At 37.3% G+C, this 72,089-nt stretch overlaps 3 non-coding genes across 3 annotated transcripts; 2 read left to right on the top strand and 1 right to left on the bottom strand.

Annotated features, from left to right (window-relative positions):
• The first annotated feature begins 36,344 nt into the window (after positions 1 to 36,344).
• Trnap-ugg lies at positions 36,345 to 36,416 on the top strand. Its single transcript has one exon. It is a non-coding gene; the product is annotated as a tRNA-Pro (tRNA).
• An 18,470-nt stretch (positions 36,417 to 54,886) lies between these two features.
• On the top strand, positions 54,887 to 54,968 carry Trnas-aga. The gene has a single exon. It is a non-coding gene; the product is annotated as a tRNA-Ser (tRNA).
• A 12,743-nt stretch (positions 54,969 to 67,711) lies between these two features.
• On the bottom strand, positions 67,712 to 67,793 carry Trnas-aga. Its single transcript has one exon. It is a non-coding gene; the product is annotated as a tRNA-Ser (tRNA).
• Between the last annotated feature and the right edge of the window lie 4,296 nt (positions 67,794 to 72,089).

The following is a 72,089-nucleotide window of genomic DNA, read 5'->3' on the forward strand; positions in this document are numbered from 1 at the left end:
TGACCCCTTCCCCTTTTCAAAGTTACGGAAATAGTGTGGACACGCGTGGTCCAAAACTATTCATTTCCAACAATTCTCATCTCGGATATCTCAAGATCTCGATAAGCTAGAAGGTTGATGTCTTAGGAAAAGTAGTTCAGCAAATCAAGGGCTAAAATGAAAAAATAAAACGAGAATTCATTTGCTAGGTGGCCTTTCAAGATTTTGATCAGCTAGAAAGTTGGTGTTTTCGGCAAATATGTTCAGACAATCAAGGTATATCTGGTTGTAGAAAATGTGGAAATTTGGCGCTGAACAATGTAATTGAGAACTCAATCGCTAAGTGACATTAGTATCAAATTTTATTCTGTCTTTTTTATTTCAACATCCTGATCAACTAGAAATCTGGAGGTTTGGGCAGAGATGTACTGCTATAGGGTGGTTAAAAATCAAAATAGGCGACATCCACAAATTACGTAACGCTCTACAAAAATTTAGAATTTATCATAAAAAGCGTTACGTAGGGGGGAGGGGATCAAAAATTTCCAATTTTAGCGTTACGTAATAAATGAACGCTGCCTTAAACATTCGGTAGGAGGTGCTGATAACATCTTTTTATCATTCTGTATCTCATGTTTATCAGCGCAAACCAAAAACTTTCTGACAGGGAAATTATTATTTTGAAATACATCTAAGATTTTAACAATTTCTTTTAAAGTTCTACATGTCAAGATCCCGATGAGCTGAAATATTACGTCAAAACATAAAAATCCAAACAATTAAAACTATGACTTCTATATCTATGCATTTACGCTTTAGCGTTAAGATTTTTTTAAACGAGTAAAATGTGTTATCTTTTCATAGTTTTCCAGAGTTTTGTCGATATCAAGTAAATCTACAGGGAAAAACAATGCAATAGTTGCTTGCATCTGCTAGACAGCTATTGACTGATATCTCAATCAAATCGGGTATATATTTACAATTTATATTCACTCTTCAAAATATCCTACCTCTCTCTACATAACCACACATCTTCCGATGACGTTTGTTTCGCTTACCGAAGTCACACAAAAGTGAAACGGAAACCGTCTTCAGCAATTTAGCTTCCCAGACTGTAACTTAATATTAAACAACAGACAATTATGCTCCAATGCACAGCCGAGAAACATCTATCACAAAAAGTTTCGAAGGCTGAAGCGGGAATTGAACCATGACACATCATGACTTTCATCCACAACCAGATACCTAAAAAAACTTTGCCGAAAACACGTACCTTCTAGCTTCTTAGTATATTGAGATGCAGTGTCCCAATACGACTATTCGTCGCCAGATAGGACTTCATGTGCTGAACAGCTTTACCAAAGGCATCAACATTCCAGCAGATCAGGATCATGAAATGCAAAATATTAAAAAAAAAAAGTTACAACCTCGTCCTACGAAATGAATTTCCAATCAAATTTTAGATCGCCAGATAGCCCTTCATCTGCTTGACAGCTTCGTCAAAGACACTAACCTCCCAGCTGATCAGGATCTCAAGATACACATGCTGGAATATAATTTGTTGCTGGCGTCACCTAGTGACTGAATTTTCAATTATCTTTTTATTGCACGATTGTGCTTGATCCGATGAACAACTTTGCCGGATACACTATCTTTCTAGCTCATCGGGACCTTGAGATGTCCGTTGAATGTATCTCTCATGCCCACGTCTTTTTTCGTTATCCAGGAAAGAGGAAGATTCTGGGGAATGTATCACCCAAGAATGATTAGGCCAACTAATCGCAATTACTTCAAACTTTATTTAAACATAATTAATCTACTAGTCTTCATAATGTGACCATTTCAAGAATCTAGGTTCGTCTCAGGGAAAAAAATAATAGCGTAACCTAGCGGATGAATTCTTAATTATATGTTTTATGCCAAATAGCCCTCAATCTGCTGAACATCTTTGCCGAAGACACCAACCTTCTAGCTGATAAGGAGATACAAGCGATTGAAGAAAATTTGTTGCTAACACCACCTAGCAAATGAATTCTTAATCAGACCCTTCACCGCCACCGCGCTTTGTTTGCTGAACAACTTTATCGAAAATATTTATATTCTAGCTCATCGTGTCCACGCTGACCAACTAACCACATTTACCGTTTTGTCTCAAATTCCGAACAGACTCATATTCCGAACACTTGGTTTTTGTATGGCGATTAGCGTTGGGCGATTTTGAATCGATTTTTCCAAAATCGATGTTTTCATTCCGATGAATCGATTTTTTGAATCGATGTTTGGAGCATCTAAAATTTGGTGAATCGATTTTCTTCGTTCGATTTTTCGATTCGATTCAATTTGTTGAAATCGATAAATATTTCTTAATGAGTTGATGAAAAAGAAGCCTAATTATAAACTAGCTTTGAAGTATCAAACCTATTCTATTGAATTTCAAAACTAAAATAGGTGAAACATGGTAAAATCGAAAGCAAATGCTTTGGTCTTATTTCAATCTTTATAAATTTGAAGTCAAATTCGATTCGAATCGTTTCAAAAACATCGATTCAGAGGATTCGATTAAATCGGTGAATCGATTCGGCAGCTCAAATTTGAATCGATTCAGTAACATCGATGTTACAGGAAAATTTGCCCAACGCTAATGGCGATTCGGTTGAAATGTTTCGCTGAAATATGTCACCAAGTAACAAGGAAATGGCAGTCAAGTGCAATTTAATTTTAACATCCCATATCTAATTTATACCGCGGGAGTAGTGTAGATTCTCTATTTTGAGACCAGTAGAACAAGCTCAGATACATTTATTTGCGAAATTATTCATTTGAATACGATTTATTCGTGCTGTTCGGAATTTGAATCAAGGTGTTCGGAATATGAGACAGAATTAACACAGTGTTCGGCATTTGAATCAAAATGATGTTCCATACTTTAAAGTAAAAACAATACTAAAACTAATTAAATCAACATTATTATCGGTACATCCAATAGCTAACAATTAGACTTTGCGAAGAAATTAAAATTAACACAAATATCAGTTAATGTATGCCAATCAGACGCTATTTCAAGCGTTTTTTTAGACATTATTTTAAGCAAGATCGCAGTTGTTTATAATTCTAAGATTTCCAGAGGGCATGTCGTCAGACATTTTGATTGTAGGAAAGTCATTTGACTGCTGACAATGCACAGTGAGAAAATCGGGCTCCAAAACGTGACTAAATGCAATATCGCAGCTGGGTAACGGTTCCAGGAAATGATTTTGGCCATTCTAGATCGAAAAAAGGCTGCTGAATTGATTGGTGGCGGTCCCATTGACCGGAGACTTCGCCCTGGCCACCTAGAGCTCTGGAACCATCCTGAGTTTCTTACATGATTCATGATTAGGTTTTGCTGTGAAGCAGCACACCAAAATATTCTTGAATGGGGGATTTAGTGAAATGAATGATTGACCGATATGGCCATTTTATGGTTCCGGAGTAAACCCGGAACATCCGTAAAATTGCCAATATTAAAAACAAATATGTTCTGATAGTTCCTTTGTCTCTTGTATGTTAGAAAAAAGTACTATTACAATTCGTATTTAGTAATCTGAATGTTTGACCATTATGGCCATTTTATGGTTCCGGACTAACCCGGAACATCCGTAAAATTGGAAATATTTAGAAAAAAAAAAACAAATGTTCTGATAGTTCCTTTACGTCTTGTTGATAAGAGAGAACTATTCGTACAAGTCGGATTTAGTAATCTGAATGTTTCACCATTATGCCCATTATATGGAACTAACCTGGAACATCTGTTAAATTTTCCATATTGAAAAAAAAAACCTGATAATTCATATATTCCTTGTTTAAAATTACTAGATGTTCCGGGTTAGTTCTGCAACCATAAATTAGCTATATTGATCAAACATTCATATCACCAAATACGAAATTTAAGAATACTTAATTTTAACCAACAAGAAAGATATGAATTATTACTTTTTTTTTAATGTGGAAAATTTTACGGATATTCTGGGTCAGTTCCGGAACAAAAAAATTCAGATCACTAAATCTGTTATGTTAGAATTCTTAATTTTGATCAACAAGGAACATATGAGTCATCAAGGTTTTTTTTCCAATATGGAATATTTTACAGATGTTCCAGCTTAGTTCAGGAACCATAAACATTCAGATTACTAAATCCGACTTGTAAAAATACTTCTTTCTAATCAACAAGACACAAAGGAACTATCAGAACATTTGTTTTTTTCTTCAATATTTCCAATTATACGGATGTTCCGGGTTAGTTTCGGAACCATAAAATGGCCATAATGGTCAAACATTCGGATTACTTTATACGAATTATAAGAGTACTTCCTTTTAACAAACAAGAGACAAAACATTTTGGATCATTTTAAGGAATCAAGTTCCTTGCGGTATGCGATCACCGTCTCATATTAGGATGTTATACATTACTCCAATAATTCCGTAGAGGAGTGTCTCCAGTTTTATAAGAAAACGGTCAGAGATTCTCCCGGTGATTCCAGAGGGGGTTTCCGAAAGATTTACTCAAGGAAATCTTCAGTATTTCACTAGCAAATTCACATGGGACCTCTGTATTGATATTAATTTATGGATTATTAATTATGAATTATTCTTCTATTTGTTCTTGTGGAATCTCCCATTGAAATCCTCTAGGAGTTATTAAGGGATTCCTTCAGGAATTCATCAAGAAGTTCGTTCATGAATTCCTCCAAGAGTTTTTTTTTAAAGAATTTCTCAATGAGCTCTTACAGGAATTCTGACAGAAGGTTTTTTTTAGCATTCCTCCAAAAGTTCCTTCAAGAAAATCTTCCAGGAGTATCTTCATGAATTCCTCCATGAGCGTTTTCAGAAAATCCTCTAGCAGATCTTTCAGGAAATCCTCCGGAGTTTCCTTCAAAAACTCCTTCAGGAATTCCTCCATGAATTCCTTCGATAATTCTTCCAGGAGTTCCTTCAGGAATTACACCAGGAAATCTTTTAGAAAATCTTCAAGGATTTAGTTCAGGAATTCCTTCAGAAGTTACTCCAGGATTTTCTTCCAGAACTACCACAGAAATTCTTTCAGGAGTTCTTTCAGGAATTACTCTTACAGGAGTTTCTCTAGAAAACCCTTAAGGAATTGCTCTAGGAGTATCTTAGGGATATCTCCAGGAATTCTTCAGACATTTCTCCAGGAATTCTGCAGAAAGTGCTTTCAGGAATTCTTCCAGGAAATTCTACAGAAATTCCTCTAGGAGTCTTTTGAGGAGTTCTTTTGGGAAAATACTCCAGGTATATGTTCAGGAATTCCTCTAACAATTTCTTCAGAAATTACTTTTGGAGATCTATAAAGATTTCCTCCAGGGGTCGCTTCAAGAATTGCCCCAGGAGTTCCTTCAGGAATTTTACCAAGAGTTCGTTCAAGAATTACTCCAAGAGAATCTTCAGGAATTTCTCCAGGTGTTCCTTCTGTAATACCTCAAGAATTCCTTCAGAAGTTTCTACAGGAATTCCTTAAGAAGTTCCTTCAGGAATTACTCCAAGAATACCTTCAGGAACCTGTCCAGGAGTATCTCCAAGCATTCATCACGAAGTTCCTTCAGTTACAAATTTAGGAGTTCCTCCAAGAATTCCTGAAAGAGTTTCTTCTGAGATTAGTCCAGGAGTTCCTCCAGGTATTCATCCAGGAATTCCTGCAAAAGTTCCTTCAGGAATTCCTCCAGGAAGTCTTTCAGTAAATCCTAAAGGGTTTCCTTCAACAATTCCTCCAGGAATTCATCCATGATTTTCTTCAAGAATTCTTCCAGGAGTTCCTTCAGGATTTACTCCAGAAAATCTTTCAGGAAATCTTCGATGATTTATTATGGTTATTATTGATGGTTATTTTCAGGATTTCCTCCCGTAGTAGCTTCAGGAATTTCTCCTGAAGTTTTTTCAGGTATTTGTCAGGATTTCTGCAAGGGTTCATTCAGGAATTTTTCCGGGAGTTCCTTTAGGAATTGTTCCAGAAGTTTCTTCAGGAATTCCTACAAGAGTTCCACTAGGAAACCCTTATGGGATTCCTCCAGGAGTTTCATCAGGAATTACTTCAGGAGCTCCTTCAGGATAATCCTTCAGGAATTTCTTTAAGAGTGCATTCAGAAATTCCTCCACGAGATTTCTACAGGGTTTCAGGAGTTCTTTCAGGAATTTTAACAAGAGTTCTTTCAAGAGTTCCTACAGGAGTATTTCCAAGAATTCTTCTAGGAATTCCTTAAGGAATTCCTTCAGAAGATCCTACACGAATTCTTTCGGAAATTCCTTCAGGAATTCTTCCAAGAGTTCCTTCAGAATCCCTTCAAGAGTGTCTCTAAGAATTAATCCAGGAGTTCCTTCAGTAATATCTCCAGGAGTTCCTCCGAGAATTCCTCTAGGAGTTTCTCCTGGGATTACTCCAGTAGTTCCTCCAGGTATTCCTCCTTGAATTCCTCCAAGAATTCCTCCGAATCTTCCTCTAGTAGTTCTTTCAGGAATTTTTCCAGGAATTGCTCCATGATTTTCTTTAGAATTTTTTTCAGGAATCCTTCCAGGAGTTTCTTCAGGAATTCTTACCCTTAAGAATTTTTTTCAGGACTTACACCAGAAGTTCCTTCTAGAATACCTTCAGAAGTTCTCTCAGAAAATCCTCCAGGAGTTCATTGAGCACTTTCTCCAGAAGTTCCTTCAGGAATCACTCCAGAAGTTGCTTCACGGATTCCTTTTGAAATTCCTCCAGGAGTTCCTTCAGGAATTCTTCAAAGAGTTCTTTAAGGAATTTCTCAAGGTATTCCAACGGTAATAAGTCTAAGAGTACCTTAAGGAATTCATCCAGGAGTTCAAATAAAAAAAATATATATAAGTCCTTCAGGAATTAATCCAAGAGTTCTTTCAGGAATTCATCCAGTTCCTCAAAAAATTCTCTCAGAAGTTCCTTCATGTTTTTTTTTCTAGAGTTCCTTCAGGAGTATCTCCAAGATTTCGTCCAGGAATTCCTTCAGTAATACCTCCAGAAATTCTTTCAAGAATTTCTCTAAGAGTTCCTTCAGGAATTCCTCCTGGAGTACGTACCTCCAGGAGGTTCTTCGTAAATTCCTTCAGGAGTTCCTCCAAGTACTCTTTTAAATATTACTCCAAACCCAGACAACCAGAAATCGCATGAAAGTTCACGTTATAACTCGTTTATTCATACTAATTACATCAAACTCGCTAAACACCGTGGATAAACTCGTCAGATTGATGAGTTTCCTCGCATAAAACACTTCTTTTCTGAGTTCATTTGTACATTTTGTTTCGTCTCGTACACACGTACAAAGTAAGTCGAATCAATCCGTAGCAGCTGTCAAATCATCATTTGTTATCATAAGTTAAGTCGCATAATATTACAGGTTAGTTCGGTAGAATATTTATATACTCGCATTGTATGTTATTATTCATCACATAATATATGCACGCATATCGCCTCCACTTTTGTACGTAGAAGGCCGTTTCGCAACATCTTATAAGTGAAATTTTGCACATATAGAGCCTCCAGGTGATTTCGTTATACGTACATTTTGGTTGTCTGGGAATATTCCTCCAGGTGTTCCTTCGGGAATTCCTTCAGAGTTATTTTCCTTCAGGGTTTACTTCGGGTATTACTCCAGGAGTCCCTTAAGAAATTCCTCCAGGAGTTTCTTCAGCGATTCCTCCAAGCGTTTCACGTGAGATTCTTAAAATACATTTTCGACTTATTTCTTGGCAATTTTCGTCAGGTTCCATCCCAGATCGAAAAATATCTTGCCAAGCTGTTGGCGGGATAGATGAAATTCGAAATGCTTCACTGGTGGAATGTTCTCGAAGCTATCAACAAGGTTTTTGATAAGATTTTGAATGATATATAAAGTTCAGATCTTTCACAGATCACGGCGAAAATTTTCCACAAATACCCAACAAGTCTTCGAAAAATATCTGACGGAATTTTTGTCGCTTTAAGATTCCCATTTGCAAGTATTTTTTTTAAATAAATAAATCAGCTGAATTTTCAGAACTTCCCATATACACCCTAGCCCTAATATAGGGCCTGTCTGCCGTATGATAGCACTATATTAGCACGCAGGGCGATTTAAAGTGATAGTTGGTTGTTTGAGTGCGTGGATTTGTTTGGAACCCGTGGGGATACTCTTACAAAACCTTTTGGGATGGTTTTCCAAGAAATGTTCATCGTACTCCTGGGAATAACCTGGATAAATTTCTGTCGCTAGCTCTAGCTGGAATCTTTCCATCTGCTAGTTTTTTTTTTTTTTTTTGTTTGATTTTGACTAACTGTATCTCAGAAGTTCCCTATCGGTCACCTGGAAAAATGTGTGGTAGACTTCAGATGATCTTAGCAAAATTCTTGAATTATATACAGATTACAGACGTGTCATTTGGGTGTGTCTTCTAAGGATATTTATTGTTTCATAATGAGAACATCCATTTCTAGGGGTCCGAGGGACCGTTCTGCGTTGCAGGATATTTTTGTTATTTTTGCACAGTTATCTCAAATACATTCTTTTTTTCATGGATATTGTCAATAGAGGAATAAAAAATTCTATAAAAATAAGAACAATGAACTGTCAGTACAACATAGTAAGAGGTGTTACTTTTCATACATGAAGAGGTTTTTTGAAAGTCGTCTTACATACTATGTAAATATAAAATTACTCATGTAAATGTTGCAATTGATTTGAATGGGCAATGAATTACAATTTCTGGAGTGAAAACATTCAATTATCGAAGATGGATTACTGAGTACGTGCACCCTAAATAAAGCTCGCTTTTCATAGCGGCTTAGGTGTCCAGTACTGAGGGACATTCTCCTACAGTCGAGAAGTCTTCCAAACCTCACTGTAAACTGAATATACTAAATGAAATGACGAAACTGAGTTCAAGAAGGTATCATTTGTAGGTTTAAGAAAAAATGTAAGCAGCAGATGGAATACAACAATGTTTGAGATAATGGCATTCAAAATTTTGATTAAATCCGTTTTGAATTTCATTAAAGACTAAAAGCCATAACCTCAAACATCTAAATCACAGGCGTACCTCCAAGAAAGGTTTATATAAATTCAGTATGAAACGATAGATCTATGGAAATTGGTAAAATACAATCACTACAAATTCACGTGAATAACTATGAAATTCGTGAAAATCGGGATAATTGTAACGTGTATCAGTTATATCAAATTTGATAATACAATATTTCAATTTTTTTTTTAATGTAACATATCAAAACTATTGAATAACTTTGGAGTAGTAGCAAAAGGCATGATTTCTATAAAGCCTGCATCTCTGTTTTCAATTACTCTCACCGGTACTCTGGTCAAAAACACATCGTTCAAATCCGAAGCGAGCTGTGAGCACCAGTTCGATTGGACAGGTGCTTAGCGATGCACTTGAGCACACGATGCAAACGTGTGCTTCGCGCCCTACAACGCTCGCTCGGAATCGAAAAAAGCGCGATACCCACTATCATCATGGTAATGAATCGTGCACTCGTTCACCGAACCATCTGCTTAACTATTGCTGGTGTCAACGTGCTCGACGACACTTCTCCAGTCTCGTAAGTCGTTAGCCATATCAAATTATTTCTCATCACTATTGAAATCACTAAATTGAGTGCTCTTGTGTGGATCAAAGGTATCTAGTAGAGTTTTTCGGCTAAGGCAATGATTTAATTGATCTAGTTTACATAAGTCGGTATGGTGACATCAGAAGAAGTGCTTATTTATCAAGTACCCAATTTTTCTACACAATCGGCGAAATGTATCTCAGTCAAGGTTACGGCCACAGCCGGTGAACTGATAAAACAAGTTCAATGAACATGACACGAGCCGGTAGATAAAGCGATGTGACGCCAACACAAAGATTACTATGAGTGGGAGCGTTGGGCAAGTTTGACAAAAATTTTGATGTAACTAAATCGATTCAAATATGAACTGTCGAATAGATTCTTCCTATCAATTCATTTTTGCAATTCAAAAATAAAACCTCACATCAAAAAAATTGATAGAAAGGTATTATGAAATTTATGAAACGTATTTTTTCACGCATAGAGATTGAATAAATCGCCATAAAAGCTGGTAAACTTCTTTGCAAATCGACTGAAAACGTTAAATAAAGCATATCCACAGTGTAATTCCTGATTCGGGAAATTGTATCAAGACAGACAAAATACAAAAATCTGTTTTCTGTGTCTACAAAAACGTTTAAATATGACAGTTTTCATAAAAAATTGTTTCAACCAAGATATATAATAATGAAAACACAATACTACTAATCTAGATGCTTTAAAAAAATTAAAATCAATCGATGCCCCATTTCTTGAGCCAAGGGGAACACTCACACCACACAGGGAACATCCACGAATAATAACATATTCAAAAAAGGAGAACCTTGTCCGCGACAAACCCCGGTCAACGCTGCAAGTGCCAGCTCTTAAAAGTCGTTAATAATTCTTACTGAAATAATAATGCCATAAATTGAAGTTACTATCATTGCTGTTTACCACTATGTATCCACTGCTCTTCTAGCTATTGCTGTGTTGAATTTAATCGTCCGGCTATCCACAACCGAAGTCCATCCAGTGCGCCGCGAGTCGGATCGTTGATCCAACATAACAATTGTTGGCCGCGGCTGTCGGTCGGAGTTGACTGGCAAAGTCGTCGTATGTGTTTATGTAGATAGATGGCGGCTCGCGAAAACAAAAACAAAAAAACAAAATACCTTCAAATGCGCTCGTCGTCGTGGATTGGGGGAAGGGGGGGAAGCAGCTGGTGGATCGCGTGGACGCCCAATCGGCCGAAGCGAAGAAACCGCGCGCACTTACCCGCAATCGCACTCATACATGCACGTGCTCACGATTACGGTCGGATCGGTCGGTCGGTCCGGTCGTCGCATCAGTCAGACCCCGTTTGCAGCGTTGCAGGATTGTTGTTGGATGGTGGCTTTTAAAAATTAATACGCTGCGATGGAGCAGTGTTTCTCAAATGATGGGTAATGTTGAGATACACTGTTTAGTTGTTTCTGCGTGTTATTGATTGTTCAGATCGTTTTTTTTTATTCTTCATCAGTATCAATCCAAATATTACATTCATTTCTTATATCTAAGTGTTCTGTGTTAGACAACACTATCATCCTAATTGGGTTAAACAAATTTAATCTTTAATTAACATTTTGTTAACAACATATTACATTTCATTTGCCATAGCAGTTCAGATTTTTTACAAGTGAGTTGATTTCACCTGCTCATAAGAGAAAAAAACGCTTTCAAATTACTTAACCTAACTTTCTAAATATATAACGCATTAACCGTGACAAAAGAAGATTGCAACGATTTATGCCTGAAATTATTAATTATTTTATTTGACATTTGTTCCAATGTTCAACATTGGATATTCTATGTAACTCATACCAGGGAGGAAGCCTCAGAATCGTTTTCAAAATTTTATGTTGAATTCTCTGCAGAGCTTTCTTTCTGGTATTACAACAGCTAGTCCATATTGGTACAGCATACAAAATGGCTGGCCCGAAAATTTGTTTGAATATCAAAAGCTTGTTCTTAAGACAACATTTTGATTTTCTATTAATAAGGGGATAGAGACATTTTACCTGTTTGTTGCATTTGGCTTGAATACCCTCAATGTGATTTTGAAAGTTAAATTCTTATCTAGCGTGAGCCATAGATACTTAACTTCATCTGACCAATTTATTGGAACCTCCCTCATTGTGACAACATGTCTACTTGAAGGTTTCAAATAAAGAGCTTTTGGTTTATGTGGGAATATTATTAGTTGAGTTTTGGAAGCATTAGGAGAAATCTTCCATTTCTGCAAGTATTAAGAAAATATATCCAAACTTTTTTGCAATCGACTACAGATGACACGCAGGCTTCGTCCTTTGGCGGAGAGGCCTGTGTCATCCGCAAACAAAGATTTTTGACATCCCTGAGGTAACTCAGGTAAGTCAGATGTGAAAATATTGTATAATATTGGTCCCAAAATGCTGCCTTGAGGAACACCAGCTCTTACAGGAAGTCTTTCAGATTTGGAGTTCTGATAATTAACCTGAAGTGTACGATTTGACAGATAACTTTGAATTATGTATGTTGGAAAATTAAAGTTTTTTTAATTTTACAATCAAACCTTCATGCCAAACACTGTTGAATGCTTTTTCTATGTCTAGAAGAGCTAGACCAGTAGAATAGCCTTCAGATTTGTTGGAACGGATCAAATTTGTTACACGTAAAAGTTGATGAGTGGTCGAATGTCCATGGCGGAATCCGAACTGTTCATTGGCAAAAATTGAATTTTCGTTGATGTGGGCCATCATTATGTTCAAAATAACCTGTTCAAAAAGTTTACTTATGGAGGAAAGCAAACTAATTAGACGATAGCTAGAAGCTTCTGCAGGATTTTTGTCTGGTTTTAAAATTGGAACAACCTTAGCATTTTTCCATTTGTCAGGAAAATATGCTAATTGAAAATATTTGTTAAATATATCAACTAAAAATGATAAGCTACTTTCTGGAAGTTTCTTGATAAGGATGTAGAAAATTCCATCATCGCCAGGAGCTTTCATATTTTTGAATGTTTTAATAATAGTTCTCACTTCTTCCAAATCAGTCTCCCAGGCATTTTCGAAAACGTTCTCTTGATTGAGAATATTTTCGAACTCCTGAGTAACTTGATTTTCAATTGGACTAGTAAGTCCTAAATTAAAATTGTGCGCACTTTCAAACTGCAAAGCAAGTTTTTGAGCTTTTTCGCAATTAGTAAGTGATAATTTGTTTTCCTCTTTCAATGCCGGTATTGGCTTCTGAGGTTTTTTCAAGATTTTAGATAATCTCCAAAAGGGCTTAGAGCCAGGGTCCAATTGAGAAATTTTTGTTTCTTAATTGAGCAAAACGTTTCTTGGTTTCTTTCTGCAAATCCTGCCATATAATTTTCATAGCAGGATCGCGAGTGCGTTGGAATTGCCTTCTCCTCTCGTTTTTAAGACGGATCAAGAGTTTAAGATCATCGTCTATAATCACGGATTCAAATTTTACTTCATATTTTGGAATTGCAATGCTCCTGGCTTCAACAATGGAATTTGTTAAAGTTTCAAGAGCATTGTCAATATCAAGTTTAGTTTGTAAAGAAACGTTAACATCAAGATTAGAGTCAATATACGTTTCATATATATTCCAGTTGGCTCGTAAATAATTGAAAGTGGAGCTGATAGGATTGAGAATCGCTTCATGGGATATTTGAAATGTAACAGGGACATGATCAGAATCAAAATCAGCATGAGTAACTACTAGACTACAAAGATGACTAGAGTCGGTTAAGACCAAGTCAATCGTAGATGGATTTCTAGAAGAGGAAAAACATGTAGGGCTATCAGGGTATTGAATTGAGAAATATCCTGAAAAGCACTCATCAAATAAAATTCTGCCGTTGGAATTACTTTGAGAATTATTCCATGACCGATGTTTGGCATTAAAGTCATCAATTACAAAAAAAATTGACTTATTGCGAGTCAATTTTCGCAAGTCAGTTTGGAGCAAATTAACTTGCTGTCCAGAGCATTGAAAAGGTAAATAGGCAGCTATGAAAGTATATTTACCAAACTGTGTTTCAACGGAAACACCTAAAGCTTCAAAATCTTTAGTTTCAAATTATGAAAACAGTTGATGTTTTATACGCATATGAATGATGATTGCAACTCCCCCACATGCCCCATCAAGTCAATCATTACGATAAACAAAAAAGTTAGGATCTCTTTTGAGTTTAGATCCAGGTTTTAAATACGTTTCGGTAATAACTGAAATTTTACATCAACTTGGACTGCTTCAGTCATAGTGGTGGCTTTGAACATTCCATCAACCATTAGATTCAATTGTTCAGTTAGAAAATTAAAATCAGAGGCAGACATGTCCCTTGAAGTGGGTACATTATCTGATGATTTCCCATTACAATTTTTGGTAGACGAAGAAGCGGAGTTATGGCGGTAGGGTTTTTTCCATTTATTCCATTTTTGATCTCTTCAGGTGACTTATAGTCACTTGAGAGACCTTTCAAGACAACTTTGAATAATCGTTCAGTTTTGTCGTCATAAGTAAAAAAATTGTGCTTCTTCAAGATGTTCGAGAAGAAGTTCGCGATCTTTAAGAGTTTCCGACAAAACGCGACAGTCTCCTTTCTTTGCGATTTGGAAGGAAACCTTGATTCCCCTAATGGAGTTCAAGATCTCCTGCCTAAATCCCCCAAATTCGGAACAACTGACCACGATAGGCGGCACTCTTTGCTTCCTCACTTGAATCAAAGAGCCTGAGCTAGAGGCTGTTTCGATTTGGTGTTCGGAAAATTTGTCTAGGGCATCGAACTGATTGCTCATTTCGATACAATTATTCATTTCACCCTTGGAAGAAAGTTCGCATTCCGGGGAAACGTCCTTTCTTCCATTCTTGCCACGTGTAGTGACAGTCTTAAAACCCACTTTTTTGGAAGTAGTGAATTCAGAGATTCACCCTTCTTTTTGTTTGTTGTTGATACCATGTTTAATTAATAAACGAAAGAAGACGTGACCTTCGAGAGGTTTTTTTTCCCAAGACGGTGTCCAAGAAGGATTACCACCGCTAGCTTTCGCCAACGGGTCCAACGAAAAATCGAAGGCACGGGTCCTAACAAGGATCGCAGAGGGATCAATAGTTGAAAATAGTACTGAAAAGTACTGTTTTAGTAGCACTGAAAAATTCAGTTTTTAATTTTAGCACTGAAAAGTACTGTTTGTGTAGCACTGAAAATTACTGTTTTATTGCTTTAGGTAGTTTAAAAAAAACTTCCAAGAGCAGAGAGAATTCGTGTACGCACAGCACGATGGTACGATGCGCACTGAGTCTGTATTTTATTGATTACACAGCGTAACAAAAATGACATTTTTGCGTGTCTCAAGGATCAAATTATGTGTCTCTAGTAGATTTGGGGTTGCTGAATCTGGTGCCATTCTCAGAAATGTTCCAGCACGTCACAATTTTTAGCTACAGGTCGCCAAAGTTGTATAAAACACTGGTTTTATTAATGTTTACATGAAATTTAAAGTACAATTTATCATACTTTTTTGTAATCTAATCCACCAAACATGCAAAATAGAACTTGAACTTTCATTTCAGACATAATTTGATTGAAATTGCGCGATTAAATTTCGATTAAACCGATTTTTTCAACATGCTTGCAGTCTCCTTACAAAATTCTTCGTTTCTTCTACATGGCAAAATACAACAATTCACTAAATTATCAAAAAATAACTTTTCTGTATCGAAAGTAATACAAACTTTGATGATAAGTATTGCTATACACATAAAGTTTGAATTCTGTGGCAAATCAAGCCAATATATTACCTTACAAGCTGGCAAACTTGCATGCAAGTTGGCTGAAATAGTCATTTTTTGCATTTTCAACAGTCAATATCTCAAAAACTAGACGTGCTATGATATTTCTGAAAACGGCAATGGATTCAGCATCCCTTAAATAAGTGAATAGCGGTATTTTGGTGCTGGAGACAAAAACGTGTTCCGCAGTATTATGGCTGTGTTTGATCATTTTAACTGTTCTGGCAGTTTTCGACTGTTTTAGCTATTATTGATGTTTTTCAAGTGTGTTTGACTCTCTTTAACTGTGTTTTTGGCTGCTTCTTATCGGTTTTGATTGTTTTTGTTTTCTATTGACTGTTTTTACCTATTTCGGCCATCTTCTTTTTCTTGGAATTATGTTCCCAATAGGACAGAGTCTGCTTCTTAGCTTAGTGTTCTTATGAGCACTTCCACAGTTATTAACTGAGAGCTTTCTTTGCCAAAGTTGCCATTTTTGCATTCGTATATCGTGTGGCAGGTACGATGATATTCTATGCCTAGGAAAGTCAAGGAAATTTCCATTACGAAAAGATCCTGGACCAAACGGAAATCGAATCCAGATACCTTCAGCATGGCTTTGCCTTGTAGCCAAGGACTCTAACCACTCGGCTAAGGACGACCCCAAGGCACAGTAATAGACCTTGATTACGTAATGCTGTCACTCTGCTTCGAGTTGTTCTAAGAAGTCTCAGACAGATTTCCGAATCTTTTCTTCAAATTTCATAGTTTTATGTTGAAGACGTTTCAATGCACACCTCAAATAAAACAAACTGAGGAGAGGAAAAAGCTGAGAGAGAGTCCTGTCACCAACTGTCACTGGAAAACCGCACATTCGTAGGGCAGGAAGTGAAAAACCGTCAAAATTTAGGTATACTTAATTAAAATTTATAGGTTTTTTTTTTTTTTTTTTTTTTTTTTTTTTTTTTTTTTTTTTTTTTTTTTTTTTTCGGAAATTTCATGTACTCCCCCCTTTGGAGATTTTTCATGGGTCAAAAAAGCCAAACTTTGACCGCTTTGGAGGTCCACTTAATGAAGTCCGATTGAGCTCAAATTTTGCATGGGGACTTTTTTCGAGGAGACAAAACTTTTGAGCCCTACCTGATTTTAGTTTGCAGTTTTCAGCTACTCAATCGACTAAAGGGGGAAGATAACTGGGCTAAGATATAAGCAAATAAAGTTTTGGCTCACTAGCGCCATCTTGGGAATAGAAGTTTTTGATTAATTTCGGTCGAGTTCGGTCGTGAAAAGTGCGTGAATTGTGAAAGTGCGTGCGAAATTAATTGCCGGGTGGTTCGGAATCGCGGATTTGAGCCGGAAAAAGTGAATGTGAAAGTCACCCATTGTTTGCGATTCCCGCAGTGAGTGAAAAAAGCAGGAGGGAAAAAGATTGCCGGGGAGTGTATCCGGGACGTGGCCGGGGCCACCCCGGACCTTGCCTTTCCTCGCCTGAGGGTGGGGAAGGCCAAAAGTGCCCCACGGGGCCAGTGAAAACGGCGGAAAAGTGAAAAAGAGTGAAAGAAAACTAAGGGCAGTGTATACCTACAAAAGTGCGGTTAGCGTGGGTACTCCGCAAGTGGGCCCACGAAGAAGAAAAATCTTCCGGACGATTCCGGAAGATTGTTTAGTGCTATGGAAAGGGGCCCAAGCCCACAAATTATTTACCCTTTGGAGAGATTAGTGTGCGGTCAGTGAAGAGGCCATCCTCGGGGCCCTGTAAAGTGACCCTACCCGGGAGCCTCAGCTCTCACCCTCCCCCCCTCAAACACCAACCCACCACCCCTTCCACCCCCTCACCCCCTCACCATCCTTCAACCCCCACATTACATCCAGGTAAAATCGTTATTTATTATTATTTACTCACCTATTACCATTTGAAACTAAATACGTGCCAGGGTCGAAAATTTAATTTTCGATTCGGGAAGTGTAAAAACATTTCATATATCCATTTGATATCTGGGTGTTTTTATGCGGGGCTTACTGTTAATGAAAATGACCTCAGAATGTGTGTGTATTTACTGCCATTCTTGAAATGGGTCGTTGGAATTTCAGTAGAGCTATCACCTTTCATCTCCCGGGCTAAAATTGTCTGCAGATATAAAGATATCGAAGGGTATCAAAAATACATGCATACAGTTTTCTTCCATAAAAGCACTGCCGGTCAGTGGGAGGTGGATTGTATACACACACACACACACTTAATTAAAATTTATAGGTGTTTTTCGATTATTCCAAATTTCTAAAAGTTGAATTACTAAATATAGTTGTGTGTTGGAACATTGCTATTGATTTTTTTATATTCGTACCCTTTCTCTTAGTGAGCAACAAGAAGTGAATATAATTTTGACGAAAAAAAATTCATCTGACCGTTGTGCACAACCAATGAGTAAAACAAAGACTTTAAAAAAGGCAAGAAAACATGCCAACTGCCAGTGAGCTGTCTCCTCTCTCTCAGAGAAAATTAGTAGAGATTTCATGGACTGCTGGCATTTTCCAAGAAAACATAGTGGCCAGGTGTCAAATGTTTTTTAATTATTTGAGATATATGTCTGATAAATCAGTAGAAGCATTAACCTAAGAATGCTAATGTCGCTGCTGTTCGTGTTACCAACATCTAGTTTGCCACGAACTAACAGTGTGTGTACCGGGCATCAAAGTGTCAGATCAATTTTAAAAACCAATACAACGACATGGTATTCAATAAACAACGGAAATCCATAATTTAATGCAATAATAATTGAAATCAGTTTTGTGACAACAACGCCACTGGCGTTCTACTACTAATATTTCTATTGATAAATCCTTAATGGATACCCTGACCTTCCAAACTGCTATAAATGTTTAGTATACAGTCTCTCCATTCACAGTCTGGGGGATAGGACTATCGGAGCCCATCGGATTGCAGTCAATCGAACATGACAGTTAGAGAGTGTTTGAATCGGTGGGCAATATTGTAACCGCAGAAATATTTAAATCAACAAAAAACACTAAAACAAAATCGAATTACAGGGAAATAATGGTATGCGAAATATCGAATGATTCCGTCAAACACGCTTGGAAATGAAATTCCACGGAACTTATAACAAGCGGAATTTTTATTTTTCGATTTCGTTTCGTTTCGCCGAATTGTAAAAATATCTCCACGGCAAATTGGAAACAAACGAAATAAAACGGAATTTCGCGAAATTTCGAATTTAATTTCGTACCAAAACGGCATTGGACCCATTCAAAAATTTGATAACGCTGAAAAGATTGGGCTCGAGTGCTCAAAATGTGACAGGTCTTTCAAAATCTGTAGAATATTCATGCAAAAAGTAGTTTCACCATCGTTCGATCAATTTTGATGTTATGAATGTATACTCCAAATTCAACATCTGTATTTAAAATTTTTAAATATTTTTAAAACACTTTTGAGGCCCGAAATTTATTGAGAATCTGAAAATGAAATAATCTTTTTACTCTTCAACAACTCAATTCTCCCAGAAATTCGAAATTTTGGATATTATCATTTCTCCAGTATTGGTTCAAGAAAACTACCAAAAATACATCCAGTTATTTCCACATGGATTGCTCCAAAAAAAAACATTTCACCAGATTTTTCCATTTATACTTTCAGCCATTCATAGAGTGATAGCTCCAAGAACTTAACCACAGTTTCTTCAAGGTTTTTTTTTTTCAGGAAATTCATAAGGAACTTCTAAATAAACTATAACATCGATTTTTTGTTAGATTCGTTCACCAACACATCCCCTGGAGCGTTATGAAAATTGTGAATGGGCTTTCCTCAAACAAAACATAAGACATGAAGGTTTGTCCTTGAAAGTTAGAAAAGTATAATACCTGAATACAGTTTACGCAACTGACTATGTGCAGCGTCAAACATGGCGCGTTTGGCTGAAGCAGTAGGGAAAGATCATCAATTCTCGACCTAAAAATAATTTTAAACCCAGCCATACGATTTAGGCCTATTTTGTATGAACATCCGAAAATTGAAGTTTGTCAGTAAGATGCACGTAATATAACAAAAATATTTTAAGCCCAATGGATCATAAAAAGACACCTTCCCCTTCTTGACAAATTGCATGAAGCCGTCAAAAACTTAAAAATTCACCTAACGTGTATGTATATCAAAATTATCACTAAACAAAAGAATAATCGTGTAATATTCAGAAAATTTCGTTTTGTTTCGAAACATTTCGTATATATTTGAATTACGTAACGGTTCATGCGAAATATAACAATTATTCGTTTCGTTCGGATATGAACAGTGTTGAAAATTCCGCTTCGTATCGCTGAGGAAAATACTCATATGGCATACACTTACAGGTAAAATAAACAACGCTTATTTGTATTATAAAGAAATGCAGTTCAAAAATATTCGACGAAATTTGAATTCAATGAAAATCATTGGTTGTTCAAGAAACAATATTGTTTGAAAAAGTAGGACACATGAAGGCTTCAACATTTTCCTAAGTGGCCAGCGATTTTAGTGAGATTTTCACGTTGCCAGTTATTGGGGTTTTCTGTTCGCCAGTCTGTGAATCAAGGGCAAACGCCATTTGCCCGAAAGGGTCATTTGGCCGAATGCCTTTGGGCCGAATGCCGTTTGGCCGAAATAAAGAACTGAAGTTAGCATGCATTTGTAATGAATTTCAAAGCTGAATTAGAACAGTTTATTCTTAAAGAAGGATAAATCATCATTGATATGCAGCTCTCTAGTGTTAGTTTAAAGAACAGTCCATGCTGAAAGAAGAACATTCTAAGTGTAAGCAATTATGCGCTTATCTGGAATAGCTGCCTGCATAGGTTTTCGCATTGCGTTTGTAATCAGCTTTTGACGGTTTACGACTTAATCATCTTTCTGTAGCATCGACTTGCTTCAATCCTTTTGATAGTACTTAGTAAATTAATTAATTTCCACCAACTATAAGTTTGGCTTCTTCTTTTCACAACGGAGAAACAATTAGCTTTTCAACGTAAGTGTTCACCAAGTCGTTCGGTTCAATTTTTAATAAGACTTCATTAACGTATAATAAGCCTTGGTTCCATTTAATGTGAACATGAATATGAAAGAACAGCCTATGATCAAAAGAAGAAAAATCTCTTATAAAATTAAGTTAGTGTATTGCAAATAATTGTTGCATCAATTTAACTAAAGGGCGAACACGAAATTATTGCGACATAGAAAATGTCATGCCAATTTTCTTATAATGTTTGGAATCAAACCAAAATTTTAGGGTAGTTTATACATATATTTACTTCAAAAATCAAAAGAAAAATTAATCAGTGGAGCCTTGAGTGTAAAATTGAAGGCATTTTCGCTTGATGCTCTCCATCAAAGTCTTTACAGTGTCTTCCGGTACCAGTTTCTCGGTTTTTTGTTTCTCCATTTTCTTAACATGTTCTTCTCTTCTTTGACTGTCTTCTTGCTCTTCCGAATTTCCCGCTTCATTATTGCCCAGTACTGCTCCACCGGGCGCAGCTCCGGACAGTTTGGCGAATTCATGTCCTTTGGAACAAAATGGACAGAATTGGCCTAATACCTCTCCAGGACACTTTTAGAATAGTGGCATGATGCCAAATCTGGCCTAAATAGCGGAGCTTTGTCGTGCTGCTGCAAGAATGGCAAAAGGCGCTTCTCGAGGCACTCAGATTTGTAGATCTCGCCATTTACTGTGTCCTTTGTCACGAAAGGCTCACTCCTTAGTCCGTAAGAGCAGATGGCCTGCCAAATGAGATATTTGGAGGGGAACTTCGACATTTTCTTCTTCTTAAATTTGTCGTCCACATCGAACTTGCTCATGCTGGTGAAAAACTCCAACCCCGGAATTTGCTTAAAATCGAATTTTATATACGTCATCCATCACACAGCAGCCATATGTTGTCAGCATTTTCTCGAAGAGCTTCCGTGTCCGAGTTTTAGCCGTTGATTGTTGCCGATCATCGCGGTTTGGGAAGTTCTGTACCTTGTATTTATGTAGTCCAGCTCTCTTTGCATTCTGGACGTAGCTCTGTGACATGCCGATCTTTTTAGCCAAATTATGGCTTGAGACGTTGGGGTTTGCTTCAATCATCCGCTTCACCTTTCCCTCCGTCTTTTTGTTCTCCAGTTCTGGTTTTCTTCCAGCTCCTTTGCCGTGGTCCAACGTCAACCACTCCTGGAACCGCATCAACACTCTGGAGACGGTAGAATGGTGAATGTTCAACATATTTCCCAACTGCCGGTGCGACAGGTCAGGAAATTCCAAGTGTTTGGAAAGAATTTGTTCTCTCGACTCGCGGAGATAATTTTCGTTGAATCGAAAAACACGACTTCGAGTTTGACAGCATGTAAACAATACATATCAATCAGAAAGTGTGCAAAATTTGGTTGATTTTTATCCAATGGTAGAAAAGTTATGCCCTGTTGAATGTGTCGCAATAATTTCGTGTTCGCCTTTTATAAAGAACTGCCGATGATTTAAAGAAGGTAGAATTCCCAACTAAAATATGAGCTAAATTATTGCCAATAGTAATGCAACCAGTACTAGTTGAAAGAATAGTCTATGTTTAAAAGAAGGAAAAAAAATCATATGAAATTATCAAAAACATTTCTAACCCTAGCACACCGTTGGTAGCTCAGAGACGAACCAACTATATGAGTTGTTCTTGATTCGGCCAAACGACCCATTCGGTCAAATGGCATTTGGCTAAATGGCGTTCGGCATAACGGCGTTCGGCTTTTGATGTGGGGTCGACCATAAACCACGTAGTGATTTTTGGACTTTCAGACCCCCCATTATAGTGTCATTATAGATCAACAAATTCAAAGTTCGAATACAATATTCATCGTCACAACCGAAGTATAGATATAGTAAGCAAGAATAGTAAGCAGATATAGTCAGCAATGTGCCAAGGGATCTGCTAGGATTTTTGGAAAAGTTCTGTTATGAAACTCGTCAGAAGTATAGAACCCGTTCGAGTTTGGCATCTTTATGGTTCGATTTTTGGCAACAAAACCGTTTGAATTGCATACTCAAAAAAAATGCATCATGGGTCAGTCAACTATTATGTTAATCATAATTATGGTTGCAACTTTTAACAAAAACAACCGTTAGAATTTGGCAACACAAAACTTTTTGGCATGTTCCAAAACCGAACGGGTACTGTATATCGAAAGTAATTCAGCAAGGAGTCCGCAAGGACTCTTACACTGGAATCTCTTTTTACGATTTAGGATGGATTGGGGTTTGTAAATTGTGTTAGCTTATAAATTGAATTATTTCGTAAAACATGAATTTGGGACCTGGATTCTGCCGATAGGCAAAATGATTGAGATAGGCAAAATTTTGCCCAAATTCAAATGCTTATAACTTTATGAAAAATTGATGAAATTGGATGCATCTGGAAGCAGTCGACGGCAAATTTGGTCCAGTTTTAGGAACTTTCTTGGCCATGCATATTGGCCACTGGACACCGGAGATGTTCCGGATTTTCTGAGGTCATGTCCAAATGTCATTTTTTCTGTCGCCTCTATTTTTGTGCGGTGTAAAGTTCGATAGATGTTTGCAATTTTCCTAGAAACTAGAGCTAATAGGAAGTTGAATGCCACCGGACGCATTAAGATTGGTTGGAAATCTTCAGAAATATGACCATTTCCGTAAAACTGGTTCTTGAAAGCATGGTCAGTCATGTTTGTATTTCCAATCATGTTAATATTATACGGAGCTATATCCAAGCGGACACTAACCTTAAAAATGATGATTACTACAGCATATTCAGAACCAATAGATGCACAGACTACACTATAGAAGGTTTCAAGTACCCTGGGGGAAGTGGTCAATTAGGAACATATCCGGAACCATATCAATATGGGCATCAAACTTCATGATTTTTAAAGGTTATGCTTTCCGAAGCATTTCCAGCATCACCGGCTGCCATGACCACTTTATAGTAGGTTCCAGGTGCCCCGGGGAATGTGGCCGATTCGGAACATGTCCGATCATCTGTTTAGAATCACAGTAAGATCCATGGGACTTGGAAAATGGCGATCATTTTCAGAACCACATGATGTAATAACCACTCTATAGTAGATTCCAGGGGCTCCTAGAGATGTGGCCAATTCGAAACATGACCTCATCCCCCAGGGCCCATGGAACCTACTATACAGTGGTCGTATAAATAAGTTGCGCTGTAAATACTTCTATTAGCATCACCTTCAAAAATCTTGATGTTTATACCCATATTGATGTGTTTTCGGGCATGTTTTGAATTGGCCACATCCCCCGGGGCAACTGGAACCTACTATAAAGTGGTCATGGCAGCCGGTGATGCTGGAAATGCTTCGGAAAGCATAACCATTGAAAATCATGAAGTTTGTGCCCATATTGATATGGTTCCGGATATGTTCCTAATTGACCATTTCCCCCGGGGTACCTGGAACTTTCTATAGAGTGGTCTGTGCATCTAATAGTTCTGAATACGCTGCAGGAAACATCATTTTTAAGGTTGCTGTCCGCTTGGATATAGCTCCGGATAATATTTACATGATTTGAAATACAAACATGACTGACCATGCTTTCCGGAACCAGTTTTACAGAAATGGTCATATTTCTGAAGATTTCCAACCAATCTTAATGCGTCCGGTGGCATTCAACTTCCTATTAGTTCTAGTTTCTAGGAAAATTGCAAACATCTATCTAACTTTACACCGCACAAAAATACAAGCGACAGAAAAAATGACATTTGGACATGACCTCAGAAAATCCGGAACATCTCCGGTGTCCAGTGGCAAATATGCATGGCCCAGAAAGTTCCTAAAACTGGACCAAATTTGCCGTCGACTGCTTCCAGATGCATCCAATTTCATCCATTTTTCATAAAGTTATAAGCATTTGAATTTGGGCAAAATTTTGCCTATCTCAATCATTTTGCCTATCCCCTGTATCCGAAGTCATAACATTTCTTTCGAGAGTTTAAAAAGAAAATTCAGAGCTTCTTAAAGCATTCACAGTAGCTTCAGTGCAAACCATGGGGTTTCCTCAAATATCTTAGAGAAGGTTTCTTAAAAGCCATCAAAGGCTACCCATTAAGGATTCAAAGATTTTTGAAAGGTTCCAAAAGCTTACCATGTGTTCAGCTTTCACTCTAGTTTTGTAAAGGGTTGTGAATGGAATCCCAATTAGCTCCCATTTTTCACTATGGACTGCTCAATAGTTGTTAGAGGTTTCTAGAGATACCCAGGTGGTGTACGAAAATTGAAGGTTTTCAGATGGTTTCAAACGTTTTACTAAATGTTATAAGAATTCAAAGAGATTCTCAGAAGCTTTTAAGGAATTCTCAGAAGTTTCCAATGGTTTCCAAGGCATAGATCCTAGAGGCTTGTGCTCTAAGTGGTTTGTTCCAGAGTGGTTTTCATAAATCATAGAGGTATGTCTAATTTCCCAATGGTTTTCTAGATTTCAAGTATTTTCCATAGGTTTTTCAGAAGCTTCTAAAGCATTCCTAGAGATTTTTAGTAAATATGCACTAGTCATTGATTACTAAGGAATTCATTGAAGCTCACAGATTTTGCGATCCGTTCTGGCCAACTCGGTTCCGCTTCCGTTGCCGTTCCGAATTGCGTTTGGATATTAAGTCAGCGCGATTTGGGAAACACTGAGGCAGCAGCGTTCCGGTTGATAAGTAAATACGTGGACAAACCGATTGAGAGAAGCAAATCGTAGCAAGTGGGAGAGCACCACTCGGAACATACGGGTTAACCATTCCCGTATAGCTAATAGTTTCCCTGGAACGCAGTAAGACGGGCTGTCCTCGCGTTCACACGGCGAATCAAATTCAAATTCAATCGCTATAAGCTAACGGGGCGGGGGAGGCAACAGTGCACAGTAAGTAAAGTACGGCACGTGTTATTTGAGTTCCAGAACTCATCTCCATCGATGGAGCGCCATCGACTTGGAGCCGGGGGAATCGAGTGAGTGTCTGATTTAATGAGGGAAATTCGAACCTACTGTATTGAATAGTAGGTTGGGGGGAACGTGCTCTCGCTTTTGGTTGTTAAATTTTTACGACCTTCTTTAGATTGCTTTAATACGATATGCTTTCCCCTTTGGATGTGGGATCTGTGCAGATCAATTTTGGTAGCGTCAACTTGATTTCGGGCCATTTTATTTATTACGATATCGCTTGATGGTGAAGCTCTATATAGAACGTTGATTATTCTTCGGCAGTGCTGACAAAGCTAAGCGTTCTGAACCAAGTCGATTAACTTTTCTCAAAATGAGAAACGCCCATTAGTGGATTGTAACCAAACTGTTTGATTTCATTTCTTGTTGCATTCGCAGATAGTACTGCATAACCAAGTTTTCTGAGCCACTTCAGCCAATGCCATGTGTGAAGTCATCGAATCTCTGACGCGAGTTCCACCACGTACTCAGCTTATTACCAAGCTAAAACGACGGCGTTGTTGTTGCTATTTGAGTACATAGTTGTTGGTGGCGATGATGACGATGAAGATCACTGCGACAGCGACAGTAGTTTATGCGAATAATGCCGCGGCGTACTAGCACGGTGTGTCTGAAACAATTATCAACAAAAAAAAAGATCGATTATGCATCTACCTTTCGAAGAATGATATTCAAGGATCTTCTCCGTGAATTTTAAAATGTTTTATCCAGAGAATGAAAGTAATAGTGTTTTGAAGATTTTGAGTAATTTTCAAAGGATATACGTTTTGACCCATATTCCGAACACTTAACGCCAACAGTGACTTCAAATGCATCTGATAGGCATAAATTAACTGATATATATGAAAATTTCAATTTCATCGCAAAATCTAACTGTTAGCTGTTTGGTGTACCGACAAAATTGTTTATTTAAGCTTGTCTAGTATTGTCTTTACGTTAAAATATGGAACAACATTTTGATTCAAATGCCGAACACTGTGTTCATTCTGTCTCATATTCCGAACACCTTGATTCAAATTCTGAACAGCACGAATACATCGTTTTCAAATAAGTAATTTCGCAAATAAATTTATCTGAGCAAGTTTAACTGGCCTCGAACTAGATAATCATCACTACTCCCGAGCTACAAGATAGATTGGAAGACGTTAAAACTAAATTGCAATTGACTGTCATGGTTCCGGGTCATTTGGCCGAAAGCCATTTGGCCTAACGCCATTTGGCCGAATGCCGTTTGTCCGAATGCCGTTTGTCCGAAATTGAAAACAAAAGTGAACTACAGTTAGCATGGATTTATTTTGAATTTCAAAGAACTTATTCATAAAAATAGGAAATATCTTCATTGATATACATGAGCTTTTTAGTGTTAGTTGAAGAAACTGTCAGAGCTGAAAGAAGAACATCCTAAATGCAAGCAGTTGTTCAATGCTATGCTAGTGGTAATAGCCACCAGCAGATGTTTTGGCATCGCGTTTATAGTTAACTTTTGACAGTAACTGAAACAGTTTAAAACTTATTCGTCCTTCTGCTGGATCGGCTTGCTTCGATCCCTCGAATCGTACTAAGTAATATATGTCATAGTTCTGACATCAACAAGTCTTGTCTTCTTCTTTTCACAACGGAGAAACAGTGTACTTCTTTGACGTAAGTGTTCACCGAGTCGTTTTTTGCTATATTCAAGAAACGGTTCAGTGTTCAGTTCCCAAGTTATAATTTTAATCTTGGAGGAGAATGACATATCATCTACACTCTTAAAAATAATGGAAATCACTCAGGACATAATTCACATTATGACTGAATGGCACATTATGTAAGTGATGAAATGACGTAAAAATGGGTTCTGAAAGATGTATTGAAAGAAAAATGTAATTTTACATGATGAAGGACATGAAAACGATGCCGCTATGATTGACATTTCCCGAATCAGACACCATCGTATTTAAAATGAGACACAAATTCACGTCATTTGGCTCGCTTCTTTTATGTGCATCCAAAAGACGTAAAATCGCATGGTTTTTTCGGAGTGTGTAAGTTAACCCTAGAGCTTAAAAAATATGTTTTGAAAAGAACGTATTTTAAGCTTTAATTAAATTAATTATGAAATATATTTCCCTCTTGAAAGAACAGCCTATGAACAAAAGAAGGATAAATCTCTTATGAAAATTAAAACAAGTGCAATGCATGTAATAATTTATTTCACCAGTACATCAACAAAGAATTTCCGATGATTTAAAGAAGGAAAAATTCCCAATTAAAATATAAGGTCAATCATTGCCGATAGTAATGGAACCAGCATAACTAGAAAGAATAACCTATGTTTAAAAGAAGGAAAAGTGGCAAATCAATCATCACCTCAGAGTCTTAACGTGAAATTTGGAGTTCACAACTTCGTCCTGAATAAAAGGGTCGATGTTATCATTCTCTTGGACCTCTTTTATAGTGACAAACATGACGTCCCGTCACATCATACAAATCAACAAATTAATTAACTTCAGTTATTGGGTCACACCTATGTGTTCTACACATCAGCGTTGTAGCAATTTGATTATTTTGTTCATGATTCGGCCAAACGGCATTCAGCCAAATGACCCTTTCGGCCAAATGGCATTCGGCCAAATGGCGTTCGGCCAAACGGCATTCGGCCAAACGGCGTTCGGCCAAATGGCCGGACACCGACTGTCATTTCCTTGTAATTTTATAACATATTTCAGCGAAACATTTCAACCAAATCGTCATACAAAAACCGAGTGTTCGGAATATGAGTCTATTCGGAAATTGAGACAAAACGGTATCTATGTTTAAAACAATCCCGTCCATAAATGACGTAGCATTTTTTCACTGATTTTTTACACCCCCTCCGCCCTCGTAGCTTTTTGTCACAAATGCTGATACTCCTGCTGAAATTAAAATTCTTTGATTGGATTGATGACAACAACGAGTTAGGATACAATATAGTTAATAATATATTGAACAGAAATTTCTTTATATAAGAGGATTGTTTTTTTAGTTATTCGTTGTTGACAAATAGATTTCAATGAAAATGATCAACAAAATATCTTAATTTGAAAAGGATTTTTGTCATAATTATCCAAATTCAAATCCATTTAGCAATCAGTGGCCAGATGTAGAAAAGATTACGCTTGTTATATTTGGAATGTTGAGAAAATCTTAGCGAATGTTAAACAAATTATTAATCTTTATTAATATTTCAGCTAAACTTCAGTACCGTTCCCCATACTGAAACAATATTACAACCTATAATGAAACAATTAAATAATACAATTAACCTTTGTTCAAATTACCGAGTAATTAAGAAAATTGATTGATAGGGCAATGATACCTATAGTGGAGTTATCTCATTCGTGCTGCCAACCTCTAAGCGTTGTCTCTTTACACGCGTTGTGGGTTCCTCTGCCACCTCTTTGGTTGAAGTATTGAACATCTTCCTTGATGATGAGCCCGATGGGCGTCATTCCGGCTATGATGCACACGGCCTCCTTAGAAACCGTTCGGTATGCGATTGCTACTCTTAATCACTATACGTGCTTTCCAACTGCTTTAGGTTTCTGCTCGTTCTAAATGCTTTTGACCAGGTTAGTCCTCCGTACCTCAGTATGGATGGCGCCACGACTGTCAGGAGCTTGCGTTTGCCAGTAACTACAGCACAGCTGTTCGACATCATCCTCGAAAGCGCCGCTATAGCCGTAGATGCCCTGTTATGCCACCTCAGCTGTCTGAACGACCGACTGGATAGCGTGCAGAGTAAATTTACCATTCCTGAATCCAAACTGGTTGTTGAACAGGCCGTCCACATATTTCGTATACGGTAATAGCCTGTTGAGGATCAACCTCTCCAATAACTTGCCCGGCGTACCTATCTACCTATATATATATATATATATATATATATATATATATATATATATATATATATATATATATATATATATATATATATATATATATATATATATATATATATATATATATATATATATATATATATATATATATATATATATATATATATATATATATATATATATATATATATATATATATATATATATATATATATATATATATATATATATATATATATATATATATATATATATATATATATATATATATTTATATATATATATATATATATATATATATATATATATATATATATATATATATATATATATATATATACCTACCTATACGGCGACGAGACACTTGGTGATTTACCCGCCTTTAGTAGCAGCATCAACTTCCGTCGCTTCTATACATCCGGGAACATTTGGTCTTAGCTATTCCCACTCTGTAGGCGTCATCCCACGGACTCGAGTTGGTAGTCTGGTATAGACTATCGAAGCATGCCCGTTTTCGACTCTTGATTTCCTTTTTGAGAGCTAACTTTGCCTCTCTGAATGCTGTATCCCGTTCTTCTCTTTGTGCTTCTGTGCGTGCGCGTTGCAATATTCGTCTAGCCCAAAAGCAGACCCCTCGAAGATTTGCAATGGATTCGTACACCGGTGGCCTCTTCTCTCTGGGAGGGGCTTTTCGCGGCATGGTAGCATCACACGCTTGTGATATCACAGCATCCAGTTCCTCACCGTTTAGGTCCAGAGTGTTCCGTTCGCGCCTCAGGGCTTCAGTGAATACTTCGCCGTCAATGCGCGCTGTTTTCCATCCTCGGGATTGGGTCGAGTTACATCGCGCTGCCTTCCGCCCGCCTGGTATTTATACAATAGCGAATCGATTGATGATCGCTATGAGTATAATCCTCATCTACGAGCCAGTTTATGTTACCTAAACGGTTAGGACTACAAAACGTTACGTCGATAATCGATTCTGCGCCATTTTTGCGGGAGGTTCTCACTGTACCTACGTTTGCCAGCTCACATTCAATGCGGTCAGGGATTCTAATCATAGTTGGCCTCTTTGGTTGGTGTAGTGGCTACTTCACTCCACTGCCCATGCCTAAAAGTCCCCAGCTATCACTACTGGCTGTCGATTAGTCAGTTCGGCTATCATCCTGTCGACCATGTGGGAAAATTCCTCTACCGATCACCTTGGGGAACTACAATGGAACACGCCGTTGATTTTTGCTATCGCAAAACCGTCATTTGAGATAAAAACTACTTCTTGAATTGGGTATCGTCCTGTCGTCCCTTCAGCTGTTAGCTGTTTAGACCTATCTGCCACCCAGTTCCCGTTGGCTGGTATGCGGTATGGGTCCGATAGTAACACCACATCGGCCGATTTGCTTACAATCGCTTGCCCTATGGCCTTCGGTGCCGCATTTTCTGCACATCTTACTTCTGTCGGGACCATTGCAATTCCACGACTTATGGCTCTTCCCGAAACACTTGAAGCAAACTTCAGGAGGCTGTTGTATGCTCAGCACGCAAACCGACTAGACTACTTTGAATATACGCAAGATTTTCGCTGTTTTGGCCTCTGCAACCGGCAGCCTTATCGCCGCCACCTGGGTGCCCTGCAACCACTTTCTAAGGTGGATGGTCTTGCTGGCTACGTAGTTGTCACACTGTTCTTTGAGAGCAGCCGAGACCTCCGCCGCATCGGTGATTTCATCAAGATTTTTACACTGGCGAGTCACTTTTGAGATTTTTTTAGGATCATTTCGCCATTCCTAGTCCGCCTTATGCTCCGCACATCTGCGCCCAATGGCGATAACTTCTCCATGCTTCGCATAACCATTTTCGGAAGGTACTCCCTAAGGTGACCCATGGCCTCGATTAGTCCCGGGGCATCAAACACTTCACATGTTGCACTGGAGTGGCCAGTGCCTGCCGTCGTCAAAGTGTCTAGGCTTTTGCCCATACTGTTCTAACTTGAGTTGATGTTGGTCGCCTAAGAGTCGCTATCCATCTCCGCTGGAAAAGTCGCCTTTGTAATCCCATGGTTATCTATGCAAGCAGGGAGGCCATGCTAGGGTTTACGCAGTCCTTCATGGGGTTCTATGTTTAGAACCGGATCGGCGCAAGTCAGGTAATGGCATCTGAGTCTACTCCCGCCTAGTTGGAACACTCAGGCGACGGATTTGGAACGTACTCTAAAGCCTGCTACAGTTTTAAGGGACGGGGGCAGCCTGCGTCATTAGTCCACTCGCCAGTGGGGTAGCTAGGGTTTGTGGGGCTCGGTGTGGAGTTCGATTTAGGGGCCCCTTAAAATTAAGGTGAACGCTGTGTAAATGTATTATGACTAAAATGATGGAACTTAAGTTGATTTGAGCATGTTGAAGTAGTCTAAAGGCAAAAATGTCAATTAATGAGCCTATAGTTTTTTTTTTCTTTATTTTAGTTCAGAAACACATTACTTTACTGAAAATTAACGAGAAAACTTCCAGTGAATTGACATGGAAGTAAAAATATTGGCAAAGTAGCGCTGGAAAGCAATGATTACAGCTTAAATTAAGCTTGAACATTTCCTTAATTTTGTGTTTGTGAGACGGGATTGATTTTGGAATTCTAGATGAAAGAAATGCCTCAAAGATCGATAAATTTGCCCAAGGTTTGCCTAAAATAAATTACCAAATGAACTCCAATGATTTCTTCCTAAGGATTTCGTTGTAGACCTTCAAAAATTCAACGTAGAATTTTCATTTTTTTTTATAGAAATTATCTCAGAACTTCGATCATGAATTCCTTCGAAGATTCTTTCAGATTTTTTTCAAGAAAATCATAATTGCTTAAGGAATGCATCTAATGGTTTTACCATCATTTTCTTAAAGTTTACAACGTCTTCGAGATTTCAACTATTATTTTCTCCAAAGATTTTCTAAAAATTCTCTATTAGATTATCGTTTAGATTTTAACCAAAGAATTCCTCAAGAAATTAATCAAGCAATTGTTGCTAAGGTTCCTTCAGCAATTATTCTATAAATTATAGAAAAACTTCCCAAAGATGTCATCAAAGAGTTTTTCCAGTCATTCTCTCAGGAATGTCTCCAGGAAAAGATTCGAAAATCTGGGAGATTCAGAAAGGAATCTAAAAGTAATATCTGATGAAGGAATCAAAGGTCATGAGGAATTCCGGAAGAGTATTAATTATATATCCTCGGATAATCTCAGAAGGAATTTTAGGAGCAACTCCTAGGGAAAATGTGGATGAATGCTTGAAGGATACCTAATAGATCCTGAAAGGATAACTGGAGGAACTGGCATAGGAATTCTCGTAGATCTTCCTGGAAAAATCCCCTAATGAGTCTTTTAAGAACTGTAGAATGATTATTTTCTTAAGCTAAATCCTGTAGAAAACTTTGGAAGATCTCTTATAGTTACAACTGGGGAAATCAAAATGGTCAAGAAAAGCGATTTAGTGCTCATGGATTTCCTAAAGCATATTGGGTTGTTTAGTGATGAAAAATTCACAGTTCTTTGTAGCTTGATCGGAGAGAACATATTTTTCCTAGTGTAAAACGATTTGATTGCGCTGCAATATCTTAATTTTGATATAGTAAATGACTAAAAAAGATTTCATTCCGTTGACTCAATGACACTTTAATTTACATAATAATAGCTCGTCCCGAAGTAAAATTTGCCGAGGGGTGATTCCAACGCGATTTCCATACTTAATTCAAACGTGTTTAAAAAATAGTTCCAGGGCACGGACAGTTATGAAACTTTGGAATCTGGCTAAGTTTTTAACGTTGAATGAGAATATGCAAGAAAACAGGATACCCCTAAACAAGCCAAATACGAAAAATTTCCTCTAACCATCCCTTGAAACAACGCTAGAAGATTTTTTTTGGGAGACTTGGTGGTGGAATCAATAGAGACATTTCTGAAGGAGATCCCAGAAGTATACTGAAAAGAAACCCCCGAAGAACCTGTGGTAAAATCTCTGAAGATACCTATGGAACCTCTTGAAGCAAGATTCACTACAAGCAGGATAAAGAAAATAGTGACTTTGCCTAAAATTTTAGTGATTTTGCCCAAAATAGAGACTTTCAAGACCTACCGTCAAAAATACAGACTTGCATTGAAATAGATATCTGCTTTATTTTTTAACTATAATTGAAATAAAAATCGGCTAGTTTAAGACTATGGTCTGTAACATACCTTAAAAATCAGTTCCAGTTACACTTATGGGCCCGCATTGAACATGAGGCCCCTACACAATGCCGAACAAGGTCACCTTCAAACTGGTTTTGTATCTGCTTGTTTACGAGTTAGTTTCCTAGAAATCAATATCATAATATTATATAAAATACCAGGTACGGACTGCACCCTCCGCACCCCCCTAGCTACGCGACTGCCACTCGCCGTTTCAGGCCAGTGTCTCTTGACTGTACTAAGGGAGTAGAATGTCGCCGCTGTCAGCCTCAACGCATATTACCCTATATATGTACCATTACTTCTCCTTAGACGTGCATTGACAGTATACATAATTGAGACCATACTGGCGTTAGTTCCAATATGCTCGAAGCATTCCTACTAGTAGTTCCATGTCTTGTACGTTAGTTTCGCGACCTGTATGCCATAATTAGGATCTTACTGGCATCAGTCTTGAAATGCCATTTGTCTCTTCAACTCTCAGTAGTCCTGGGGAGGGTCCGTTAAACACCTGGACTTTCGTCCATGCTGCCCTGTAATTAATAAATGTAGCTCACAGCGAAAGTCATAATGAAACGAGAGAAGAGTAAGCTTCCTATGTGTTCTAGTTAATGCAGTTTTCGAAGTATAAAGCCGACAACTACAATTTACGGCTTACGACTAATTGATTTCGCCGGCTCCAAGAATATGGCCATTCGCAGCATCGACTTCCAGCACAGTCTGCCATACCGATACACCTGAAGATCACCACAGCAGACAGAATCACAAATCGACCACGTTCTGATTGATGGACGGCACTTCTCCGACATTATCGACGTTTGGACCTATCGTGACGCTAACATCGACTTTGATCACTATCTGGTGATGGTTATACTGCGCCCAAAGCTCTTCGTCGTTAACAACGTACGGTACCGACGGCCGCCCCGATATGATCTAGAGCGGCTGAAGCAACTCGATGTCGCAGCTACATATACGCAGCACCTCGAGGCTACATTACCGGAAGAGGGTGAGCTGGATGAAGCCTCTCTTGAGGACTGCTGGAGAACAGTAAAAGCAGCCATCGACGATGCAGCTGAGAGCAATGTCGGGTACGTGGGACGCAGTCGACGGAACGATTGGTTCGTCGAGGAATGTAGGCAGATTCTGGAGGAGAAGTATGCAACGCGAATGGTCATGCTGCAGGAAGGGACCCGGCAGAACGTGGAACGTTATAAACGGAAACGGCAACAGCAGACCCGACTCTTTCGGGAGAAAAAACGACGCCTAGAGGAGACGGAGTGCCAGGAGATCGAACAGCTGTGCCGGTTTAAAAAAAAAACACGTAAGTTCTATCAGAAGCTCAACGCATCCCGCAACGGCTTCGTGCCGCAAACCGAGATGTGCAGGGATAAGGATGGGAGCATTTTGAAGGACGAGCGTGAGGTGATCGAAAGGTGGAAGCAACACTTCGATGAACACCTGAATGGCGCTGAGAGCACAGGCAATAAACAACGAGACAACGGACAACAATCGTTCAATGTTGCTCTAGAAGGTGTTATGCGGAGAGTCAGGCTTAAAAGCCGGGGTACGATTTTTATGAGATCCGGTCAATTTGTTTGCTTCGTGGATGATATGGACGTTGTCGGCCGAACATTTGAAAAGGTGGCAGATCTGTACACCTGCCTGAAACGCGAGGCAGCAAAAGTTGGACTGATGGTGAATGCGGCCAAGACAAAGCACATGCTAGCTGGTGGGGCCGGGCGTGACAGGGCTCGCCTAGGTAGCAGTGTTACGATAGACGGGGATACGTTCAAAGTGGTCGACGGGTTCGTCTAACCCGGATCCTTGCTGATGGCAGACAATAACGTTAGCCGTTAAATACAGAGGCGCATCATCAGTGGAAGCCTGGCCTACTATGGTCTCCACAAAAAGCTGCGGTCAAAACAGATTCACATCAGCACCAAATGTACCATGTACAAAACGCTAATAAGGCCGGTAGTCCTCTACAGGCATGAAACGTGGATGGATGATGCTCGAGGAGGACTGCAAACACTTGGAGACTTCAAACGTCGTGTGCTTAGGACTATCTTTGGCGGTGTGCAGGAAAACAATGTGTGGCGGCGAAGGATGAACCATGAGCTCGCCCAACTCTACGGCGAACCCAGTATCCAGAAGGTGGCCAAAGCTGGGATGATACGATGGGCAGGACATCTTGAAAGATTGCCGAACAACAACCCTGCAAAGATGGTATTCGCTTCGGATCGGGTTGGAACAAGAAGGCGTGAAGCGCAGCGAGCTAGAAATAATTGATTCAGAGTTATTCGTTTAGATGTTAACTAAATGAATTAAAAATGATGTATTAATATGAAGCACATCTAGTTTGACCTTTTCTTATGTAACTCCTTGTACTTATTCTGAATTCTGAATAAAATATTCTTGAAGAACTTCTAAACAAAATTTCAAAACTTCTTCGGGTGCCAGAATTGATTGTCATTTTTATTCGTTATTAACGGTTTCAGACACACCGCGACCAAGTGAAGGCAAGCTGGGAATACCCGACTAGGCGCATGCAATACCGATTGTAGCAAAATAAGAAATGCGTCAGATATACCTACCCCTATACCCTTCATTCTTGGTAAACAACCAGCTCTAGTAGAATCATGTGACGATAAACAAGGTTGCTTGCTTGCTGTTGTTTTGACCGTTGATTGGAGTACTGCGCACGGGTTGAAGGCGACAAACACGCGTCACCATCGCATAATCTGCGAGTGTTCGTCGCACGGCTGGACACCGTCGATTAGCTACGAATGCCCAAAATAGCGCCCCCTTAAGTGTTTGCCTTTCACTTTTTGATTTTATTTTGACGATGGATTGCAGGCAGTTTTTGTTCAATTTGGTATTGCGATTGATTGTGGCACGATCGGCTTAGCCGTGACTCAAACCATCAGCGGCTCAATGGTCTAGGGGTATGATTCTCGCTTTGGGTGCGAGAGGTCCCGGGTTCAAATCCCGGTTGAGCCCGGAAAATTATTTTTTGGATGTGTGTAAGGAGATGGGACAGCTGTACTGGTCGAAACGCCAAAAGTTCTATGTAAAGCTCAACACATACCGCAAAGGCTTCGTGCCACGAGCCGAGATTTACAGGAGTAAGGATAAAAGCTTCTTGAAATACGAATGTAAGGTTATCGAAAGGAGGAAGCAGCAATTCGATGAACACTTGAATGTTTGAAAGCTCAGGTGACATGATCAATGGTACAAGAGGGTAGCGGTACATTCCGGTAAATGGTTTTCCGTTAAATGGTCTTCCGGGAGATGTAATTTCGGGCAATGCTATAAATCGTAGTTCAGAACATCGTTAAAAGGCGACAGTCCGGCTTTCCAAGTATTTATAATTACAGTGCAGTACGTTAAATACCAGAAATCAGCATCTATGCATTCAAGGGTAGATGGCATTCTTCCTTGAACAAATTCCATTCCCATGTTATTTGAAGAATTCGGTTCCACAAGACGAAGGAATTCAACCCTCGCAAAAGACCATCAATGTACATATATTTAAAACCAAAGGCATAACAATCAGTGGCATTTCACAGCTGATGCTAGTCATAGACGAAAGGAACACAACTACACTTTGCTTTTGGTCGTCCAAATGGGGCGCTCAGCTCAGGTGTTCGTCGTTGAAGGTATTGGTGCACGTTGCGTTTATTACTTGTTGCGCGCTGAGGATTGGACTGTTGGCCGACCTACCTGTTATGATCCGCTCGAGCGCAACGCGTCGTCGTCAATTTTCGAACCCCACCTGGGCGCCCAACGCGCGCGTGCAAAACAAGTGAGCCATGCCGAAGAAGTACTTAGGTAGGTATGCTGACAAACGATGAGCGAGCTCGCAAGTGGGAGAGGAAGCAAGGTCCAGGGAGGGCCAATATTTGCGTTTCGGCACAAATTTGAATGCACGGTGGCGCAAAGGTGCCGGCGTAAGAAACTTCGGTTCCCTAGGCGGGTGGGTGCGGTAGTGTAGCATTGCCTCCCTTATGACGACTTCGCGATGGAGGTTCTTATCGCGTGTTCTGGTTTGCCTTCTTTCTTGTCACAGACGGCGACAGGCAGCGAGCAATATAATACCTACCTTACAAGCGGAGTGGCGAACGTGGCCTGGTTCACTATTTTATGTTCTGGTTTTCGGTTCGATTTTTGTTCCGCCACCTTTTCAACCAACATCGCAGGTCACCATTAACAGTTTGCATACACTTATTGCTTGTGTGCTCGAACAAGTTTTGTTGAAAAAAAAAACTTCGAGTGATAGTTCTCATTATGGGGAAAGAGCGTTTGGTTGAAATAATTAATTTTACCTGTGCGTCATTTCTTCGGTAGACTGTTCAAGGTGAACTAGGTCGAACTGGAGTAACGGAAGTAAAAGATGATGCATGTTGCGCGTATCATTTTGTTTTGGGCTTGTAGAAATTGACGGTGGTGCAATACTCGTTATTGTATTTCCGTCAATAAACAACATTCATTGCAGTTATTACTGAAAACTTTTATGAAATTTGAATCCAAATTCCAGAGAGATTTAATCTTTTTCGCTCATTGAATTTATAGCCTTGATGGAGTATTTGGTGGATTTACCATTATTAATTATAGGCAAATAAAACATCAACTTTTTTCATCATTAAAAACCAAAGTTTCCATGACTCTTGAAAAATTGAAACAGTTTTTTCATAGGATATGTTTCGAATCTTGTAAATATTTGTTCAGAGTTTTTTGAAATATTTTATTATTTATCCTATTAGTGTTGATATTATTTCAAGAAATTTGTTTTTTCAGCTAAATGGAGGCAAACAACATTGAGATATTTGAAGTTAATAAATTAAATGAACACTAAATGGTATAATGAACGGCATATCTCAAACACATCGTGCATTTCTGAAATATGCCAAATATTTCTCAATACCACAGCAAAGACTACGCTAACTGCATAGCAAAAGAAGGTAATAATGGTTCGATTTTTCCCTCCTGCTGCCCTGCCACACAAACCTTGAAATCCGTTCTCATAGCATTCCTCAGCTACTGTTTTGAATAAGACAGATAGGTATGTCTGCGAGGTGGTACCTTTGCCACGAAGATAATAGGCAGCTAGCTCCATACAGCTGAACCCAAACCAAAATATAGTGGTCGCGATTGGACACAAGGCACTATGGCTAATGGGTAAATGTTAACAGTGGGGGATTTTTTTTATTATCGTACAAATTGGGCCGAAGGGTCTCAGATTTTCATGAAACTTTTTCCACAGGCAGGGCTCATGGATATATGAATAAAAAAAAATTGAGAAAAATTCAGGGTCGCCTATTTTTCCGGAGAACTCAGGTGAAAATTTTTGTTTTCCCTTGACACTACTTACTTTGAAAAATCATAACTCAAGAACAAAGCATCGTAGAAACAAAGTTTTTATATAAAAATTTAAGCAAATTTTCTCAAAAATCAAAAAAAAAATATGAACTGGAAAAAGTTTTCCACAAAATTTTCCACCGTTGGGAAAATTCGTAAAGAAAAGCCGGAAAAACTATGCCCGAACTCGTGGAAAATTTTCAAAAAAATATTTTCGAGAAGGTAATTTTATAAGCTTTAATCACTGAAATTTTTGGAATGCACTTTTTTTTCGTTTTTGAGTTATGGCCAATTTTGTGAAAAAAGTCCAGATGTGCCATATAAGACTTTTCTTTGAAAAATCTTACTCAAGAACGAAACATTGTAGAAACAAAGTTTTTATATGAAAATTTAAGCAAATTTTCTCAGAAATCCAAAAAAAAAATATGAATTGGAAAAAGTTTTCCACAAAATTTTCCACCGTTAGGGAAATTCATAAAGAAAAGCTGGAAAATCTATGCCCGAACTCGCGGAAATTTTTTATTAAAATATTTTTGAGAAGGAAACTTTATAAACTTCAATTCTAGTAACTTTAAGGATGTACTTTTTTTTGTTCCTGAGTTATGGTTAATTTTGTGAAAAATGACCATATTAGCCTTTTCTTTGAAAACCCATATTTCAATCGAAGCATCAGAAAAACAAGGTTTTTTTTATCGAAGCAATTGCAAATTTTCCAAAAGATCTGAAAGAAACGATATGGGATTGGTTTTGATGTTATACTTCATCGTATTGGATTATATTTTTCATGAAACATTACACCGTTAAGCAAAGCTGAAAAAACTGTTTCTTTTCCATTCCAAGGGATTCTTTCTTTTCTATGGAACAAATAAGATTCTTTTTATATTGTTCTTTAATTTTATTTATTCAATTATTCAGTACATAACTTACATTTTATCTTAAAACTATCTATTTTTTCAACCGGGAAGATTGCCTTTGGTTGCTACCACCAGAAGATTTTCGTTTCTTTGTAGTATTAAGAACATAGCAATCTTTTTTTCTCCCAATCTTTTTAAAATTGGTCTTTCACCTTTTGCGACACAGCCCAGTCAAAAAATTGTTTGGCGTTATTAATTTCCGCTGACTTTCTAATACTAGCATCTCTAGCCATTCGCTTAATATTGCCGCCGATACCATCACATGGACCTTTTCCATGTGTGGTTGGGAAAAAGTGCCATTCTGCTCTAATTCTAAAATCATTTTCATGGTTGCATACATTTTTGAAATTTGATTTATTTTTGTACTGCTCTCCGCAACCATCAGAAAGATAAATGATTTTTTCAAGCTCAGGAAATTTATTTTTCAATCTTGATATTAGTTTTGTTTGAAAAGCATAAACTGATGTCGTGTTATGCTTTTTTATGTCAGCAATTACAACAAAATTTAAGACTTTGATCGAAGATTTGTCTTTGTAATAAATTACAAATGGATGTATTGTTACTTGAGGTCATACAAAGTAATGGCTTTGAATGGAATCTTGTATCACGCACGAATAATTTTCCGCGAAATCCATCTGGCACATTATTTCTTTGTTTTCGACTAGTGATTCCTTTTTAGCTCTTATAAATTTATTTTGTTTATCTACTTTGAATTGATGCACAAGAAATTTCTGCGAGATTTTTCAAGTTTTCTATAAAATCATTTACATTTTCCTCTTTGTTGATAATTTCACAACGAGGAGAAAAAATCCAAAAACAATACTTAACTTCTTCAACGTTGTTTTCATCTAAGCGATTGGCAACAAAATCTAATTTCTTTAATTTACAATCCTCAAAGGACGTCAAGTAACAATCATCTGTACTATCTGGACATATCATTTGACTAGTCAAAAAGGTGTTAAGTTTTTTTTTCTGTATTATGAACTTCAAAGCAATTAGTTTTTTTCAATGCATCAATCATGAATTTCATATTCTCATGTATCATGCAAACACAAACATTCATGGCCGATGAATCCTTTGTATAAACACATTGTTTTGGTTTAAGTTTCCAGAACGATGTGAATGAGACAGATTCCTGTGCACTCTTACAGGTTTCCAAATATTGTTTATATAAAGCATCCAAAGGGTCAAGCAAAAGGCGTTTTAGAACATTTTGGCGCACTCCATTGGGTAACTTAATAGATATGGTATCTTTCAAGCCAGGAAATGGCCGACTGATATCATCCCTTAGGTAAAAATTTGAAACTATGTCTTGGACATCTGATCCATGCGAGGGTCGTCCTACTTTTGAAATTGGTTGAATCCATAAATTGTATTTTTTTGATTCAGTTATAACGTGTTGAGACACGTCAAAATGAGCTTTTACTTTGGCATATGACCAATTCCTAGGAAGTAATTTTAGAAGTTCAATTTGCTTGTCTGGTTCGGCTTTTGTAACAGCTGAGTTCAAATTTAATAAAACGGAATTAAAATCCTCTGTAACATCGACAATATTAGGCGGAAACCAAGTCTTTATTTTACTCAAAATTTGATTGAACATTTCGTCCATAGAAGCATTGCGATAGTTACTACTAGAAGCATCCAAACGTGAATATTTTACTTGAAAAGAAATTTCCAAGAATTTAGCAAGCTCTTGTATTTTTTGTACATTATTTATAGAACCAACTGACTCACCCGAGGAAGGAGTTTCCTTTGGCGACGCCAACGAAGATAGTGGCGAAACTTGTTCCTCAAACGCCATTGCTTCTGGAAGATCCGTTACGAGAGCCTTCTGGTCACCGGTAATGGAGCACTTCACGCAAATTTTCATCTTTTTCGTAATCCACCGAACTCCATTCGAATGAAGCTTACTGATGAGGCCTTGGCTGATCGATCGTAGATTTGTCCTTACTGATTTGTGGCCGTCCAGTCCGAAGGGGTTACAGCATAAAGAATTGTATTCGTAATATTGAACTTTGTCCATTTCAACAGCTTCTGGAAAACTTTTTTCACTTTACAAAAAATAATAACGAGGAATATACAGCTGACAGACAACACTTGCACTTTCTCACTGCTCTTTGTTAGTTTTTGGAAAACTTATGATTCTCAAGCCATTTCAACGCTTTAAACTTGAATTGGTAAATACCTATTTGTCATATTGTCTACCCATTTATTTAACTGTCAATTTTGTAGTTATCTAACAGGAAAAAATTGCCTACATTCTGATTGAAGAAAACTTTGTTTCTATGTAGTTTCGTTCTTAAGAAATTTTGTTTATGAACTTATAAATTTTTAAATATATGGTTCAAACAGCTCATCCTAGCAATATTTGATCATGTTTTAGGAACGAAAAATGAGCGTATTGAAAAATATTGTAGGATTGGATCTTATTGATCGCTCTTTTCAAATATACTTTGTTTGAAAACTGGAATAGCTAATCGGGTTTTCATTATTTGTTTTCATAAACAGTGAAAAATGTCCCGGGAAACTGATTCCATTTAAAAAATTTCATATTTTTGAGATAATTTGAATCCGGTTCGACAAGTCATGATGAGTCTTGAGTCATGATTTTTAAACGAAAAGGCATGTATGGCAAATCTTTGCATTTTTTACAAAATTGACCATAGATCAGGAACTAAAGAAAAGTACATCCTAAAAGTTACCAGAATTGAAGTTTATAAAGTTTCTTTCTTAAAAATATTTTAATAAAAAATTTCCGCTAGTTCGGGCATAGATTTTCCAGCTTTTCTTTATGAATTTCCTCAACGGTGGAAAATTTTGTGGAAAATTTTTTCCAGTTCATTTTTTTTTTTTTGATTTCTGAGAAAATTTGCTTAAATTTTCATATAAAACAATGTTTCGTTCTTGAGTTATGATTTTTCAAAGAAAAGGACATTTTCCACAAAATTGGCCATAACTCAAAAACGAAAAAAAAAGTGCATTCCAAAAGTTTCAGTGATTAAAGCTTATAAAATTACCTTCTCGAAAATATTTTTGAAAATTTTCCACGAGTTCGGGCATAGTTTTTCCGGCTTTTCTTTACGAATTTTCCCAACGGTGGAAAATTTTGTCGAAAACTTTTTCCAGTTCATATTTTTTTTTGGATTTTTGAGAAAGTTCGTTCTTGAGTTATGATTTTTCAAAGTAAGTAGTGTCAAGGGAAAACAAAAAATTTCCACCTGAGTTTTCCGGAAAAATAGGCGACCCTGAATTTTTCTCAATTTTTTTTTATTCATATATCCATGAACCCTGCCTGTGGAAAAAGTTTCATGAAAATCTGAGACCCTTCGGCCCAAACCCGTATGGTAATAAAAAAAATCCCCAGTGGTTGATTTCTGGATTGGTTTTCTTATTGACTTAGTTGATTTTAAGCATGGTTTTAGAGTTTTGTATGTGATTTCAACGTTTAAGTCTAAAGTATGTTAACTCCATTTAATTAATGATACATAAATAAGGGGGTAAAGTGATAAAGATATGTACAATGAAACCTCTAGTTACGTAATGGATCGGGGGTACGTAATTGGAATTTGACGGAAATGAAACCATAACGTAATTTAAACATTTGCTATGTAATTGTATTTATTGTTCTAGAGAATCAGTTTGAATTTAATTTTGTAAATTAATTTTGTCTATAACATGACTTATTTGGTTATGTCAGCTTAGACAAATTTCACACCAAACTTAATGCAATCCAAAAATAAACTTCCAGACCAGTGAATCAATTTGTCATCAAAACCGACGAAAACCAAACAACAAAGCAGGCGCGATCAAAACCGTTTGTCCCAACTTTTGGGGATTTCTACCCAAGTAACCAATAAGCATTTAAAATTGCATTTATATATAATTATATTTGCCAGTAGGGCAGGGCATTAAATGCTTACCAAACTTATAGTTGCCAATAATGCTGCCTCAATGCAGGTTTTGGCGAAATAACGGGCTGTCCCCAGCTGTTCCACTTTACATGATAGGCCACACATGAAGCGATAATGAGCACTGATTTTAGTCCCTATTTAAGGTACGTTTTGTACAGAGAAAGTTCATACCGATTCATTATTGAATGGTAAAGTGATGTAGAATGCTTCTTACAAGTCGTTTCCCTTCCGCTAGTTGCCAATAAGTTCTGATAATGGCTTTCAATCTATCAATACATATTCCTTGGGATCATACGGGAGAAAATTGAATTCCTCCAGTCGTGCTTTAAACTTTTTGCGCTAATTTGATTCATGTTCATGAAGATCAGGAGCGGAGAAAGAGAAAGCAATACCTTCAATAAAATTCAAACAAGATACGCGTTGAAAAGAGAAACAATGCGAGTCAAAATAGTAACATATTATCCATACTCTTCACTTGTAGCCATTGAATAGTACTGAGGAAGCATTGAGAATGTTCTGAATCGAAAACAACCCGTGCAATGGAAATGCTTATTAAAAGCCGAAAGGTTTTAAATGGCAGTCCTTCTGCTAATTCCAGACTGCTAAGCTATCAATCTGCCCTCACAGGGCAAAGAGCAATCCAAATGCTGTATAAGGTCTGCTGCATGGCTTAATCAAATGCTTATTGGTTACTCTTGATTAATTTGTTATTTTTAACGTAAAATCGAATTTGTGTCTAGGATGCTGTTCGATAATGTGGCAATGTTCACTAACACGAAATATATTCTTGAAGATTGCAATGCAACCCGACAAGTGGATTACAACAGAATTGCAATAGATTATGTTATTTGTTTAGCGCATTTTTTCTAACAAAATATATCATAATTTTGGCTAGTTAGTAGTTAGATAACAAAAATATGACACAATGTGCTCTACACTAAACGAAATTGAAACCAAATATATTATAATTGTAACAAAAATGTAACTCATTACATTTCAAATCAAACAAAAATATAACTCATTTTGTTATTTTTCATAACACAATTTCATAAATTTGTTATAAGCAATTGTTCTCATTTTTTTATAACAAATTGTGTAATAGTTATGCTTTAAATTGAAACAAATTTAAAACAGTATTTAAATTTAAAGTTTTGTTATTATAACTTTGTTTTAATTATGTTACAATTTCCTCCATCAACTCAAAGTGCCTCTAACAAAAATGAAACAAAATTTGTTATTTGTAACACATCTTGATATGATCGCGCTACAATTTGTAATCCCCCTGTCGGGAAAGCGCAGAAAATCGCTGGGCACGCAGTGAGCGATCATTGTTGTATTCTGATCAAGTGGTGATAAACCGTTATTGCAATTGTTGCAATACGCTTAGAAGAGGTTTATGTCTTTGTTGCTGCGTGTTGGTTGACAATTGATTCACTCCAATTCGGAGAAGATTGGGAGGTGCCTCAGGTCGAATTATTTTTTACATGTAAAAGTTACTAACGAGAATTTAAAAAAAACGAAAATTAATATAAATGCCCCTAATTGAACGTATTCATAATACTCTAAATCTTTTGTGAACATTTTATCCCAATTGGAGATGGTTTTGACCTAATAAAATTGATTTTAGTTCATAAAAGTACTGGAAATATAGCTTGGTATATATGGCTTGGTGTTCCAGGTCAGTCACGTGCTCCTTGGCAATTAGGCCTTCAGATCAACAAGCGTAACCAACGGTAACGGTACCATAAGCAAGCATAAGCATAGATGACCGTACAATTCGTAGTTTCTACTCCAAGATTGACCAGAACAATCGAAGTTGCACAGGGAATTTATGAATGGGGCTTGGGATTAGCTTACCATTCTTCAATGTGCACAAATCGAGAGCTCAAATTTAAAAAGTCAATAACGGCGCCGGCCACGTCCTTTCGGTCATCAGGGAAGGGAAGGAATGTTAGTGTGATCACCGTTGTTACTAGAGACCGAGATCACCTCTGCATCTCCACGGTTGTCATGGAAAGGATATTGGGTTAGTGGGTAAGGTAGAGATCTGGGAGTCACCAATGTTTGGTGATGCGATCCATGATTTAATTACGCCTAACCAGATTCACGAAATAATTCGATAATCGCATTGTACGCCGGACTAGTGTTCATCGCTCGTCCTCACAAGAGCAAGCGACGCGATCAATAGATCAAACACTACTAACGAACCGATCACTTTTTCACTACTTCACTACCGACGCGCGACATGTTTGATCCTGCCCTCATTGCCCACCCCCGCAGGAGCAAGCGTCAAGGTTGAAGGATCAAACACTACTCCACGCATCTTTTTACTATTTTTTCGATAAAAAATGAAATCGAATGCCTGAAGGAATATGGCCCTCTTTCGAAGCTGATCTAGAAAGCTCCATGATGCATGATAAAACGAAACTAGTAATCTCCACTAAGCCTGTCTTGATTATCCTTGGCAGGCTAAAATTACCTTGCAGTATCGGTGCTCCTCCCGGTGTTCCTCCTCGGTGTAGAAATCAGTGGTGGGAATATAACCATTTTTAGTAATACCACTCCCAACAGTCATAATCCTGTCTATAGTGAATCCTAGACCATCACCTTCCCAAATCCTTGATATCTATGAGAGTGTCGGTGAGTCGGTGAGGCCAGCGTCTTGCAAAGTAGATATCATATCAGCATTATCCTTTCCTATCCCAGTACTGGAGAAGATTGGCGAACCATAACTGGCAATGAAAGTTTTCATATCTTCTCAACTCTGAACTCTTTGAGATTGAGGGAAATATAAAGGCTCTCAGTATGCATTATAAGAATAACTCCATAAGTTACTAAGCAACGCAATTACTGAAATATGGTTTGAATAAATTCCCATTGATATTTTATGACATCTTTCATAAAAATATTTAGAGTAGATTAAAAAAAATTCTGAGAGATATTTTTTTAAGAAATGAATGAGCGAAATATTTGAAGGATTTTCTGTACGATGTACGATTTCAGTTTCTCCTGAAAACTTTTGCGCTAGGCCAGGTCACTTAGGTGCAAAGAAAAAATTAACTACACAAATTCACAGAATATTTACTGTTCTTCTATTTGCTATCTAGCAATAGATGAAGAAATTAGAACAAACTTTATTTTCGATCTTTTTCTGTCAAATTTGTTTGATATATCTGATTTAAAACGGATATACACATTTTTTAATATGAATGATTAGTAATCATTGATTACAATAGAAATAGATGATCCAATGAATAATAAAAAAGACAAGAAGCTTTCCAAGTCTTGTGGAAATGAATGAGCAAAAAACTGTTTTAAGAAAATTAGCCTTGAAGTTTTTTCAGCTTTTGTATCCCATACAAATTGTAAAGGAGTCATAGAAAAGAAGTCAAACTTCTACAAATTATGTTATTTTATTCTGTTGGATGGAATAATCGGCTAAAAATACCATAGTAGAGCTTGGAAACTGCATTTTTTTAAACACACAACTGTCCATAACTGCATATTTGTCACATTCGATATTTTTGACGCTTTCAAGTTAATAAAGGGTGTTCACGATGAAATTGCCACACACGAAATTGATTCGCAAAATTCGAGTTTTCATCCGATTGCCATCAAATTTTCAGGGATTGAAAAATAACCGCACCTTGGCCTTAACCCCAGCCATAAGATTCTGCACAACCTGTGAATCAACCGTTTTTTGCATGTAAACCCATACTTTCTTCAGTTTCTCGACTGTCTTCACTACCTTAGGTCGTTTAAGAAGGTGCTGCTTCATAATCGCCCAGTACTTCTCGATGGGGTGGAGCTCCGGAGTGCTGGGAGGGTTGAACATTTTCGGCATGAAATTGACCTTATTGTCCGCATACCACTTCAGCACGTCCTTGGAGTAGTGGCATGAGGCCAAATCCGGCCAGAAGGCTGTTGGGACGTTGTGGGCCTTCAGCAGAGGAAGCAGCCGCTTCTGGAGGCACTCTTTCATGTACACCTGTCCGTTCATCGTGCCCTAGGTCACGAAAGGTGCACTCCGCTTCCCACACGTGCAGATGGCTTGCCAAACCAGGAATTTCTTCGCAAATTTGGACATCTTCTGAGTGCGGACATGCTCCGGAACGCTGAACTTATCCTTGGCCGTGATAAACTGTTTGCCGGGGATCTGTTTGATCACAGGACTTTAAAATTTGAAGGATGTAAATAATACACTATGAACTAAATCCACCCAAATTTTCATTAAATTCTACCCAATGGTTAAAAAGTTAGAGCAATTTCATAGTGTGACAATTTCATCGTGGACACCCTGTGGAACGTGTTCAAATCATCAATACTTTCGACTAAATGAACAAAATCAGTAAGATAGTTCTAGAAAGTTTGGAAAAATTACCAAGTTGATTTGTCACATTGCTAAATATAAGCGCAAAACAGTCATATTTAGAAATTTCTATCAGAATTATTTTCTGACTATTCACCTAATATGCGAGATGAGCGATACACAATTTCAGCTTCATATAAGCATTGTTGAGTGCAAATTCATTTTTAGAAATATTGGAGCCTACCCATACTGACGAAACTTGGTACTCCTTTTACTTAGTGCCTACTTTTGTCGATGTTACAAATATGCAGTTATGGGCAGACAACTCCAAACTGACCAAAATGTCACTTACATCCCTTTGAGTTTGGGCCCCTCAAAAAAGTAACTTTCAATTTCCAATCTAGGATTCCATAGGTTTGAAAATTTTCTTAGTTTCACTGTGTACAAAATATTTCCCAACGTTTGTCCTACTCATGGTTTCGAACGTGGACGCGCCTCTGCTTATAAGGATTTCATTAAGGGATATATCGTGGAATTCATTAAGGGATTCCTCCCAGAATTTCCTAAATTGAAAATCCTCAAGAGATTCCACCTGGATTTTCTAAAGGAATATCTCTAGGTATTTTTGAGGGCTTTCAGGAATTCCTCCTGCGATTCTACCAGAAATTTCTTCTAAGGATTTCACCAGTAATTTGAGAATCCACCAGTATATCCTCCGGTGACTCTATCAGCAGTTCCTGGGATTTAAAAAAGAAACTCCATCAGGAATGGCCTCTGAGAATTTCTTCAGGAATTTCACCCGGAATTCCTTGGAAAATTCCGATAGGATATCCTCTAAGGATTCCAACTAAAATTGCCAAACATAAATCCTCCATTGACTCAACCAAAGGTTTGTTCATGGATTTCATCTGCAGTTCACCCAGGTTATTCTTCAGAATTTCCAAGAGAAAAATATCCAAGGATTTCTGCTGAAATGTTCATCATCTTCTTCTTCTACTTCTTCTTCTTCTTCTTCTTCTTGGCATTAACGTCCCCACTGGGACAGAGCCTGCTACTCAGCGTAGTGTTCTAAGAGCACTTCCACAGTTGTTAACTGAGAGATTTCTATGCCAAAGATGCCATTTTCTCATTCGTATATCGTGTGGCAGGTACGATTATACCCTATACCCAGGGAAGTCAAGGATATTTCCATTACGAAAAGATCTTGGACTGGTTGGGAATCGAACCCAGACACCTTCAGCATGGCTTCGCTTTGTAGCCGCAGACTCTAACCTCTCGGCTAAGGAAGGCCCGGAAATTTTCATAATGATCTGATATTTTAATCTTAAAAAAAATAAATCTGGAAAAAATCCTTCAAGGACTCCACCAAGATGATCAATTTCGTATGGGATTTGTCACATTTTTTTTATAGATTCTACCAGTAATTCCTTCAGATACTTCACTAGTATTTTCTCTAATTATTTCACCAGAAATTTTCCGAGATAGAAGTTGTTTAAGGAATTTTAAGGTTTAATGCAGATTAATACTGCCCTTCTATGCCTACTTGTCCCATGTTCTATGTAAACCTTATGGACCGCGGGACAAATATGCGTAGAACGGCAGAATAGATCTGCAAGCCTAACGAGGAACCTTTCAGAACCATGCAATTTGGAATACTACCCACATTGAATTATATAGTTGGATTTTCCAAGTTTTGAGTTTAACGTCTGTTGAAGGTCTTTCAAAACTCCATGGTCTTCAGATCAACAAAACTGTACAGGTCTTCAGATCAGCAACTAGTGATCTCCCGAACGTTTATGAACAACATTTTAGAGCTTTCATAGCTTCCTGATCTGGAATAATACCCAGATAGGCGTATATGGTTAGAATCCACCTCGTTTTGAGCTTAACAATATTGTGGATCATTTAACAACTTCTTTGAATACAGGTCTTCAGATTTACAAGCGTAATCAGTGATCTTTCGGAGTACAATCAAGCAAATTTACTACGGAGCTATTAGATAACCCTTAAAATACCTTCGAATTCAGTCTTAATTGCTTATCTTTTGACATAAGTTCGATGACGAAGATTTCTTTTATTAAGGTGTACTAAAGAAATCCTAACATGGATTTCTTATATTATGGTCGACCAAATTAATTGAAAAATGTCAAAATAAAAAAAAACGGAAAAAATTAAATAATTTTGTGAGGTTATATCATACTTTCAATCTCAATTTCTGCCTCAACTTGGAGGTCAACCATTTCTTCTACATCTACTTTTTATAAACAAATTGATTCCAGATGCTCTCGGACTCAACAAAACAATTGAACCTTTTGAATGTGCAACGCTTTTCCTCGCAATTCCTTCGAAAATTCATTGAATTTCGGCAAATTTTATACCTGAAAGTTATACTCGATATATTTTTCAGAATTTCCGAAAATCAACTAGCTGTAATTTTGCGAAATTCATCAAAACACATATATTTTCAGATTATATCAAATTTCGATTTTTTTTTTTTGAAATTCTGCTTCAAATCCACGAATTGCACAAGAATTTTCTACAAAAAGTATTTTTGAAATATCTTCTGAATATATGTATCTAATCTTCAGTTATAATTTTTGAGGAAATTTGCTGAAAACCCCAAAGGATTTATATGCTTTCGAAACTAACATAGTGGTAGAGGAATCTGTAAAAAAAAAAAAAATGACTGAGAAGGTTTTTAACATGGATTTTTCAAGATATTCATAAAAAAAATTTGTAGTGATCTTCCTTAAGACATTTTTGGAAAAATTGTTAAAGAAATTTCTAGCAGAATCCATATTTACGTATTGCATTTCTGTGCAATTCTATGACAGAGTTGGGGATTTTTTTTATTATCGTACAAATTGGGCCGAAGGGTCTCAGATTTTCATGAAACTTTTTCCATAGGCAGGGCTCATGGATATATGAATAAAAAAAAATTGAGAAAAATTCCGGAAAACTCAGGTGGAAATTTTTTGTTTTTCCTTGACACTACTTACTTTGAAAAATCATAACTCAAGAACGAAGCATCGTAGCAACAAAGTTTTTACATGAAAATTTAAGCAATGGCTAGAGATGCTAGTATTAGAAAGTCAGCGGAAATAATAACGCCAAACAATTTTTTGACTGGGCTGTGTCGCAAAAGGTGAAAGACCAATTTAAAAAAGATTGGGAATTCATCTATGCAACTGAAAATGACTATTCAGAGGCTGAAAAATTACTTCAGGAGAGATTTTCTAACCTTGTTCCAATTCCTGGAACAAAAAATATCATTCATTTATTCCAAAAGACGAACGAAGCATTTTTGCGAGTGAATTCTCAGATGCACATGAAAACCAAGCATGCTTTGTTCTTAATACTACAAAGAAACGAAAATCTTCTGGTGGTAGCAACCAAAGGCAATCTTCCCGGTTGAAAAAATAGATAGTTTTAAGATAAAATGTAAGTTATGTACTGAATAATTGAATAAATAAAATTAAAGAAATATATAAAAAGAATCTTATTTGTTCCATAGAAAAGAAAGAATCCCTTGGAATGGAAAAGAAACAGTTTTTTCAGCTTTGCTTAACGGTGTAATGTTTCATGAAAAACATAATCCGATCCGACTTATACTTCATTAAAACCAATCCCATATCGTTTCTTTCAGATCTTTTAGAAAATTTGCAATTGCTATGATAAAAAAACCTTGTTTTTCTGATGCTTCGATTGAAATATGGGTTTTCAAAGAAAAGGCTAATATGGTCATTTTCCACAAAGTTTACCATAACTCAGGAACAAAAAAAAGTACATCCTTAAAGTTACTAGAATTGAAGTTTATAAAGTTTCCTTCTCAAAAATATTTCAATAAAAATTTTCCGCGAGTTCGGGCATAGATTTTCTAGCTTTTCTTTATGAATTTCCCTAACGGTGGAAAATTTTGTGGGAAACTTTTTCCAGTTCATATTTTTTTGGATTTCTGAGAAAATTTGCTTAAATTTTCGTATAAAAACTTTGTTTCTACAATGTTTCGTTCTTGAGTTATGATTTTTCAAAGAAAAGTCTTATATGGCACATCTGGACATTTTTCACAAAATTGGCCATATCTCAGAAACGAAAAAAAAGTGCATTCCAAAAATTTCAGTGATTAAAGCTTATAAAAAAACCTTCTCGGAAATATTTTTTGAAAATTTTCTACGAGTTCAGGCATAGTTTTTCCGGTTTTTCTTTACGAATTTTCCCAACGGTGGAAAATTTTGTGGAAAACTTTTTCCAGTTCATATTTTTTTTTGATTTTTGAGAAAATTTGCTTAAATTTTCATAAAAACTTTGTTTCTACGATGCTTTGTTCTTGAGTTATGATATTTCAAAGTAAGTAGTGTCAAGGGAAAACAAAAAATTTCCACCTGAGTTTTCCGGAAAAATAGGCGACCCTGAATTTTTCTCAATTTTTTTTATTCATATATCCATGAGCCCTGCCTGTGGAAAAAGTTTCATGAAAATCTGATACCCTTCGGCCCAAACCCGTACGGTAATAAAAAAAAAAAAAAACCCAGTTCTTAAATGTTTTCTGGCAGAATTTGGGGAATTTAGAAGTCAAAGGAAGGAATGTTGCTATATATTTTTGAGAATTTCTAAAAAGAGATTCTGGTTAAATATATCTGTGGAAATTGGTTAATTAGGTCCAAGAGGACTTCCCAACATTCGCACTGTTCCGTTGTATCCGTAGCGATGATGCACGTCTTACCGAACCGAGTGTGTGGAGGAGAAAGAGGACGATCCAATGCTGCACGGCCGCGGGACAACTGGAACAGTGTTGGCAGTTATCTCTGGAAACTAAGTGATTGCCAATTGACAGCTAATCGGGGGATAAGCTACTGCAAACTATAACATAATCCGTATGGTGTATCCCACAATATCTTTAGCAATGTTCTCAAAAAATAACTGCCAATATATGCTAGGCTTAAACTTTTACTGATATTTTTGAGACTTGAAATTTGAAAATCCTAAAAAGTTCTACCACAATGATTAAAAATAGTTCCACCCGTTTGAAATTTCCGCGGCAAAGAAAAAATAGGTTTCTTTTACAATCTATGCGTTATGATATCAGGAAGCTGCAGGAGTATTCGTGAAAAATTTTCGAATATGTTAGATCCAAATATCATTAGCAGTAATTCCGTCCGTAAAAGCACGACTGGTCAAATCATTATCTATTATGAAAGACGAAGCAAAAAAAACTGTGAGACATGTCAAAAGGCTTTTTGTGAAGAAGTTCCAAAAATTCTATGATGAATTATTTAATTCCTCGTCGAATCATCCTACAAATTTCCCTAGTATTTCTCCTAAAACATTATTTATGTTTTGAAATATCTAGAAATCTATCATTAATAAGAAGTTATTCTTGGAAAAATCCCGGGATTAACAATCGGAAATAAAATGGAGTAATTTCTGAATCTCAAAAACATCTGATGGAATTTCTAGGGAAACTTTCGGAGGTGTTCATTGTAAAATCCTGTAGTAAATCTGTAAACAAAAACTTAGTGCTACATTAAGGAAAATATCTTGAAAATTCTTTGATGAATCTCTGGTGGATTGAACGGATGAATACTAAGACGAAATATCAGGAGAAACAATAATATAATCTTATTAAAAATCTTTGAACAAATTTCTCAGAACGTTTTTGAGTATTTTCGAGGAAGTTTTAGAAAGAATAGCTGACCATATTTCACTAAAAATTTCACAGAAATTTGTGAGATGTATTATATATTTTTTGAAAGCAAATATATTTTTAATAATATTGGAGGAATGCGAGGAAGAAACATAAAATTGATTTTTAAATGAATCCAAACACGTTGAACTGAAAACATATAATAGACACTTGTTTTTAATTATGAATCGTGGTTTACGGCTAACCAGCCGAGTGGAAGTTTAACAACTACCGAAAAGCTAAACATTACATATAATTTGCAATTGGATTAGATGGACAAATTGATGTGAAGATTTCGGTAGTTGTTACATATAATAGAGTTATTTGGTTATGTAAATACAATTTCCGTAAATGAAGGTTTCAGTGCTAGTTATTATTTTATGTACGTACTTTGATCGATTAGCCTTTATCTAAACGAATCTACTCCAGGATTAAGTTGCATATAAGGAAATATTTAAAGTCGTTATACTTCAACGGAAGCTTTTACTTTCGAACCACATTGCGAAAGAGGAAGCGAAGCTCGTCGTCGTCATCGTCGGTGACGTCCGTCATCTTTTCACAGTCTTCATACAGTCTGCCTGCCCCCCGTGCGCTATTATACGCATTTCGGCACACTGACCTAGATGTGGTGGAGCGGCCGCAAGTTCATGCCACGAATAAAAGGAGTCATTTTCCCGTCCGAACCGAAACAAACGAAAGCCATCAAGCTAGGCAACTCGGAGTCCGCCCGAAAGCAACCATTCAAGCGAAGAGCAATGACCATGAGCGAAGGTTTTCGTCTGTCTGCTGCCTCATCCAAGCGTTTCTTCTACGCACTTCGAACATGCTGTGGCAATGTTTGTTCCTGGCGATCAATTTCGCGAGTAATTTATGTTTCTTGAGTGTTTAATTGAAATTCGACGATTGGAAGTGATCCAGACTGATCATTACAACAAATTACACCAAACAATTTATCAGTGCTAAATAATTGCAAACAAGAGTAATTAAATAATCAACCGATTCCGAAGGATTTTGCCGGTGCGATAAGCAGAAAAACCCTCGAACTTATGAATTATTAAAAGTGAAAAACCATAGCTGTTCTGCTGGAGGGTGGAATTCCCCTGGTGTTCGCTTTACACCCGTATCAGTTCATGTTTTAATTCAATAAATTGACTCTCCACGCTCGCGATGTTTCTCTCACGCTCATCGCGAGCACAACTCTCCCAAACATTGAGGCATCAATGTGAACGAATGAAATTCACTTAGGTTCGATGCGGTGGAAACGGATGATAATTGGGTGACCCCTCGTCACCGAAGCAGTCGTGGCCGAGCGGTTAAGGCGTCTGACTAGAAATCAGATTCCCTCTGGGAGCGTAGGTTCGAATCCTACCGACTGCGAATGGATATCTCTTTTTGTTTGTGGCCGTATTGAATTGAACCAAGGTTTCAAATTAGAAACCATGTATCAACGCAATTATCTAAGCAGATAAGGATCCCTTTGTTGCAAATTGCCTGTCGTTCTATGCTATAAAGCATAGCTCAATCCGTACACTTTTGGAATACTAATGACGCCGATGACAACGACGATGGGATACCAAGCACCCCTATGAATACACTGAAACCTACATTTACGTAATAGTTCGGGGATACGTAATTATAATTTAACGTAAATAATATTATTACGTGAATTAAATAATTACTACGTAATAGTTATTTATGCAACAAGTTGCAAAATTATGGTTTTTCAGCAAGAGTCGTACATTTATCCAACGAGGCTCGCCCTAATGGAGTTCAAGATCTCCTGCCTAAATCCTCCAAATTCGGAACAACTGTCTTCGATTGGCGGCACTCTTTGCTTCCTCACGTGAATCAAAGAGTTTTGAAACGTATGTGATTTTCCATGATCACCTCCAAAGGAATGAATCGTCTTCAAATTGTATTTTGCAAATTTTCTATTGCTGACTAATAAAATCACTCAATTAGTCGTCAAATTCTTCCAATTACAATATCAAGATGCCAAATTTTATCCTAATCTGATATAATTCCGTCCCATTGACAAAACCTCCTATATCACCGTAAACAATTTCTCCCAAACAGAATCATCATCAGAGAGCATCATACCTACTTCCCAATTGAAATTGTTGAGCCACATCGCCGCCACCATCCACCCGGTTAGGGGGAACAAAGAGTCGGAGCCCATCATGCACAGCCTACAGCGGCGAGGTCCTACGACAAATGAGGGGAAGCAACATGCAAACAGTCACGTACAAAGCTTGCTTTACGACGGCCCTGCCGCTGCTGCTGTTCTTTATTAGAATGGATTTTACTGTAAGTATATACTGTCGTCGTGGCAGGGGGTGACCGACGACTACCCGGCTGCTGCTGCTCCTGCTTACTTGAAGGAAACACCAACATCTGAACATATCGGTCCTACTGAGAGAAAAAAAAAATGAAAAATAGTAAAGCAAGAAGTAACGACGACGACGACATTGATGATGATGATGACGACGACATACTGGCGATAAGAGGAAAAACGATGAAACGCTCATAAAATAGAGAAAGATCCTTGAATGGCTTCGAACGAATATGCTTCCCCGTTATGGGTTTATGGTTCTTTGCTTCGGTGTGCCAGTCAGTGTGTGCGGAACAGATCTGCGAATTGAGTCAGCCCATTTCGATAGGTACACTGAAATCTTCATTTACGTAAATTCTAGTTATATACATTTCATTCACGTAATATCGTTATCCAAGTTATCATTTGAATACAGGACTTCAGATCTACATGCGTGACCAGCGACCTTTCTTACGTAAATCAATAAAGTGTACACCCAAAATGGGTCAATAAAATAGGTCCTATTAAGTCTCGAGTTCAACTATCGTTGGGGTTTGAGTAAAGGTCCTCGAATCTACAGGTGTACCCAGAGAACTCTTGGAAGTTTATGAATAAGGTTCATAACTCAAACATAATGTATCAAATTTTAAGTCCAACTACTGGATTCATCACTGCAGTCTTGGGAGGTATCAAAACGATTTTCTCAGATTTTTCCCGTCGTTTTGACTCAGAATTATATTTTCATTATATTTATGTAGTTAACATGTAAACAGATAACACTGAATCAACAATTTCACGCCACAATACTCGATTCGTGGCCGCATCTTTCCATCGTCGGTTCTGCCCCACGCTTGCCAAATGCATACGCACTTGATCCGCCCACCCAGCTCGCTGCGCTCCACGCCGTTTCGTACCAACCGGATCCTAAGCGAACACCATCTTTGCAGGGTTGCTGTCCGGCATTCCTGCAACATGCTCTGCCCATCGTATTCTTCCAGCTTTTGCTACCTTCTGGATAATGGGTACGCCGTAGAGTTGGGTGAGCTCGTGTTCATCCTTCGCCGCCACACACCGCCACAGATCGTCCTAAGCACCTGACGTTCGAAGACTCCAAGTGATTGCAGAGCCTCCTCGAGCATCATTTACGTTTCATGTCCGTAGAGGACTACCGACCTTATGAGCGTTTTGTACATGGTACATTTTGTACGGATGTGAATCTTTTTTGACCGCAGCTTCTTGTGGAGGCCATAGTAGGCCCGACTTCCACTGATGATGCCCCTCCGCATTTCACGACTAACGTTATTGTCAGCCATCAGCAAGGATCAAAGGTTCGTCTACACCTCGATCACCTCGAACGTATCCCCGTCTATCGTAAGACTGACTGCTACCTAGGCGAGCCCTGTCGCGCTCGGCCATACCAGCTAGAATGTACTTTGTGTTGGACGCATTCACCACCAGTCCAACTTTTGCTGTCTCGCGTTTTAGGCGGGTGTGCAGGTCTGCCACCTTTTCAAATGTTCGGCCTACAATGTCCATATCATCCGCGAAGCAAACAAATTGACTGGATTTCGTATCCCGGCTGTTGAGCCCAGCTCTCCGCATAACCACTTCTAGCGCAATATTGAACAACAGGCACGAAAGTCCATCACCTTGTCGTAGTCCATGCCGGGATTTATTTATTTACAACATCTTCGACAGATAGCCGTAGCGGTAAACGCACAGCTATTCAGCAAGACCAAGCTGAGGGTCGTGGGTTCGAATCCTACCGGTCGAGGAGCTTTTCGGGTTGGAAATTTTCTCGACTTCCCAGGGCATAGAGTATCTTCGTACCTGCCACACGATATACGCATGCAAAAATGGTCATTGGCACAGTAAGCTCTTAGCTAATAACTGTGGAAGTGCTCATAAGAACACTAAGCTGAGAAGCAGGCTTTGTCCCAGTGGGGACGTAATGCCAGAAAGGAAGGAAGGATCTTCGACATTATGCCGCACAGACTGAACTTAGGTTTACTTAATTTTATTCTTAAACATAAATTTGCTAATATTAACATCAAAAACATCACAAACATCATTAAACAATCCACAACATGAATCGAGCGGATTATTATACCCATAGAGCGATCGATGGGAAGGTATCCAAAGTAATTGTCGATTCCGGAGCTGACGAGCTGGCGCGTGATACTGCACATTTGCCAGCAGACTGCTGCAATCAATGTTGCCGGTGATAACGTCGAATAAAAGCGAACTGGAGGGTTCGCCTGGAACATTTACACAATTTTGCATATCTTGCATCGTTACTTCCCGGGAAAGCTGTTCTCGTCCATGATTTTCCAAAACTCTACGCGGTCGATGCTATCGTATGCAACCTTGAAATCGATGAAAAGATGATGCGTTGAAACCTGGTATTCACGAAATTTTTGGTGGATTTGCCGTACAGAAAAGATCTGGTTCGTTGACGAGCTTGATAACTTCCCACGAACTCGTTTACTACAGGAGACAGACGACGGAAGATGATCTAGGATAATATTTTGTAGGCTGCATTTAGAATGGTGATCGCTCGAAAGTTCTCACAATCTAACTTGTCGCCTTTCTTGTAGTTGGGGCATATTACGTCTTCTTTCCACTCCTAAGGTAGCTGTTCTGTTTCCCATATTGTGCCTATCAGCCGGTGCAGACAAATGGCCCTTTATGAGTTCTGCTCCGATACCATCCTTACCAGCAACTATATTGTTCTTGAGCTGGTGAATGGCATCCTTAACCTCCTCCAAAGTGGGGGTTGGTTGTTTTCAATCGCCCGCAGAACTGACCAAGGCATTTCTTTAATTGCCTGGGCTCTCAGCGCCATTCAGGTGTTCGTCGAAATGCTTCTTCCACCTTTTGAACACCTCACGCTCGTCCATCAAAATGCTCCTATCCTTATCCCTGCACATCTCGGCTCGCGGCACGAATACGTTGCGGGATGCGTTGAGCTTCTGATACAGCGCACGTGTTTCTTGAGACCGGCACAGATGTTCCATCTCCTCACACTCCGTCTCCTCCAGGCGGCGTTTTTTCTCCCGAAAGAGGCGGGTCTGATGTTGCCGTTTCCGTTTATAACGTTCCACGTTCTGTCTTTGCTGCAGCATGACCGCTTGCGCTGCATTCTTCTTCTCCAGAATCTGCCTACATTCCTCGTCAAACCAATCGTTCTGACGACTCCGTTCCACGTACCCGACGTTGCTCTCAGCTGCATTGTTGATGGCTGCTTGCACTGTTCTCCAGAAGTCCTCAAGAGGGGCTTCATTCAGCTCACCCTCTTCCGATAATGCTGCCTTGAGGTGCTGCGCGTAAGCAGCTGCAACATGCGATTGCTTAAGCCGGTCTAGGTGATACCGGTCTAGGTCAACGGTGTCATTGTATGCAGTTTTTATGCACCACCAAGGTAGACAGTGGAGCAGTTCAGCCAGATGGTGGATTAGCTAACTGGCAAGTTGATCGGAAGCAAGCCGATACCCATTGCGAAGACATCAATGCCTGGCCTATGGTAGGAAACCTTAGCAAAGTTAGATGTATGATTATGCAACAAAGCCTCCGTTAGCACATTTCGAAAAAAAGGAAGTGAATCCATCATGTACATTACGTATTGCAGTCCTGCGTTGTCGATGAATATTAACAGGAGAGTTTGTCATACACCCATAGCGACCATCTAGCGATTCGCTACCGCATCGGTCAACGGAACCCTGTGGCAACAATGGGAAGAATCACTAGTCAGCGGAAATGGAAGTGCTTCAACAAATAATTCCTTGTTAAAGGCTTTAACTAGGAACTATTTGTTAAGGTACTTCGTCAAGACAGCGATAACGAGGATATCGACGCCACCGAGCTAACACATAGGATGGTATCGACTTGTGACGCAACTATGCCGTGAAAACTGGAGCCGAGGAACAGACGGTGACCAGCTTACTGGTAGAATTACACGCTCAGCACGCTTCGCACTACTTGCCTCAGAGCCAGAAGTAGGGCTCAGAGAGCAGGGACGGAAATGCAGACAAGGGCGATAAGGACGTAATCACGATCCAACATACTGGCCACCAACGCCGTACGGTGTAGACGCAGAAGCAATCGCCGAGGAGCGGCAAGTGTCTAACGAGGAGGTCGTAGAAGCGGTAAAACGCCTAAAATCGAAGAGAGCCCCTGGTCCAGATCGAATACCGAATGTGAAGCTGAAAGCTGCCATATCCAGACATACAGTATTGGACAAAACATTTGCAACTTTTTCGATTTTCCATACAAAATTACCAACTTTGGTAAGCTATGTCTTAGTTGTTTATCGACTAATTTGAATGAAATTTTGGCAGAACATCAGTCATAACTTGAATTATATGTTTGAGTGATTTTTCCAATCACAATATCAAAAGCAGTAACGGTTTAACTAAAGTGATTTTTTGACGATGTTTTATAAATGACATCACTAAACATATTGAAGGAATAGCTTCATGGTATCTTCAGCAAAGTTTGTACACGTTTGCTGAAGACCGTGTTTGTGTAGGGTTATCAGATTTTGAGATAAATGGTTTTGAATTTTTCGTCGAAAATTACACTTTAGTTAAACAGTGATTACTTATAAACTCGTGATCACAAAAAATATTCAAAAATATATATTGAAATTCAAGTTATATCTGATGTTCTGTGAAAATTTCATTCAAACCGGTCCATAAATAACTGAGATCTAGCTTACCAAAGTTTGTATAGTAATTTTGTATGGAAAAACGTGAAAGTTGCAAATGTTTTGTCACATACTGTATACAGGAAGAAGTGTGTTGACAAAGGTAACTTCCCAAGATATGTTAAATTCAGAAGCTTGTACTGTTGCCAATGCCAGAGATGCCACTGGGAGATCCAGCCTCGTTTACGCTCATTTGCCTGCTAGATCAGCCATTCCATGAAAAACCGACCTAGTGGGTCTCCGAATTCCGTGAAAATTTGCTATTTGCTATTTGCGTCATTATAACTTCTGAACCGTTCGACCGATTTCAATCTTTTTGGACGAAATGAAGACTAAAGATTTTGACTTTTCAGGAAAAATATAAAATTTCACAAAAATTGTGTTTTTTACACGAAAAAAACTCAATAGTTTCCGTTTTTTCGTGTTTTGAAGGCCTCGGGACCAAAGGGGCTATCGCTGTTCTCATTTTTTCTTGAAAGTTCAGAAAATTTTACGTATACTGTCAAATTTTCAGCGATGTATGTTTTTTAGTTTTTGAGATATATAGGGGAACTTACGTATTCTCGGCAGTCTAAGCCGATGCCGCGCTTACTTTGTAAATTCTCGGACATCAGCAGATAAATTCCGTGTTTGTCTGTTTACACTTATGCGTTGCTCAATCCTCTACGGATTCACACCGACAGACTTGTCAAAATGCTTTTGGAAACGTTTTTACAACGCTGCGAACATCTCTTGTTAGTGTGACTATTGTCGGCAGCTTCATTCTGTTCGGCAATTTCCCAATAAGAACTGCTGATGAATCTCTTCGGCAGCTCCAAATCAATCGCATTTTGAGGCGTGTTCATTTGAATTGATAACATCTCTGGCGTTATTGTTTGTTCAGTCTCGGAAATCTCATCAGTGAGAAGCGGACAGAACAAAGAATCATCTGAATGCTTTCATTGACGTGTTTTGATAGAATAATACTGTGAATATGGCGTTTGAAATTTGGTTGCCGATAATAGTGGAATGGTGCCGAAGCCGTCAGTCTCCCTATTTTTGAAAATAAAAAATCAGTCATTTTTTATCGGCACACACTGTAGGTCTCAGCACATTAGATTTGTAATGTTTAAAAAAAAATTATAACTTTTGAACAGCTTAAACGATTTCCAATCCTTTTGTATGGAATGAAAGCTTAAAATTTCAACTATTCAGACAAAATTGAAAAATCTGATAAAAATATGTTTAAACGTGAAAAAATATAAAAATTTCTAGTTTTTTTTAGAAATTTTCATATATTTTAATGTGATTTTTTTTTTTTTTTGCGAAGTAGTATCGATCAATACCTTGAAAACCCTTAGAAAAAGTTCCAGGATTAATTCCAGGATAAGGTATGAAATTTTAAACAAATTACTGGAAGAATTCCTACAGCAATGGAAAATCCTCAGCTAAATTTCTAGTACAGTTGAACAACGCTTAAAGTTGTTCCAAGTTCTTAAGATTGTTTTTAGAATGAATCTTCAAAGTATGCTTGAAAAATATTCTGTTAATGAAAACCATGAATATTCTCTTAACGAATTTCTTTAAAAAAAAAGCTGCTAGGATAATAGTATAAGCTTTATTATATTGGATTTCACCCTAGTTTAACTTACCACTTGAAGCGTCAGGAAGAAATCCTTGCAAGTAACCATATTTGAGTTACTCAGAAAATTATGTTTTTCGGGAAGAATTCCTGCGGTAATTAGCACCGTTTCTCAACTTTGGTAACTACGCATGAAAGAGGATGATAGACTCCCAAAAGGTCGGTTTGAAAATTGCTTTTAGTGTTTCTTCTGCTTCCAGAAGAAATCCTTGAAAGAATTCTCGAAGGCGTTCCCAATGGTATCTCTAAATGAGCTTTCGGATGTATGTTTGAATACATTTGATCTAGAATATTTGGTAGACTTTATAACAGAAATCCAATTCCTTTGGAAACTAGTAGATGAGAACAGGCATTGCAGAATTCGTTCCCTATTGATTCCGAAGCACGATCGAAGCAAGCAAAGAAACACATCGAATCTGTATCGGTTCATGATAGGCAATGTTCGAAAAAAGTAACAAGTTTGATAAATATCAGCAGCGAAGGAGAGCCCCAAAGAGAGAGCGATGATAAAACTTATTTTCTCGCTTATTCACCATTGAAGTTAGGTGTTTTTCTTTACTGGCATGATAAACAATCACCGAACATCCTATGGCAGATGGGTTTTCTCGTGCACTGTTATCCCCTCGATACAATCAGAGCTGTGGCAGTAGATGATGAACGATGTGTTGTGGATCATGATTGTTACAGACAGCGATAAGTGAGAGATACTCTCAATTTTCTCAGATTTCAACCCCTGAATGAAAATGAAGATAACGAATTAGAATGAGTTTACGGTAGACTTCTTGTAGAATTTTCTGAACAATTATTGTAAGTTTTGCAGAAACAATCTCTAAAGGGATATCAATAGAAGATATTCTTTGAAAAATAGAGGCCACGAATACCAAAGCACAATCAATCTTACGCAAGTCGATTTTCTCAGAATGAAAAGGTATCAATGTTTGTATGACGTCATTTGAGCTCCCGGTCAACGTCGGTCCAACAAAAAAGTGAATAATTGGCTGCAATTCGGTTTATGTTTGCCTTCTCAAAGCAAACAAAAGCAATGTTGTGACAGTTCTCACAGCAAACAAAGGAAATTTTGTCAACATTGCACTACTACGTAGGCCGTTGGATTGGTCTACGCAATAGAGAGAAAATTTCTTGAAAAATCTTTCGAAGAATTCTCAAACGTGTCACTACTATTATTCTCAGACGATTCTCGCGTAACTTTTCGAAAGGGCCTATCTCTTACTCTCTTTCTCTTTCGATTATTTCAATGCAATTCCAAGGCTTTTGGGATTTTTATCGCTATAGATCGAACAACAATGTCTTTGGATAGCGTTTCATACAATATACGCAACAGTAGAGGTTAATGTGGCTCAGTTATTAATGATAGTAAACAAATCAAGCCTTCCAAATTTTGATAGCTTTTTTTGAAAAGTTATGCGAGAATTGAAGACATTCTTGATTTTTTTGGATAAGTAAAAAATTCATGTGGCAGGGTTTTTAAATTTGTTCGACAATTCCCAAATAAATTCCTGAGTCTGTCTTTATAGAATTTTTGTTATTAAAGTTGTCAAAATCTATCGAAAGAGTTCATGGATGATGATGTACTATTTATGAATTTAGAATCGAATATGTTATTATAACTTTTTAAGGTTTCTTTTCTAGATATTGTTTGATTTGTCCATAGAAGGATAACTTCATGAACTCTTTTTCAGTCAACAGCTACCTTTTCATGCCATCAGGGGCTATAAGTTTGTTGAAATGCATTTGGATTCATCAATATATATATTTTGTTCTCAACTTAATTGTATATCACTATTACCTTTTTTGGGATTAACTTTAAACAAACTTTTCAATCAAACTAACACTCTTTATTTTATCCTAAAAATTGGTATATGCAAATAAATATCACGGGTCAATTTATTAATTCAACAAATATTTTTAAGAGAAGGAAAATAATTGAGAGTAATTTTCTATGCATATTGCATTTCATTTCCACAGATGCACAAACCCTCTTCATCTATTCAAAACACATCATAATTTAACGTTTAAATTTAAGGGCTCGACTGAAAAACAAGTCCAAATATTTAACAAATTTAGAGATCATTATTCAAAAATACATTTAAAAAATGATCTTGTTTAATGAATTAAAATTTGAATAAAAAAGAATAGAAAACTAAGGTTTATTTAATTCTTACCATTGCTGTATTTATTAAAATAGCTTTTCGCTATACATGAGTCCGCCACTAAGTTTTTTTTTGGTGCAGAAACACGTTGTTTTGCTTTCTTGAAACTTTTATAATGGATTTATGATGCCTTCCAAACAAATCTCGCGTAACTTTTCAAAAGGAACTGAAACGTTGAGAGGTGCTTTTAGGTTACTTTCGCTTTCATCAATAACTGAGCCACAATAACCTCTACTGTTGCGTTTTGTATGAAACGCTAGCCAAAGACACTGTCTTTTAATCTATGGTGAAAAACTTCCCAAAAACTTCAGTATTGCATTGTTATGATCGAAAGAGAACGACAGGGAAGAGATTCTCTCATTGTTACATAAGTCCTTTTGAAAAGTTACACGAGAAATGATTGAACTATCAGTTGGTTTTCAAAAACATTCACTGTCATTTTTTTTTTTCAAGAATTCAGTTTTTGTCAATAAATTCTCGAGCTTCTTGTAATGTAATGTACCAGTCGATTGGACTATGGCAAACAACTGATATTTTTAGATAAAAAGAAATGCGGCATTTTTTGGTGGATAGATCACATGGTTTAGTTTTAGTCAATTTGTCAAATTCAAACCTTTTATATTATCAAAAAATCATATTAATAATAAGGTATTCACAAAAAGGAAGCCGATTTAAAATAGATATATAAAAATGTAGAAAAGTCCCAGACATGATTTTTATGCTTTTAGTAGCTGCTTCGAGGAAAAAATGCTAAACCTATGTAAAAATCAACAATTTTGTTTGAAATTCCTTGCAACCATTAGGTAATCCATCATTGGCATAAGCTCCCTATGGCATTTTTTTGATACGTCCCTCCTTTCTGAAATATTCTTCTGGTAAGCCTATGTTTAACTGACTTAAACTTAAATTAAACTTAACTTAAACTTAACAAGTAGATGAAAAAACCGAATTTAGTACTATACCATTTAATTCCACTAGAGTTTGTATCCTTTTGACAGATACGCGTATTTCGACTTCAACTGTAAGTCCGTCTTCAGTGTCGTGTACTAGACTCAACGAGTCTAGCTCGAAGATTTATTCTTAAACTTAACTTAAACTTAACTTAAACTTAACTTAAACTTAACTTAAACTTAACTTAAACTTAACTTAAACTTAACTTAAACTTAACTTAAACTTAACTTAAACTTAACTTAAACTTAACTTAAACTTAACTTAAACTTAACTTAAACTTAACTTAAACTTAACTTAAACTTAACTTAAACTTAACTTAAACTTAACTTAAACTTAACTTAAACTTAACTTAAACTTAACTTAAACTTAACTTAAACTTAACTTAAACTTAACTTAAACTTAACTTAAACTTAACTTAAACTTAACTTAAACTTAACTTAAACTTAACTTAAACTTAACTTAAACTTAACTTAAACTTAACTTAATTAAACTTAACTTAAACTTAACTTAAACTTAACTTAAATTTAACTTAAACTTAACTTAAACTTAACTTAAACTTAACTTAAACTTAACTTAAACTTAACTTAAACTTAACTTAAACTTAACTTAAACTTAACTTAAACTTAACTTAAACTTAACTTAAACTTAACTTAAACTTAACTTAAACTTAACTTAAACTTAACTTAAACTTAACTTAAACTTAACTTAAACTTAACTTAAACTTAACTTAAACTTAACTTAAACTTAACTTAAACTTAACTTAAACTTAACTTAAACTTAACTTAAACTTAACTTAAACTTAACTTAAACTTAACTTAAACTTAACTTAAACTTAACTTAAACTTAACTTAAACTTAACTTAAACTTAACTTAAACTTAACTTAAACTTAACTTAAACTTAACTTAAACTTAACTTAAACTTAACTTAAACTTAACTTAAACTTAACTTAAACTTAACTTAAACTTAACTTAAACTTAACTTAAACTTAACTTAAACTTAACTTAAACTTAACTTAAACTTAACTTAAACTTAACTTAAACTTAACTTAAACTTAACTTAAACTTAACTTAAACTTAACTTAAACTTAACTTAAACTTAACTTAAACTTAACTTAACTTAAACTTAACTTAAAACTTAACTTAAAACTTAACTTAAACTTAACTTAAACTTAACTAATAACTTAAACTTAACTTAAACTTAACTAATAACTTAAACTTAACTTAAACTACTAAACTTAAACTTAACTTAAACTTAACTTAAACTTAACTTAAACTTAACTTAAACTTAACTTAAACTTAACTTAAACTTAACTTAAACTTAACTTAAACTTAACTTAAACAACTTAACTAACTTAAACTTAACTTAAACTTAACTTAAACTTAACTTAAACTTAACTTAACTTACTTAAACTTAACTTAAACTTAACTCAAACTTAACTTAAAACTTAACTTAAACTTAACTTAAACTTACTTAAACTTAACTCAAACTTAACTAAACTTAACTTAAACTTAAACTAAACTTAACTTAAACTTAACTTAAACTTAACTTAAACTTAACTTAAACTTAACTTAAACTTAACTTAAACTTAACTTAAACTTAAACTTAACTTAAACTTAACTTAAACTTAACTTAAACTTAACTTAAACTTAACTTAAACTTAACTTAAACTTAACTTAAACTTAACTTAAACTTAACTTAAACTTAACTTAAACTTAACTTAAACTTAACTTAAACTTAACTTAAACTTATCTTACATCAGTGTGATACGCCAAAACATTCCGCTAAAATTGATCAAAGTTATTCCGTTTCGATAGACGCCACAGCGATTTCGATTGATGACTGGCTACCACATTCCATCAAGATAGGTTGGTGAATGTTTGCGACATTGAAACGACCGTCAGACTAAACGCCGCTCTGCAAATATAGCCAGCTACAATCCAGAGATTCACTTTCATGGAAATCGAGTGCGGGAGTATAACGCCAAGTATAGTGGTAGAGTTACTGGTCTCTGCGTGCTTGCACTCTATCTACCACGCTTCCGTCCCAATACGATATGCTGTGGTATGCACATTCATGGGACTGTGCAACGAGAATGGTAGTCACTGTAAAACAGCGCAAAAACCTCACCGCGTGTGTGCAATGGTGCACCACAACAAAGCATCGACGACGACAAGACAGATGCAGCAGTCAAGGCAAGTCAAATCTACATCAGACTGAACAGGTAATTTGCAAGATTTTATGTAACTTTGCGCTACCTGACGTGAATAGGCGAACTAAACACATTGTGAAATTGAAAGCGCCAAAAATTTGGGCGACAAAATTCCGTTTCGACAGAGTGTGGTCCAAAAAGTTCAATTGATCGCAGTCGGTAGGATTCGAACCTACGCTCCCAGAGGGAATCTGATTTCTAGTCAGACGCCTTAACCGCTCGGCCACGACTGCTCATATCTTCGTTGTTGCCAAATGTACTACTGCTCATATCATCCTTCCAATATGGACAATCTTCCATGCTATATATAGCACACAAAACATGACTATAGTCACAATACCAACAGGAAAAATATTCTCTGAGAGTCGGTGTTGGTTTGGTACGTTTTGCAACCTCGCTTGCCACTGCAGGCTGTTTATGTAGATGTTTATATTTCACTTTGTGCCCTCATTTGACTCGGTGGTCGGTGTTAAGCACTGGAAAGAGTCGATAGATATGTTGTTATAAGGTTGCTCGGGCTCAGCCGAACAGCGAAAAAGAAGCATTAAACCAGTCATATAGAGAGGCAGAGGCAGTTGGTGGCGCTGTTTGGCTGCTACAGCATGATTCGTTTTTATTTTTCCTCAATGGAATTAGGTAGGGTTGGAATGTTCTTGCGTTCGTCGTGTTTTCACAGCCAAACCGTCCCGAGAGATCCGGAGGTAGACAATGTGAGAGGAGAATTTGTCTTCTCTTTTCTAGGTAGGCTCATAGTCATCATATCTTGTGTAATGATTCCGGAGCAAAGGCACCGAGAACACTGGACTATATCATCTCGTAAACACGCGACTGGTGTATTACAATGGAGGAAATTTGAGCTTCTGGTCTGAGGAGATTTCCCAATATAGACACGCAGACAATATTTGCAGGGGTCTTGCGATGGTAATCGTGGAGGAACATTACGATTTAATGTTTTTGCTAGTAACTTTGGTATAACATACAACAGAGTTTTCAAAACCTTCATAACCTAGCACTGCATTGCATTAAACTGCACACTTTTAAAAATGCTTGTAATTTAATTTCACCTTAAGCCGACATATTGAAGCGAACAAAATGACACGGTATTGTCATTTGTTTTTGCAGTGTGTAGTTTAATGTAATGCAGTTCTAGGTAATGAAGGTTTTGAAAATATAATTATGTGTTACAACGATATAACCTGTAAAAAAATCGTAATAATTCTCCACAATTACCACCGAAATACTGATACTTCCAACACAGGGGTTTGCAATTTTACAGCATGCATAATCATACCAACATAACCTTGGAATAGAACCACTCAGTTTCCACAGAAGCCTACACGCTGTAGTTATGAATAATTAGGTTTGAGAACAACTTCTTCACTCTCAGCCCCATGCAACTGTTCATCGAAGTGCTACTTTCACCTTTCGATCACCTTACATTCGTCTGTCAAGATGCTCCCATCCTTATCCATGCACATTTCGGTTTGTGACACAAAAACATCGCACGATGCTGTACGGCACTAGCTTTCATCGATTTGCTTTGGAATTGTTCAGGAATTATCACAGAACATCTTTCAACATATTTCACTGGGATAACTAAATTATTTTTTGTGTTTATTTTTTTTCTGTGTAGGGTTTTATTCTACTTCGTCGTAAGCGCTACAGTTCGTCGTATCAAACTTTAAATGTTCCACTACGGCGGATATTCAAACTTACCTGCAACATAGATTCATTATCCAAGTGTAATTTTGTTAAAGCTGTTATGATTTGTACACTTGTACACCAAAAATGCAATAAAAGTACTGTATTTCGGTAAATAACTTCAGTTCAATTATCCACTTTGCACTTTTTCACCAAAATCGCATGGACGAACACGATTTGAGGGAAATGCTTAGCGATCGACTGAGCCACACCACTTTCCAACACAAGTTTCTTCCCGCCCCCGTGGGTGACTTACTTCGACGGGCACTTATTTTCACTATGGAAAACCTTCGTACTTCTTCAATGAAGGATTTCATTCCAATCACACGCCGTAAAACTTCAATAAATCACCAAATTTTACGAAATTTCCTCAACTGCCGCGTATAGTTGAGAATGTAAACAAAGTTCAATCCGTCGTACTTAGAAAAAAAAGCTTGTGCGTATCAATGTGTGCGTGATGCTCGACGTAAAAATACGGTTCCTTTGATTGTGTTGTTTTCGCTGTACTGTGAGCAAATGCCATAATTGTACGGTCAAAAGGAATTGTGTTCATATGTTTGGGCTGAATTTTGATGACGAACAATTAATTTTAAGGAAATTAGTATAGTATTAGTATATAGCGTTGATATGTTGTGTTTCAACCATTCAATACACACAGTGAGCTGTAAGTTGTGGGACGAATCTGGAAACTGATTGCGACGGAGTTGAAAACGATACGACGGACTGAGAATATGGTAAGATGCATTTTCTTTGCATTATTTCCAAAAAGAGATCAAGATTTATCAAAATGTTATTGTACAATGCTAAATCCGTTTTGAGAAAGAATTGTTTGGCATTGGTTTGTATCAGCATCATTCACTGCAATACTGGGAAAATTGCAGTTCTCACTGATCAATGCTTAATACGATGGATACTAGCACATCACCCTAAGTAGATTCCATTTTTAGCAGTTCAATAATTACAAATAGACATTTAAACCCCAACAAGTTTCATGTAGAATTTTAAACTACATATAGTACCGAAAGGAGCTGTTAGAAAATTTGAAGTTCTAATCAAATTCTTATCACATTAGGAATTCTTCAAGGAACTCCATCAGGATTTCCTCTAAGGATATCATAAGGAGTTCCTCTAGGGATTCTATTAGGAGAAAAATTATCAGGAATTCTACCTGGAATTTAATCTGGAGTTCCTCTTGAGATTTCATAAGCAGTTTCCTCAGAGATTCCACCTTGAACTCCTTCAGAGGATTCTGTAAGATGTTTCTCTTGGGATTCCAACAGGAGATTTTCTAGGAATGAAGTTCCTTCAGGAATATATTTGAGAATTTCTCCAAGGGTTCCATCAGAAGGTCCTCCATCAAGAGTTCCTATAGGAATTCTATCAGAAGAATCTTTAGGAATAATATTATAATAAGTTTATGCAGAGACTCCAACTGGAAAACCTCCAGAGATTATATCAGGAGTTCCCCAGGGGATTTCATCAGGTGTATCTTCAGAGCTACCACCCGGAATTCCTCCAGGGATTTTATCAGGAGTTCCTCCAAGGATTTAAACAGAAGTTCTTCTATAGATTTCATTAAGTGTTTCCATCAGAAGTTTTTCCATTAGGAATACTTCTATGATTCCTCCAGGAAAACTTCTGAGATTTCATTAAGAAATGCTCCTGGAATCCCATAATAAAAACCTTCTGGGATTCAATCAGGAGTTCCTATAGGGATTCCATCAGGACTTCCATCAGAGTTCTTCTGGGGATTTCATCAGTAGTTACTTCAGAGATTCCATCAAGAGTTCATTCAGAGATGCCACCTGAAATTTTTCAGCAGATTATATCAGAAATTGCTCAAGAGATCACAATAGGAGTTCTTCAAGGAATTGCATCAGGATTTATTCTAGGGATATCATAAGTAGTTCCTACAAGGAATCTACAGGGGTTCTATCAGAACACTTATCAGGAATTCCTCCTGGAATTTCATCGGGAGGTCTTCTAGAGATATCATAAGGAGTTCCTCTAGAGATTCCATCAGCAGTTTCTTTAGAGATTTCCCCTGGAATTCCTCTAGGGTTTCATCAGGAGTTCCTCTAGGGATTCCATCAGGAGATTTTCTAGGGATTACATAAAAAGTTCATTCAATAATTCCGTCAGAAGTTCTAAAATCAAAAATATATGTAAGAATTTCTCCAAGGTTTCAGAGAGTTCTCCACAAATTTCATCAAAAGGTCCTCCAAGAGCTCCTATAGAGATTCTATCTGGAGTATCCAGAAGAATTCCATCAGAGTTCTTCTGGGGATTTCATCAGGAGTTTCTTCAGAGATTCCACCTGGAGAGATTACATCAGGAGGTCCTCAAGGAATTCCATCAGGATTTCTTCTAGGGACATCATAAGGATTTCATCATAAGAAGTTCCATCTGGAATCTTATCAGGAATCCCTCCAGGGAGTTCATCACGAGTTCCTCTGGAGATTCCGAGTTCCGTTGGGAGTTCCTCCAAGGATTGCATCAGAAGTTCTTCTGAGGATTACAGCAGGGATTCCTCTAGGGATTCCAACAGGATTTATTCTAGAGATTGAAATTCCATCAGAAGTTCTTCAATAGATTTCATAATGTATTCCTATAGGAATTCCATCAGAAGCTTTATCATTAAGAATACTTCTAAAATTCCTTTAGGAAAAAATCTATGATTTTATTAACAAATGCTACTGGAATTCCATTATGTACACCTTCTGGGATTCCATCAGAAGTTCTTCTCTAGGTAACTCTTCAAAAGATTTGTCCAGGAATTTATCAAGAGAATTCCTCATGGGATTTCTCCCGGAATTAATCAAAGGATG

This window comes from Aedes aegypti, chromosome 3 (assembly GCF_002204515.2).
Source record: "Aedes aegypti strain LVP_AGWG chromosome 3, AaegL5.0 Primary Assembly, whole genome shotgun sequence".
Lineage (NCBI taxonomy): Eukaryota > Metazoa > Arthropoda > Insecta > Diptera > Culicidae > Aedes > Aedes aegypti.